The following is a 69,336-nucleotide window of genomic DNA, read 5'->3' on the forward strand; positions in this document are numbered from 1 at the left end:
TGAAGAAGTTGGAAGTCACATGACACCATGTTACAGTGCAACAAGTTTATTTGAAATCACAAGCTTTAGGAGCATTGCTCCTTCTTGAGTGCTGCTCCTTCATCACTTCATCTGGTGCCATGTGACTTCTGACCTTGTCCTCCCCAATTCAACACCAGCACCTCTGCATCAGAGTTGACGAATGAGATTGGATTTTATTCGGCCTGATTTAGTGAGATGTTCATTTGGAAACTCAAAACTGTCGGACTGACAAAGAGACACGAATCATAGAGTCCCACAGCAGGAGACAGGCCCTTCGGTCCAACATTATCCATACTGACCAAACTGTCCATCAACACTAAGCCCATTTCCCTGCACTTGGCCCATTTCCTTCCATACCTTTCCTATCCACGTATTTGTCCAAATGCCTTTTAAATAGGCGGCACGGTGGCACAGTGGTTAGCACTGCTGCCTCACAGCGCCGGAGATCCGGGTTCAATTCCCACGTCAGGCGACTGACTGTGTGGATTTTGCACGTTCTCCCCGTGTCTGCGTGGGTTTCCTCCGGGTGCTCCGGTTTCCTCCCACACTCCAAAGATGTGCAGGTCAGGTGAATTGGCCATGCTAAATTGCCCGTAGTGTTAGGTAAGGGGTAGATGTAGATGTAGGGATATGGGTGGGTTACGCTTCGGCGGGGCGGTGTGGACTTGTTGGGCCGAAGGGCCTGTTTCCACACTGTAAGTAATCTAATCTAATCTAAAAATGTTGTTAATGTACCCACCTCAACCACTTCCGCTGGCATCTTATTCCATATGTCTACCACCGTCTGCATAAATAAAGTTGCCCCTCACGTTCCCTTTTATTCTTTTTCCTCTAACCTTAAACTGATGCCCTCTAGCCCTCACATCCCCAACCCTGGGGTAAAAGTCTGAGTGCATTCACCCTCTCACGATCTCTTCACTTCTCTAAGGGCCTCTCTCAGTCTCTAATGCTCTAAATAAAAATATCTTAGCTTGTCCAACCTCTCCCTTTTACACAGACCCTTGAGTCCTGGCAACATCCTTGTATATGTCTTCAGCACTCTTCCAAGTTGAATAACATATTTGTTATAGACACTGCCCTGACTACATATTTTGTTGGAGAAAGAGGACCAAATATTATCCAAACTGGATAATCTGGCTGATGGGACAGGAAACCACTTCCTTTCTTGAGACAAGTCTCCTGGAGAGAACTGGCTGGCTGACTGATGTACTGACCCTCACAGTGCCCCACTGCCCTCAGTTATCTGGAGGGAGTCCACACATTTGCCTAAGGTGGTGCTTGAAACCTTTGTCATCTTTGGGATGGATCCCCATTCATTCCGTGCTATGGAGTCATGCAGCCTGGAAACAGACCCTTCAGACCAACCAGTCCATGATCCCCAACTAAACTAGTGCCACCCATCTGCTCCTGGCCTGTATCCAGTTTGTTAATCGTTTTGTTCATTTGTTCACCGTGATAGTTGGATAAATAAATTGCTGATTGTTGATTTTAAAGTGTTGGGGATTTATTCTTATCACTAGAGCAGGTTACACCACTTTTCATGCTAATTTTACAGATTATTGGGCGACACGCTCCTCTGGGTGTTTCTGTTTGAGAAAGGCGGTGCTGTCAGCCTTCGCTTTATAAGAGTATTGACGTGATGTACTGCTGAATGCAATGGAGTCAACATGAATCGCAGCCTCTCACTGTGGTTGTGGGTGAATCACCTTAATTTGGCTCTTAACTCAGAAACTGCACACAATTAACTGCTGAAACAATGATTTACACTTTATTGTATGTAACAACACAAATAAAACTCCTCAAGTAACCAAGTTCAACCTCACTCACAACTTGGCTATCTCCCAATTGATGGCTGAATTTAACTGAGTTTCCACCAACAGTTTATGTCTCTGGAAGTGTCCAGGGATTCAATGCAGCATTCTTCTTCCAAGTACTGCTGCTACATCATTCTGAGGTTGAATTCTGGTGGAGATTCCTCACTTTCAAATCTGTGATGTGATGTTTCTTTCGATTCTAACACCACCTCCCCACACTTCTGGAGATCTCTGGTCTGTAGCTTACCTTCTTATCCTCGAGGTTTAGTGCTTTGTTTGATACAGCCTTTCCTGCAAAAAACCCTTTTATGTCAGGGCCTTCCTTCCACAGACAAACTTAATTGTCCTTTTGTCATGAGGTTATTAAACACTTAGCTCATCTGTCCCAGGAAACAGTTTGTTGTTTTGCGTCCTTCTTCCCAGGGATGGTTAACTAGCAGAAATTAGGCCATTCAGTCTGTTCCACTATTCAATCATTGCAGATACGTTCCTCAACTCAATTCTCCCCGTAACCCTTGATACTTAAGAATGATTAAGTCAGCTCCACCATTCAATGAGCTGAATGGCCTAATTTCTGCCTCTGAGATCTTCTGATGTAGCAGTTTCTCAGTGGCCCTTTTGTTTCTTGGTCCAGAAAGAGTTCCTGCTGACTCAGGGAGTTTGGAAAGTTCTGCAGTTTAAAGGACCACACCACATTCCCCTCTGCCTCCTCTTGCGATAGTGGCAATTCCCAAGATCCCTTGGTATCCCTGAAAACAATCGAGGTGTCTGGAAATCTCTGCTGCTACTCTGGAACAGAAGGATTATGGGGAGAAAATTCAGAAATCTGATGTGCAAAGAGACTATGGAGTTCTACTCCAGGATTCTCTCAAGGTAAACTTGCAGGTTGAGTCAGTGGTTAGGAAGGCAAATGCAATGAAGGCATTTATTTTGATCAGACTTGAATATAAAAGCAGGGATGTACTTCTGAGGCTCTGTAAGTCTCCGGTCAGGCCACAATTGGAGTACTGTATGTAGATTTGGGCCCCATATCTCAGGAAGGATGTACTGGCCCTGGAACGTGTTCAGAGGTGGTTCAAAAGAATGGTCCAGGAATGAAAAATTTAACATAAGAACATTAGAGGACTCTAGGTTTAAACTTCATGGAGTTCAGAAGGATGGGGGTTGGGGTGGGATCTAATTGAAACCTACAGAATAATGAACGGTGTGGATGTTGGGAAGATGTTTCCATTGGTAGGACAAACTAGAACCTGAGGGCTCAGCTTTCCTGTCAAGGGAAGACCCTTTAGAACAGAGGGGACAGAAACTTCTTCAGCCAGAGTATGGTGAATCTGTGGAATACACTGCCACAGAAAGCTGCGGAGGCCAAGTTACTGAGTATATTTAAGACTGAGATAGCTAGGGTCTTGAGTATCAAGGGGATCAAGGAGTTCGGGGAGAATGGGGTTGAGAAACGTATCAGCCGTGATTGAATGGCGAAGTAGACTCAATGGGCTGAATGGCCTAATTTCTGCTCCTGTGGTCTTATGGTATGCTGATTTGAGGAGGGGGGAAAAGAGATGAAGAGAGAAAGACAGTTAAGGTGAAGCTCGATAGAGATGAAGGAAATATGAGAATTGTATGATAAATGGCAGAACACACAGGAGCACTGGCATACAGAGGGATCTGGGCATAGTGGTAATGCAGGTGGGCACGGTGGTCAAGAAGGTATACAGCACGCCTCCTTGAGTGTAAGAGTTACATTACAGCTGTTTATTCTGGCCACATTCGGAATATTGTGTGCAGTTCTGGTCACTGTGCTACTGGAAGGATGTGGGTGCTCTGGCTGAGAATACAGACAAGGTTCACCAGGACATTGCCTAGTCTGGAGGGCTCTCGTTATGAGCAGAGGAGGCATAAACCTGGATTGTTTTCTTTGGAAAAACAGAGGCTGAAAAGAGACCTCGACAAAATGATGAGAGACACAGATTGGCTCGACAGGGGTGGCAGGGTAGCTCAGCGGTTCGCACTGACACCTCACAGTGCCAGGGACCTGCGTTCGATTTTAGTGTCAGGCAACTAGCTGTGTGGAGTTGGCACATTATCCCTGCACCCCACCTCCCGTGTCTGCATGGGCTTCCTCTGGCTGCTCCGGCTTCCTCCTACAATCCAAACATGTATAGGTTAGGGTGGATTAGCGATGCTATGTTACCCATGGTGTCCAGGGAGAGGCAGGTTAAGTTGGATTGTCTGTGTGTAAATTGCCCCAGTGTTCAGGGATGTGTAAGTTCGGTGCATTAGTCAGGAGTAAATGTAGCTAATGGGGTAAGGGAACGGGTCTCTATGTGTTAATCTTTAGAGGGCCGGTATTGACTTGTTGGGCTGAATGGACTGTTTCCACGCTCGAGGGATTCTGTGATAGTCAGAGGTGTTTTTTTCCCCTCCAAAGTGGAAAGGTCAACTAAAAGAGGGCACAGGTTCAAGGTGAGCAGGGGACTGTTTGGGGGAGAGGTGGTGGGGGTGGGGAATCACACAGAGGGGTGGTGGGAGTTCCTGGAACGCACTGCCAGTGCAGGTAGTGGAAGCAGGCACCTTAACAATGTTTAAGGTGTATCTTGATAAACACATGAATGGGAGGTGAACAGAGGAACAGAAATCACACATGGGCAATAAATAGCAGGTCTAAGTAAGGATTAAGAATTAGCACAGGCTTGAGGGTGTGTGTGTGCCTAAACCAAGCGAGACGGGCCTGAGACTGTGCTGTATTGTATTGATACAGCTTTCCCCCACTATTTGAAAGTAGAGTGTTCCTTTCATAAGCCGAAATGGCCTAAATCGAAGAAGCAATTACCATGAGTTAATTTGTATTATGCCTTTCTTTGTAAAAACGCCAATCCTCTTCAGATTTCTTTCGGTTTGTGGGAGCAGGTATTAATGTAGGTCTTTTGTAAAAGTGAAGTAGTGAAAGCGAACTTTGGAAAAGTGGGGGATACCTTTATGCTGATGGAGGGAAGATGGGGGGCAATGAAGAGGGGTGGATGGAGGCTCAGGTGGAGAATAAACACAGAGACCAATTGAGCAGCTTGGCCTGGTTCTGTGCTGGAGACTCAATGGGATAGAGACAAATGTATCTATTTCAGGTATACCTGCAGAATGCTCCATCCAGGATAAAAAATGTCCTTCATCTGCTTCAGCATACAGGGCAGATGAGCAGTTTCTCCCCGGTGTGGACCAAGAGGTGATGCGACTGAGTGAAGCCTTTCCCGTGCTGAATGCAAGTGAATGGCCGCTGCCTGGTGTATAAATGCTGATGAATATTGGACAGGCGAGGAAGGGAAACCGTTCCTACATTCCCTGCATTTTCATGATTTCTCCATGGTGCGGGTGTCCTCGTATTTCTCCAGGTTCAACAATCAGTTGAAACTCGCTCACGTTTACAGCATGTGTGTGGTGTTACTGGTGAACCTGCTGATAATTGGAGGACTCTCATTCAGTCTGTAAAGCATGTTCCATTCACTGCTCTGGTGTGTGGGTGTGTGAGACTCCGAGTTTCCAGTCACACTGACGCTTAAAACCTAACAAAGCAGGCAGACCTTCTCCCCTTTGTTTTCAAGGCCATCAATATCCAAGTCCTGGTGAATCAATTGACTGTCAGACTTCGATGTGATGTTTGGTCTGAGATTTCTGCCTCCAAATTCTTCTCTTGTAATATTCCTGTGGAAAGAGATTGCAAAGGTCATCTCTGTCAGTCCACAATAGAAAGTCAAAACACACAATTCTAGTTTCTGTGGATCATTCTTTCCTCTCTTAATACCCAAGATCTTTGTGTTGATCTATATGTAAATGTATACAGCAGGGTAATGTGGTGGATTGCATACTCCATGAAGAGTTCACTCAAGTTGCTGAATGGACATCTATCGTGGGGTATTGACATTCTTACTGAAGATATACAATATGCTGCAGTACAATATTATGAGCCCAGAAACAACTGCAAATCAGGATTTTGGAGCCATAAACATTCCATCAAATACGTAACATATACCCCAGACTTATCTGTCTTATATTAACGCACTGTTATCTTACATTTCCAGAAGACTCAGATTTAAGTTTTAAGTGTGACTTTTTGTTAAAGAAGCCGTCTTTTGGACTCCTTCCATGCCATACTGACTCTATTACTGGAAATACATCCATACTACACCAGGATTCATGGATCAATGACGTGAGGCTTATCTTTATCCTCTTATAATTTTCTGTTGCATAAATGTTTCGACGAATGCCAACGCTTTTCACCAGTCATAGAGTCAGAGACATAAAGCACAGAAACAGATCCTTCAATCTAACTTGTCCACGCTGACCAGATATCCAAAATTAGTCTAGTTCCATTTGCCATCACTTGGTCCATATCCCCCTAAACCCTTCCTTTTCATATACCCATCCAGATGCCTTCACCACTTCCTCTGGCAGCTCATTCCATACACACACAACCCTCTGCAAAAAAAGGTTGACTGCAAGGTCCCTTTTAAATTTTTCCCCTCTCGCCCTAAACCTATGCCCTCTAGTTCTTCACTCCCCCTATCCCAGGGAAAAGACCTTGTCTATTCACCCCATCCACACTCAAGTTTTTATAAACCTCTTTAAAAAACACACACTCAACCTGCGATGGTCTCGGGAAAACAGCCCCATCTTATTCAGCCTCTCCTTGTGGTTCAAACCCTCCTACCCTGGCAATAGCCTTGTGAATCTTTTCTGAATCCTTTCAAGTTTCACAACATCCTTCTGATAGGAGGGAGACCAGAATTGCACACAATATTTCAGAAGAAGCCGACTGAAGCTGACTTTTGCAGAGTCTGCTCCCTGCTTGGATTCATATTTCTGCCTCCAGTTGCTGCAAGTGAACAGTGCTTCCCCCCTTCTCTCTCCCTCCCAGGATAAGGAATGGAAAGGGGGAGACATTGCTTCACTCCCAGATTTTGCCCAGAATAGCCCCCCTATTGTCTGAATGCACAAGTTGGACCATGAGCTTCTGAAGCTACTGCTGCTCCTCTCTCTCTCTGAATGAAGATTGAGCTTCACCCCAGACTGCAATTCCCTTCCTCTGTCCAAACATTTGTGAGCACAGCACATCTTTGTTGAAGTAAGGCATCTTTCCTGAATGTTACAATTAAAGGGGTGTCTTCCCCCTGATATTCAAAGGGATGGTCAGTCAGAGAAGGACCATGCCTTGTGTTGTGTGACATGTGTGACAGTTGCAACAGGATGTCCCAACTCCTATGCTCAATTCAAAGTTTGTGAGAGGATTTGTAGCTCGGGTGCTCATTGTTGTGGTTCTGTTCGCCGATCTGGGAATTTGTGTTGCAGACATTTCATCCCCTGTCTAGGTGATATCCTCAGTGCTTGGGAGCCTCCTGTGAAGTGCTTCTGTATTGTTTCCTCCGGCATTTATAGTGGTTTGTCTCTGCCGCTTCCGGTTGTCAGTTCCAACTGTCCGCTGCAGTGGCCATATTGGGTCCAGGTCAATGTGTTTGTTGATAGAATCTGTGGATGAGTGCCATGCCAGAGAACAGCCAGGGAATTCCTCGAAGTATGGCCTCTAGGCATTTTTCCAGCACCACATTTTTCAACTCTGGATCTGGGACAAGGTGTGTGGTGTGGGGGTGGGTGGAGGGGAGGGGAAATAAGGAAACTGGTGAAATCTACATTGATCCTATGCAGTTAGTGCGTCCCAAGGCAGAAGACGAGGTGTTCTTCCTACAAGCGTCAGGTAGCTAGAGCTTGGAGGGGAAGGCAGCAGAATACTTGCATGTCCTTGATGGATTGGGAGGGGGAGTTAAAGCGTTCAGCCACAAGGCGGTGGGGTCATTTAGTTTTGGCGTCCCACAGCTGTTCCCTGAAATGTTCTGCAAATTGGCGTCCAGTCTCCCCAATGTGGCAGAGACCACATCGAGAGCAATGGACGTATAAATAAATCTTATAAACAAATTGTACAAATTGTATAAACAAATTTGTTAAATTAAACAAATTTAACTTTAAGTTAAAGAAAATTTTAATTAAATTGGGTAACTCCATGAAACGGTTTGTTAGTCAGACTCAAGTCTTCATCCTCAAATGAGACAATGCCATTAATATCAGTGAACTGCTTTTTTGTTAGAACCACAAGTTCTTGATTTATTTTCACAACTTACTGATATTACATCTGCACATTCAATGTCAAACTCTGACATCAGAAATGACATGACACCATTAATTTTTTCTTACAATAATCCAACAAACAAATTAATAACACAGTGAATACCAAGTATCATTAATATGAAATTAAATTTGACCAAATAAAATGTAAAATAACAAATGGGGGAAGGGCAGAAGGTAAGAAATGCAGCATCATAGAAGGTGCTCCTCCAGGGAGTGTATTTTACCAACTACAACTGCTCAATATAAACAAACACTCTGACATGATCCTCCAGTTTTAATGTAAACCATAGCCCCATACAGTAGGTACCATTTAAATAAGTTAATAGATACAAGCCTTGAGCAAATCCAGCCTCCAGCCGGACCCCCCGCTTCTTGGAGCTCGGACCTTCCTCCAGCTCCGGGGGGTTGTTGAGCTCCTGGGCTCCGGCCGCCGCCGAAGAAGCCGCGGGCGCCGGCTCTCTCTCCTCCACCGCCGACATTTTTAATTTGTTTTCTCGTTCACCCGGTCACCGTCACCTCCCCCTTCCCGGGCCCCGGAAATTATACAAAAATAAACAATAAACCCCCCACCACCGGGGACTGTCTCCTTTTCTTCACAACTTTTGTTTGAAAAGTTCCGACTTTAATTTGAAATGTATTTTAAAGGTATTTTCTGAGGTAAACGATGCCTGTCTGCCCCCCTCCCTCCGTCAGAAACCGCCCGCTGAGTCGATGAGAAAACCGCAGCCTCGCGCCGCCATCTTTGTTTTTCTTCTTCATTCCGTCTCCTCCTTCACTGTCGCGCGTCATCCACGCCCCGCCCAATCAGAACGCACCTTACTCCACCTGACCAATGGCGCCGGCTTTGCTTGTCGTTTTGGTCCCACCCTCTGCAATGTCTCTCTCTGATTAGTCGGTACCGACCACAAGCTTTGGGATTGGTGGGGAATTTCACAATCACGTCAGTGTATCCGCCCTTTTCATTCCCATTCATTCATCCAACAGCAGATGACCCAGTTTACTGCAACGGGCTCCGGCGCTAAAGTGGTAGTGTCACATATTCACGATTTTTAACGTGATCAACCAATTCAACTGTGGCATCTCCACATCCACTCATTCAACCGAAGAGGGCTCAATTTAATGTAATGGGCTCCGAGGTTATAATATTTGTATCCCATGTTGAGAAGAAACCTCTCCCCATTCATTCAATAGAAGAGGGTCTATTTGCTGCAGAAGTTTTTTTTAAGGCGCAGTGGTACTGTCCCTACCTTCGAGTCCTGAAATCCCACAGCTATGAGGATGCGTAATAACAAATTTTGTAGTCATAAGTCACATGACACCAGGTTTATAGTCCAGCAGGTGTGTTTGGATGGGATCTTAGAGAAATATATTAAATTATGAAAGAAATAGAAATAGGATTTTCTACTGGTAGGTGAGACTAGGATAAGGGCGCATGGCCTCAAAGATTAGAGGTAGCAGGTTTAAAACTGAACGGGGAAGAAATTTCTTCACGGGAGGGTTGTCAATCTGTGGAATTCCTTGCCCAGGGAAGTATTTGACACTACTTCAGTAACCACGAGAAGATAATTCTTTTATTTTTCAAAAACGTAAGGGATATGGTGAAAACGCAGGTAAGTGGAGCATAGTCCACGAGAAGATTAGTCATGATTTTAAGGGCCGGAAGGCCGACTCTTGCTCCGAGTTCTTATGCTCTTATGTTGAAATCACAAGCTTTTGGAGTGTAGTCACTTCAGCAGATGAAGTCATGAGAAAACAAGTACAGGAAAGAGAATTTAGATAAATGAAAGACAGAGCATCTCAACGGTCAATTACTTACTCCCATTCCTATTTCTGATGATCTTACCACACAGCAAGTTGTGTTTTCCAAACATTAATTTTATTTCCATCATTTAAAAAACAAATATTTAAGGTGAACAGTTTGTGTCCAAGTGGAGGAAAAACATTGTGACCCACAACAATTTATACAGCACTGTGAATATCATAAACCCTCTCATGAGATATCATAGGAACAATTAATAAACTAGATTTATCACTAGTCACTCAAGTAGATACTAGAGAGGAGAAAAATTCCCAACATGTGCAGGATACTAATGAAAAGTTAGCAACCTGAAATGGTAACAGGAACAGCCCCAACCAGGAAACTCATTCTGACGTCCACTACAGTACCTTGCACTAATCTTCACTGAACACTGCAATTGCTTTCCTTTTCAGTTTAATGATCCACCTCTATTTTGAACGCCATAATCGAATCTGACTCCAACACACTCTCTGGCAGACAGTTCCAGAGGTCAAAGTATTTTCAACATTAACGAAGTAAGTTTTGGATCCGCCCCAAAGACAATTCCGCTGGACTTTTGTTTCCAAACATTTACAGGAAGTTCTTGGTATGGTCACATTTCCAATTTAGTGTGTTTATTCCAATTTTATAACATATTGGGGTGGCACACTGCTTAGCATTGCTACCTCACAGCGCAAGGGACCCAGGTTCAATTCCAGCCTCAGTTAACGGTGTCTGTGTGGAGTTTGCATGTTTTTCCTGTCTGCACAGGTTTCCTTCCACAGTCCAAAGAGGGGCTTTGGTACATCTGTGTGGACCTCCTCCAGATAACAGAGGGCAATGGGGCACTGTGAGGATCAATAGATCAGACAATCAAATCAGTCAGCAAGTTCTCTCCGGGAGACTTGTCTCAAGAAAGGCAGCGGTTTTCTTATCTCATCCATTCTCCTCCCCTCCACAAACTCCACAGACAGTCACCCCAAGGGTGGAATTGATCCTTGGCTCCTGGTGTCATGAGGCAGCAGTGCTAATCACTGAGTCACCATGCCACCCCTGAGCCACCGTGGGGTTGCAGTCCAACGGAAAACAAAGAGTGCACCAACTCTCACACTGCACCCACTGTCAGGAGAATCAGTCCTGGGGAGGAATCATGGCAGCATCAGCGGCAGAATCTGATTGTTGTGAGCGCTGGTGCCCCCGCTGGTGCTTCCGCAAGTTGCGGGAAAATGTAAACCTCTTCCCGCACTCAGGGCAGCTGAAGGGCCTCTCCCCAGTGTGGACTCGCTGGTGCTTCAGCAGGGCAGAGGAATCACTGAAGTCCTTCCTGCACTCGGGGCAGCTGAATGGCCTCTCCCCCGTGTGGACCCGCCGGTGGGTCATCAGTGTGGAGGAGCGGGTAAAGCCCTTCCCGCACTCGGGGCAGGAGAACGGCTTCTCTCCGGTGTGGACGCGCTGGTGCCTAAGCAGGGCAGAGGAATTGCTGAAGGCCTTCCTGCACTCTGGACAACTGAATGGCCTCTCCCCTGTGTGGACCCGCAGGTGGGCCACGAGGTTAGAGGAAACAGCAAAGCCCTTCCCGCACTTGGGGCAGGAGAACGGTTTCTCACAGGTGTGGATCCGCTGGTGGGTCAGCAGGTTGGAGGGCTGGGTAAAGCACTTTCCACACTGGAGGCAGGAGAATGGCCTCTCCCCAGTGTGGACCCGCTGGTGCCTCAGCAGGTGGGAAGACCTGCTGAAGGCCATCCCACACTCGGGGCAGCTGAAGGGCTTCTCACCCGTGTGGACCCGCAGATGGGTCAGCAGAGCAGAAGAGCGGGTAAAGCCCTTCCTGCACTCAGGGCAGGAGAACGGCCTTTCCCCGGTGTGGACCCACTGGTGTCTCTGCAGGGTAGAGGAATCACTGAAGGCCTTCCTGCACTCAGGGCAGCTGAATGGCCTCTCCCCTCTGTGGACCCGTTGGTGCTTCAGCAGGTCCGAGGATTTGCTGAAGGCCTTCCCACACTCTGAGCAGGGGAAGGGCCTCTCCCCGGCGTGGACGCGCTGGTGGGCCAGCAGGTGGGAGGAGTAGGTGAAGCCCTTCCCACACTCAGGGCAGGAGAATGGCTTCTCTCTGGTGTGGACTCGGCGGTGGTCCAGCAGGTGGGAGGAGCAGGTAAAGCCTTTCCCGCACTCGGGGCAGGAGAATGGCCTTTCCCCAGTGTGACTTCGCCGATGAATCTCCAGGACAGATGGGGCATGGAAGCCTCTCCCGCAGTCACAACACTTCCACGGTTTCTCCACGGTGTGGGATTCCTCTGGTTTCACCATGGCCGCAGCTACAGCCGCGTGTACGGCCCCTGCCCACAGTAAATTCCTCTTTCCTGGCCGTATAACTGTTTCAGGCTTTACACACAGTGCGCTGTAACAGAAGAGACTCTCATTCAGTCCCACTAATGCTGAAAATGGTCTGAAACAGGAACCAAAATGTTTTGCTCCTTCTCACAGAATCATCGTTGAAAATCGTTGAGGTCCCGATGGATTGAGTGACTGTCAGACATTGATGTGAAAGTGGGGACTGCAGACACTGGAGAGGAGTTGAAAAGTGAGGTGTTGGAACAGCATGGCAGGTCAGACAGCTTCCAAAGTGCAGGAGAATCGATGATTCAGGCATAGGCCCTTCATCTGTTGATTTTTAAACTTCAGTCTTCAGATCTTCAAATACTCTGGAAAAAGAGATTACAAAAGTCATCATGGTCAGTCCAGGGTAGAAATTCAGAACAAGCTACTCCAGTTTCTGCAGAACATTTTTTTCTTATGCTGTTCCACAAAATTGAAAGCATCCCACTCTCTCTCTCTCTCTCTATTCTCACTCCACTCAAACGAATTGTCCTGAAGGTGCTGATACAGGATCTTACAGGGACAGAAAAAGCAAAAACGTCAGGACTGACATCTTCGAATTTTGGATAACACCATGTGAAAGTTAATATCTTTCAGGATATTGGGATATTGCTGAGAGTGAGCAAGTCTGATTTTGGGAGCAAAAGAAGTGTAAATTCAGGTTGAACCTGCAATACAGCTTCTTGATAAATAAACAGACATGAATTGGTTATCGTCCCTATGGTGGGTGGGGGTGGTGGTGATATGTGGTGGGTGGAATGAGACATCAAGGCATTGACACAGACAACCAGAGAGAAACTGAACACACAGACATGGCAAACGATAGTGGCAAGCCAGAGTTAGATCTACAGCACAGAAACAGCCCCTTCGGGCCAACCAGATATCCTAGCCGAATCTAGTCCCATTTGCCAGCACTTGGCCCATATCCCTCTAAACCTTTCCTATTCATATACCTATCCAGGTGCCTTTTAAATGTCATAGCTGTATCAACAACCACCACTTCCTCTGGCAGCTCATTCCTTACACACACCACCCTCTGCATGAAAAGGTTACTCCTTAAGACTCTTTTAAATCTTGCCCTCCTCCACCCTAAACCTATTACCCTCTAGTTCTGGACTCCCTCACCCCAGGGAAATGTCCTTGTCTATTTACCCTATCCATGCCTCTCATGATTTTCTTAATGACTCTCAGTCACCCCTCAGCCTCTGGTGCACGAGGAAAAACAGCCCAGCCCATTCAGCTCAAACCCTGGCAACATCCTTTTAAATGTGTTCTGAACCCTTTCATGTTTCACAACAAGATTCTGATAGGAGGGAGACCAGAACTGCACACAATATTCCAAAAGTGGTCTACCCAATGTCCTATCAGCCACAACGCAACTTCCCAACTCTTATCCTCAGTCAGAGGATTGGGAAAAAGTTTTCAAAACCCACAAAAGACAACCAGGAAAGAATGCAGGGACAAACCAAATTTGAGGGTCAGCTTGGAAGCATCAATGAGAAATTGGCGGACTGGGTTTATTGGGGATCCGTACTTCTTGAGTACATATACGTATTTCTTTTCTGCTCTTCGCAGTTCCTCTGGGCTGCAAAGGGTGATGGCTCACTAAATAATCTCCTGATGCAGCTTCGTTTGTGGGTGTTGTGATGATTGCTTCTGTAGTTAGGTATTTGGTTTGTGTGTATTGTTTCTTGTAGACACTAGTTTGAAGTTCCCCATTGACTGTTCACTCTACTGTGACATCTAGGAATGGCACTTTGTTGTTGTGCCCTTCCTCTTCAAACCAGGAGCACCCCTCAGGCCCATAGTCTCACTACCTGGAACACCAGTATACAGAGTAGTCAAAGAACTCCACTGAAGACTAAAACACTGAGTAGAAGATTCATGCCACTCCATTCACTCCACCCAAGAATTCCTGAACACCAAAGACACCAAGATAGAAGAGGATGAAGTAATGCTGTCCTTTGACATAACAGCCCCATTCACATCCATTAACATCAACGTGGCCAAAGACACACCGACTACACTACAAGAACTACCAAAGACACAAACACCAAACAGCACCAACTTCATCAGCAAAGATAACATTGTCAAGCTTGTGGACCCGTATCTTATCACCCACTTCACATTCAATAACAAGCCCTACAAACAAATCAACAGAACACCCATGAAACCACCAATATCAAGGATCCTAGCAGAAACAATAATGCAGAGACTCGAACAAACAGCCCTCCCAACGCTCCAACCCAAACTTTGGGTCCGCAACAGTGATGACACCTTTGTCATCACAAAATGAAACACATTTGGGGAAACCTACAACACCATCAACAATATCCTTACTGGCATAAAATTCACAAAAGAGGAGAACAACAACAAAGTGCAATTCCAAGATGTCAGTAGAGCAAACAGTCAATAGGGAACTTCAGACTAATATCTACAGGAAAACAACACACACAGACCCAAGTACCTAATGCAGAAGCAAATCATCCCAAACAAATCTGCATCAGGACACTATTGCAATGAGCCACTACACAGTGCACCACCCAGGAACTACAAAGAGCAGAAGATAAATACTTATACAACATATTCAAGAAGAACGGGTACCCAATAAACCCTGTCTGCTGATTTCTCAACAACAAACTCAAACAAGCAGACACACGTGCAGAAACCCGAGCCACATTACCTTACATCAAAGACATCTGTGAAATGATGTCCAGACAACTCAAACCTCTCAGCATCATGGTAGCCCACAAACCTACCAACACACTTAAGCAGCAGCTAATGAACCTGAAAAAACAAATGTTATTTACAAATTACCATGCAAGGAAGTATAGACATGGACTCTGCCCTCATAGTTCTCTGTAGCAAGAAATGCTGGGATGAGATAAAGATTTTTTTCAGTCAGAAAGAGGTGACTCTGTGGAACTCATTGCCACTGAAATGAGGCAAGTAACTGAGTGCTTTTAAAACAGATAAAGATAGCCTCTTGATTAGTAAGGGAATCAAGGGTTACAGGGAGGAGGCAGGAGAATGGGATTGAGAAACATTGGCCATGATCGAATCGTGGAGCAGACTCAACAAGTCGAATGGACTGATTCTGCTTCTGTATCTTATGGATCTGTAACCACAAAGATCTGACTTAATTTTCACTACTTTTACTGTGTTCCTGTCGTATTTATGGCAAGCGTGTGGCAATATGTTGTAGATTTCTCAAGCTAGATCTTCTAATTTCATATCAAATATTGATAATTGGAGCTAATATTAGAGAGAGTAAAGGTGTTTATTTCTTGGATAAATAAACCTGCCATGCATTTTAAGCTTAAACCTTGCATACTTGCGAAATTAGCGTTGCCATTTTGCCCGCTGTCATCAAATCTCCAATTATACTTCCCTTTTACTTGATAACCCAGTTTGGGGAAATAAACATAACTGAGGTTTCGTGTTTTATTCAAGCGCTTTAAGCTTTTGATATAATGATTTTAAGCCATCTACACAGAGTGTGATTGAATTTCTAAACTTAAGTAACAGCCTTAAAGTATTGTTATTTGTGTCACTCACATAACTTTAATGTAAATATTGAATTAAACTTATTGAAAAGAACATACTTGCTGAATTAGAGTCAGCATTGTTTTCATTGCTTTGTCCATTATTCCCTTTCACCTCATGACCTATTTTAGAGAAAGAAAAAGATTGCATATGCTGGAACATTTACTTTTTTTTATAAAATGAAGAAAGCAGTTCAGTCAACTTCAATCTTCATCCAGTCACTTTTTAGAAAAGGTTGAGCAAGGTTACAAAATAATAATGCAAGGTTACCTAATTTGCAGCATTGCTTGAGACAGATTTAATAGTACAAGAAGTTATGATCTCCATTCAGTAATGTCTTGATTTGAAGATAGTTTAAGTTAAGCTAAGGGTGTTGCAGAAATTGAAGTCATTGTGAAAATGTTACCAGGGAAAACATTGGATAAAAAAAAAATCTGGTTTGAGTTTCTTCTTTGGGTATAAACAGATGCTGGATCAAAGTATCCTCCCAATATTCTAAAAATATGCCCACAAAATAAACACAATGCAACCTAAATAAATCAGGCCCAAAAGAAATTCAGAACCCACACTAATATATGGCAAGGAGGAAAGTTTTAGACTACAGGATAATAAAGATGGGTTGGTCAGATGAGCAGAACAATGACAGATGGAGTTCAATCCTGAAAAGATTGAGATGATACATTTCAGGAGGATCAACATGTTAAATCACAAGAACTGAGAATGTACTGAAGGTCAGAGTAAGGTATATGTGTTCATAGATTCTTGAAGGCAACGGGACATGTGGATGAAATGATTAAGGCGGCATATGAAATACTTGCCCTTAATAGTTAAGGCATTGAACACGAGAGCCAGGAGATCGTGATGGAACTGTACAAGACATTAGTTGGGCCACAGCTGGAGTAGTGGATCTGGTCGTCACATTATTAGCAGGATGTGATGGCACTAGAAAGGGTGCAGAAGGGAATACTAACTCAGGGTGGTGCATGTTGGTGGGTTTCAGCTATGAGGGTGATTAGATCGGCTGAAGGTATTTTCCTTGCAGAGAAAGCTGGGTGAGGACCTGTTTGGAGTGTACAAATAAGACACTTAGGATCTAGATAGGAAGAAACTTTTCCCCTTGGTGGACGGCTTCAGCAACTAGGGGACATAGATTTAAGGAAAGAGATAGGACATTTTAATGGAATTTAAGGAAAAATATCACCTAGAATGTGCTGGAGATGGATGAATTTATTTATGGGAAGAATTGGTTTGTTTGAAGGGATGGATATAATGAAATAAAACTAGTTCAGAAGATCATTATAATGTGCTAAGAAAAAGAACTGGAGGTCGACCTCCAATAGTGGAAAGAATCTAAAAAAGTTTCATTGTCCCATCTGAGAAAAACAATTCTGCCAAACTTCTCAAACGAACCCGAACATGTGTCAAAACTTGTTTGTTTAAAATCAATTGAACCTATTCCAAGTATTTAGGAAAATGAGAATCATCTTTAATCCTGGCCCTATTGTCTACAACCAAAAGTGATAGAAGCTTTTTCAGTTTTATTGAAATGGAGTTGTCAGAGATATTGGCTCATTAGAAGAGCAGAAGAGGGTTGTTTGAGCTTATTGAGCAGTTTGTAGACTCAAACAAGGATCCAGAAAACAATTTTCTATGGTACAGAAGCAAGGACAATTAACAAGGATTGATGTTGGTATTGTGTGTCCAAGTGTCTCAGTCTTCAAAGTTCTAGATAAGTTAAACTTCTGAAAAATTGAAGGTGTCAAAGGAAAATCAAGGGTTTTGGGGAAAAGACAGGAAAATAGAATTGAGGGTTATCAGATCAGACATGATCTCACTGAATGGTGGAGCAGAATGGCCAATACTGCTATTTCTTGCGGTAAATCGATCTGGGAGTTGATAAAAGCTTTTATGTGATTTTTCTTTGTACTCAGCAACATTTTGTATTTGGAAGAAGTTGGCTTTTGTGTTGGATCTCAAATAACGCTTGAGGCTCCACTGAGAGTTGTTTAGCAACTGAGGTTACATATCATCAAGTTAAATCAAAATAAGCAGCAAAATATATGGTAAAAGTGTAGGTGTGACTGCTGAAGGCCAAATAAAACATTTTCAGTCGCAAAAATGTCTTTACTCCATAATGTTTCATTTTACATGCAGTCAGTGACAACTCAAGCCAATCAAGGTGTCGCAGAGTAAAGTTAGGTCTCACCATGACAGCTGACATGTCTGCACAATACTATTGTAGCGCTCTTTAACCACAGGGTATATACTAGTGATTCATTTATTTTGCACTTTCCCCAACACCCCAAATTAGGTTGAGGTTTGTTACAGCATCCTGATGGGAAGCCCGATGTAACGTGCTCAGATTCTGCTGCAGTAGTGTAATGTGTTAAATTCCCAATGATTTCCAAAAAAAGTGAAAGGAAGTGGTTGCATGTGTTGACCCCACAGGTATTATTGATATTGGCTTTGAGATAGGGAACAACCATCACTTCCCAAATTGTGTTTTGTTTGCACAGTATGAAAAGCATTCTATTTTTAGACGGCCTAAATGCATACATAGTTTCTTATCAGCGTACCTTAAAATCAACATTAAAAAGCACAAACAATTCATTTTCACTGTAAATTACATATTTTAAAATCAAATATTGCAAGACATACAAACACATCAAGAAGTCAAAATTTGTGAAGAAAGCACATCTTTTCTGACAGTTCAGACAGGGAAAAACTTTGTTCTTGTGGTGGTCAGTGGAGACTTACTCGATCAAATATTAATTACCAGTGTATCTCACATAGATGCTGTATAAAACCAAGATCTTATTGATCACTGTTGACAAAATTAAACCTATTGACCTGACTCTTTACAAAATAAGAACATATTTTAGTACATAACATTTTCCCATAATACAGACATTTGCAGTCGTGCAGTTATGTGAAAAGAAACTGCGTTGTTAACTTAGTTTGTTGCTCCACTTCAGAAATGTTGTCTTCATTTATTTTGAAAAATCAACCCTTCCACTCTTTCTAAAGGTACATGACACTTTAATTTTTTTTTCTTTGCCAATTTTTTTTCACCAATAAAAACATTCACTTTTTTGGCATTGGGTGGGGGAGTTCTGCCAGATGCCAATTTCTTGCTGAAATTGTTTCACTTGACATGAGTCTTGCCAATAAATGACAGCAACAACAACAGCTAATACTGATGATAACATTTCAACAAGAGTATACCAAGGTCCTTCACATTATGTATCAACCAAGTTGGAGAAATGTGAGGATCTCCTTCTCGGCCTTTCCCCTCAGCTGAGGTGTGGTGACCCTCAAGATAAACCACCACCAGCCATCTCTAATGAGAGAGAACAGTCTAATCTTCTGGGAAGACTGTGATGAATGTGTTTAAAGTTGAAAGACTGTTGAAATATAAGGGGGCGGCACGGTGGCTCAGTGGTTAGCACTGCTGCCTCACAGCACCAGGGACCCGGGTTCAATCCCATCCTGGGGCGACTGTCTGTATGGAGTGTGCACAATCTCCCAGTGTCTGTGTTGGTTTCCTCCGGATGCTCCGGTTTCCTCCCACAATCCAAAGATACACAGGCTAAGTGAATTGAGTGAATTGGCCATGCTAAAATTGCCCATAGTGGTACATAAGTCAGGCGTAATTGTAGAGGAATGGGCTTGGCTGGCATACTCTCTACAGGGTCAGTATGGAGCTGTTGGCCCGAAGGACATATTTCCACACATAGGGATTCTATGACTGTAACAAACACTACATCTGACAAACAGGTATAAAACAGGATATATGAACATCAACTAGCCACAAAAATACATGATCCACTACCACTAGTATCTTTACACACAGACAAAGGAGGATACCATGTTGACTGGGACCATACATCCATCCTATGACAAGCCACTGTCCTATAAGCCAACCAGAAACACACACAAGAATTCCTTGGAACATGTCATTCCAACTGGAAATCTATTGATTTGGACCCCATCTACCATGCTCTGAGAAAAAGAACGGAAATGATATCACCCACCCTAAGAAACCAAAAGACATAAATATAAAGCAGGACATAATACCAGCGCTTCACTCGACTCACTGATAATGTTACCTAGTATGGTGATGAAACATCTGAAAATGACCTTCCAGCTCAGCAAGCAAACTTACATCCAGAATGAGAAAATTCTAGTTGATACAAAGGCTGCCACAAAGTTGGAATTCTCACCCAGAAATGACAGTTGATGGTGCCCTCACCAAGATGGATGCGCGCGCTCCCCGCCCCAAGACAACATGCGTCTTGCCCTCACGAATATGGCGACCGGTTGCCCCCAGAGGTCCTTCCCAAACAAAGTAAACACTGGGCCTGTGGAGCTTTTATGCGCGGCCTCAGGCCTCCCCTTGGAGTTTATAAACTCCCCAGTCTCCCTCCTCCCACCTCCCACGGTTTCCAATCCTCCCCTGTTTCACTGTCTCCTCTCTGTAAAAACAATGACTGCAGATGCTGGTAACCAGTCTAGATTAGACTGGTGCTGGAAAAGCACAGCAGTTCAGGCAGCATCTGAGGAGCAGTAAAATCGACATTTTGGGCAAAAGCCCTTCATCAGGAATAGAAACAGGGTACCTACAGTGTGGAGAGATAGATGTGAGGAGGGTGGGATGGGGAGAAAGTAGCAGAGAGTACAATAGGTGAGTGGGGGTGGGAAGAAGGTGATAGGTATGGGGGGAGAGGTGGTGGAGTGGATAGGTGGAAAAGAAGATAGGCGGAAAAGAAGATAGGCAGGTAGGACAAGTCATGGGGACAGTGCTGAGCTGGAAGTTTGGAACTGAGGTGAGGTGGGGGAAGGGGAAATTAGGAAATTGTTGAAGTCCACATTAATGCCCTGGGGTTGAAGTGTTCTGAGGCGGAAGATGAGGTGTTCTTCCTCCAGGCGTCTGGTGGTGAGGAAGCAGCGGTGAAGGAGGCCCAGGACCTCCATGGCCTCGGCAGAGTGGGAGGGGGAGTTGAAATGTTGAGCCACAGGGCGGTGTGGTTGATTGGTGTAGGTGTCCCAGAGGTGTTCCCTAAAGCGTTCTGCTAGGAGGCGTCCAGTCTCCCCAATGGACAGGAGACCGCATTTGGAGCAATGGAAACAATACAATGATATTGGCGGATGGGCAGCTAAAACTTTGATGGGTGTGGAAGGCTCGTTTAGGGCCTTGGATGAAGGTGAGGGAGGAGGTGTGGGCGCAGGTTTTGCAATTCCTGCAGTGGCAGGAGAAGGTGCCAGGGTGGGACGGTGGGTTGTAGGGGGGCATGGACCTGACCAGGTAGTCACAGAGGGAACGGTCTTTGCGGAAGGTGGAAAGGGATGGGGAGGGAAATATATCCCTGGTGGTGGGGTCTGTTTGGAGGTGGCGGAAATGTCAGCGGATGATTTGGTTCGTGCGAAGGTTGGTAGGGTGGAAGGTGAGCACCAGGGATGTTCTGATCTTGTTACGGTTGGAGGGGTTGGGTCTGAGGGCGGAGGTGCGGGATGTGGACAAGATAGGTTGGAGGGCATCTTTAACCACGTGGGAAGGGAAATTGTGGTATCTGAAGAGGGAGGCCATCTGGTGTGTTCTGTGGTGGAACTGATCCTCCTGGGAGCAGATACGGCAGAGGCGAAGGAATTGGGAATACGGAATGGCATTTTTGCAGGAGGTAGGGTGGGAAGAGGTGTAATCCTGGTAGCTGTGGGAGTCAGTGGGTTTATAAAATGCCAGTGTCAAGGCGGTCGTTATTAATGGAGATGGAGGGGTCCAGGAAGGGGAGAGAGGTGTCAGATGGTCCAGGTAAATTTAAAGTCAGGGTGGAATGTGTCGGTGAAGTTTGCTCAACCTCCTCACAGGAGCACAAGATAGCACCAATGCAGTCATGAATGTAGCAGAGGAAGAGGTGGGGAGTGGTGCCGGTTTAATTACTGAAGATGGACTATTCTACGTAGCCAATAAAGAGACAGGCAAAGCTGGGGCCTACATGGGTGCCCATGGTTGTCCCTTTGGTCTGGAGGAAGTGGGAGGATTCGAAGGAGAAATTGTTAAGGGTGAGGACAAGTTCGGCCAGATGAATGCGTGTGTCGGTGGAAGGGTACTGTTGGGGACGTCGGGAGAGGAAGAAATGGAGGGCTTGGAGGTCCTGGTCATGGCGGATGGAGGTGTAGAGGGATTGGGTATCCATGGTGAAGATGAGGCGTTGGGGGCTGGGGAAGCAGAAGTCTTGGAGGAGGTGGAGGGTGTGGGTGGTGTCTCGAACGTATGTGGGGAGTTCCTGGACTCGGGGGAATAGGACAGTGTCGAAGTAGGTACTCACTGTCTCCTCTCCCCGGGCGCTCAGGCCTGGCGACCTCTCCGGGATGTTTCCGAAACCGGTTTCTGTTCTGAAGGAGGATCACTGGACCCGTAACGTTTCCTCGGATTCTCTTGACACATGCAGCCAGGGCTGCTCAGCTTTTCCAGCGAGTCCTGTTCTTGTTCCTTAAGCCGCCGGCGCCATTCCTCTCCCACACTCAGTAACACTGCCTTTGTCCCACTACATGGCCTACACTGCACATGCGCCAACTCACAAGGGGCTGGGTGACCAGACCGTGACGTCACCGCGCGGGTAGTGGGCGCGGTTCGACGAGGCATCCAACCAATCGGAGACAATGGGGGCGGAGCGAATGTGTTCCCTGCTCCCCTCGCCAGCCACCTGAAAGGTGTGGTTTTTCTTTAGTTTTAAAAAAAAATTTCAGTCTTTTCCGAAATGTTATTCCAGACCTCGAAGGCTAAAACATTAGAAAACTTGCAAACATAAACGAAGGGATACTAAAAAAAATGAATAAAGATAAATTACGAAAGAAACCGAGCGCAAAATATCAAAAAGAATAGCAAAAGCTTCTGTTGGTATGCAAAAGGGAACAGAGTCGCTAAGGCCCCTTGGAAGATGAAATCGGTGAGTTAATAGGAGGAACACTGAAATAGCAGAGATGCTAAGTCAATCCTTTTCCTCAGTTTTCAAGCTGGAGGACAATAGTGCCATTCCTATTGGAACGGGTAAGTCAGAGGTGATAGAAAGGATAGAACTTAAACAATCAACGTTGAGAGGGAAAAGGTACACAGCAAACTATTAGGATTGAGGGCAGACAAGTCCCCTGGGCCTGACGGCCTACGTGCCAGGGTACTATATAGACTTGAGTATGGCATTTGAAAAGATTCCCCAAGGGAGACAGGTTCGCAAGGTTAGTACCACGGAATACAGGGAGAACTAGCCATTTGGATGCGGAACCAGCTCACAGGTTGGTGGTGGTGGAGAGTTGCTTTTCAGACTGGAGGCCTGTGATCAGTAGTATACCACAAGTATGGGTGCTGTGTCCGCTACTTTTCATCATTGATATAAATGCTGTGGATGTCAATAAATGAGGTATAGTTACTAAGTTTGCAGATGACACCAAAATTAGAAGTGTAGTGGACAGTGAAGATGCTTAGCTCAGAGGATAACAGGGTGGAGTTTAATTTAGATACATATGAGGCACTGCATTTTGGAAAAGCATATCAGAGGAGGACTTATACACTTAATGGTAAGATCCAAGGGAGTGTTGCTGAACAAAGAGACCTTGGAGTGCAGGTTCAGAGCTCCTTGAAAGTGGAGTCACAGATAGATAGGATTACGAAGGCGGCGTTTGGAATGCTTTCCTTTATTGGTCAGAGTATCAAGTATTGAAGTTGGGAGGTGATGTTGCAGCTGTACAGGGCTTTGGTAAGACCACTTTTGGAATATTATGTGCAGGTCTGGTCTCCTTCCTGTCAGAAGTTTGTTGCTAAACCTGAACGGGTTCAGAAAAGATTTAGAAGGACGTTGCCAGGGTTGGAGGATTTGAGCTATTGGGAGAAGCTGAATAGGTTGGTGCTGTCTTCCCTGGAGGGTTGGAGGCTGAGAGGTTACCTTATAGAGGTTTATAAAATCATGAGGGACATTGATAGGATAAACAGACAAGGTCTTTTCCCTGAGTTGGGGGGAGTCTAGAACTTGATGGCATATATTTAGGGTGAGAGGGCAAAGAAATAAAAGGGACTTAAGGGACAACTTTTTCACGCAAAGGGTGGTGTGGGTATGGAATTAGCTGCTTGAGGAAAGCTGGTATAATTACAACATTTGAATGGAATCTGGATGGAAGGGTTTAGAGGGATATGGGCCAAGTGCTAGCAAATGGGACTAGACTGTTTAGGCTAACTGGTCAACATGGATGAGTTGGAGTGTTAAAGTAGGGATTTGAGACGGCCAGGGAATCCTTTGTGGAGTCAGACCTACAGTCTCTCACGATTCGCCCCGGAGTTCGTACTCAGAGTCTGGAATAAAAGAAAATCCTCTTACAGGCAGTTTAGTTTAATTTTCGTGAACCCCTTTATTTACCAATAGCTCCACTGATACCGATAAGCTAAACTAGCTAGGTTCTAGTAACCTAGGAGAGTAGGGGACCTAACTCTTCAAGTACCCTGGCAGGTTACTCTGATGTATTGCTACAAAGCGGTTTCCTTTTCACAAAGGTTTACAAAAACATTGCATGTTCTTAATTCGTAAGGAAGAAAAGTTAATTGACAGGTCTCCGAACGCTTGACTAATCACTCCTACAGGCCCTAAGCCATTCATCAGGTGGGAAAAACATATCCAGCCCGGTTAGGTGCCTGCTAGCGAGATAAACTCCTAACATAAAGAGGTACCAGTCTGAGCTAATTGGAGAGTTCCTAACCTTGCACAGGTCACAAGTCAGATACAACTGTTTTCCAAAACGGCTTCTTAGCAGGAGGACAAACTTTTGACCATAAAATGGCTTCCTGACACATTGTGCCTGAATCTCTTCAATGTTAGGCCGAGAATAATTTCTAAGCTAGGAGCAGACTCCTGCTTTTTCGGCACTGAATCATACTGTACCTGAGGCTGAGATGTTACCAAAAGGTTGCATTTAAACTGATTCATTAGTCTTTGAATTAAACATGCTCTCTTTTCAGGGTTGTGATTCAAATAAGACATAAGATCTGATTAGTTGGAATTGACAGTGGGGTAGTCTGAAAGGTCTGTAGAGTGGTCTGCAAGAACAGCAAGTAAATTAAAGCTTCGTCAACATTACCTTTTACAGAGTTCATATTTAATAACTGGTAATGGCTACTCAATACCATCATAAAGTGTCAAAAATGCAATTATGTTCAATCCAAAGCAGGTAATTTTTTAATAGCTTCGGGAGCCCCAGCACTATAATGGTTTCTCTCTCTCTCGTCCATTTGAACTCTCAAGTCAGGGACTTGTAACAGCAAAGATGTTTTTCCCTCTGTTTGTCTAGCTTGCAAAGGGTGATACGAATCTATTATAATTAACAGGACCTGACTGTCAAATACAAGGCTTTTGACAGTACCAAGTTTCATTTTGGGGTCAAAATCAAACGCTGTCATTAATTTCACAAGGGAACAGCCATGAATGTTATCACTGTGTCCTGTTTTCACAGATTCACTGTTAAGGCAAATGTACTTAATTGCCTTAGGGTATCCTGTTATCACTTGGTTATCTTCTGCATACCTTGAGTTCTCCCCTTTTACCAAGCCTCCCTGCCTGTCTATTTTCTAGTGTGCAGCAAATGTGCTGTATAATTCAACATCAAACATTTAAACTAAAATATAAAGACAAGTTTTATGGCTATAGACTTTCTTATTCCCTCCTTTTGTTATTTCATGACAACTACTTGGCTTATAACTATCATTAGTCCATTCAGTCAATTTGTATTTTCAAATAAGTCAAGTGCCTCCTCTGCCAGGTCATCATCCAGAGGGGCAGAGTCTGAAAGATACAGGATTTCAGCATGGAAGTTCAGGCATGGAGGTAGAGGGGTAGACAAGGGTCATTTAAGCAGACTCTTCTTTGGCTTAGGTGAAAAACAATGTACAGTCCATTTCACGCATAAGCGGACGACAGTGTATATTCCTAGGATGAGACCAAGGACTATCATACAATCCACACAATCCATCCACACAGCAATCATAGCCAACAAGTAAACTTCCATCCATATGAATAAGACGACAGTTGGGCAGGTATCTTCCCTGCATCTTGACCCGTTTTGTTGATCACATCTGTGTCGTCCGTAAGATCAGGACATGGTTTAGAAACAAGTTCATTTCTGAGAACACAATCATGGTGAGGATCAGGCAGTTCAAGCGGTTCTTCCTGCAGGAATGTAGGGGGTTAATGTTAGAGCAGTACTTTCAGGAGAGAAATGGATTCAGAAGTAATGAAATCTCACAGCGACTGAGACGAACCATAACAAGGTGTTCAGTATATTTAGAAATCAGCAAGAATACTGCAGAATGCGAGGTACAGACTTCTACATTTTGATGTAAAGTTATATTAGAGGCAGCCACTACCATAGTATGGATGGCAGAGAGAATCTGGGTGCAGGAAGGCATACCTTGAGCAACGGGGTCAAGCTTAGTAGAAAAATAGGCAATAGGGAGCCAAGAGGAGCCATGTTGCTGGTTGAGAACAGCTGAAGCACAGGTATCAAGGATGGCAACATAAAGATGAAAGTGGCAGTCATACAAACGTCGGCCTAGCGTGGGTGCTGAAGAGAGGGTAGTTTTAAGCTTCGTAAAGACATGTAGTTGTTATGGGGTGAGTTCATACCGTTAAGGCTCATTAGACGAGGACAGGGGAGATCATGTTTGGGTCAGAAGGGCACAATTAGGAATCCATTGTCGGCAATAATTGATGAGGTCAAGAAACTACCGTATCTGTTTAGGAGTGGTTGGAGGGGCAATACAAAGAATAGGATCAATACGGTCAGGTGTCAAGCACCGATCAAATTCAGAAATGAGAGTACCTAGGAACTTAAGACTAATCAGAAAGAAGTTAACTTTGCTGGGGGGGTACAATATAGCCACATTGATGTGGATGGTTGAGAAAGGTAGTGGAGTCAGTGTGATTGGACACTTTTGTCAGGGCTAGCGAGGAGGTCATCGATGTATTGAACTAGGGTAGTGTCTCCAGGAAGTTCAAATAATTCAAGCTGGGTGTGAAGAGTCTCTGAAAAGGGTGTCGGCGACTGGATAAACCCTTGAGGTAGGCAAGTCCACATATATTGGTGGCCCTTAAAAGAAGGCAAAAGTGTAATGGGCTATCTGGATGCAAAGGAAGACAAAAGAATGCATGTTTCAGGTCAACGATAGTGAAGAGTTTGGCATCAACTGGAACTTGGCTAAGGACAGTAGCAGGACTGACAACTGGAGGATTGAGCCTCAAATGATTTTAATTTACTTCACGAAGGTCATGAACAACATTCAGGATATCCCGGTTTAGGGATTGGAAAGGTAGGTGTATTGACAGAAGAATGGCATGGGACTAGAAGGCCTTGCTGTAGAAATGAATCAATGACAGGTTGAATGCCAGCTTCACCTTCTGGTTTCAGGGGGTATTGAAGTATAGACAGGAGGACAGAATTAGGTTTGATCAGAATGGAGATGGGTGGGACCTTAGCAAGGCCCACTTGTGTTTTAGAGTCCACCCAGACTCCAGGATATACTATGTCCTGCAGGTGAGGGTGGGCATGATAATGATGAAGGCTGCCATGAATCGACTAAGGCTGTGCACAAAATAGGATTGATATCTCAGTGAGCAGCTGAATTTCATGGCAAGTTTGATCAGCATGGTCAAAAAAAGAGTCTTAGCGTCAAAACCTACTTCTTAGTCTTTATGTTCTGGGTTCAAGTGAGTGGTGGCACAGGGGAAAACGAGAGGGCCAGTTTTCCAGCTATGAAGAGGAACTGACACGAAAAGAACGCCACCAGCTGGTGATCTGATCTCACCAATCACCCAAGCGTGCGGAGTAGTGCCCAGTCAGGGATTATAGTATGTGTTCAAGCCTGAGATCATTCCTGGATGAGTCACAAGCTAAAGTAATGTGGGGGTGAGGGACATTATGTAAAATACAATCGAAAGCATAAGGATCCAAATCAAATGACCACCATCGAGGCGGCTTTGCTTTGGTGTTGATGCATTGAACAAAATGAGGTGGATCCTGAATCAGGATACCATTATCATGACATTTAATAGTAATATTTAGAGGACAGAGGAGATCTCTAGCAAGTAGAGGGATACGTAATCCATTAGTAACAACAAAGCAAAAAGGGAGCGTGACACAATTTTTCCACACCACTGTCAGAGGGACAACGTATGCACGTGTATTAGAGGAACCATCAAAACATTGCAGGATTTCATCATCGTCCAAGATTTGAAAATCAAAAGCATTAGCAAGATGGACGGGAAGTGATGAAACAGTGGCTCCTGCGTCAAACATAAATTCAATATCGTGGCCATTACGGTTAAGAATTAGCATAGGTCCATCCTCTGGGCTAGCGGTAAGTATGGGAAAATTCAAAACAGGAAGCTGCCTTATATCCGGGAGTCAGTTTTGACAAGGGTTTTGTGTCGTAAAAGGGGCAACCTGCTGAGGTTACTGGGGAGGGAGACCAGGAGATTGTCTGTTGTTTTTACTGCGGTGATGAACCAGGGACTGCTATGGAAAGGGCAGTTCTTGGACCAATGTCCTAGTTCACTGCAATTGAAACAAAGGTGTAGTTGTTGGGGGACTCTCGGGGGTGGGGGAGGCAGTGAAGAGTAATGAGAGGATGTATAGGGGCATTATGGATTGTTGGGGAAGGATACATAGGAGGACCACAAGGTCCATTGGGATGTTGTGAATACACAGTACCATTTCTACTGTCCTGCCATACTGGACGATAGTATGAGGGTTTCACTTGCTAGCTTGACTGACCTTGCAGACGGAAAGGTCTACTTTGAATCCTGGGTTGAACATTAGCCACCGTAGTTTGGACAAGTTCTGTCTTGATCATGCCGATGGTAGCCTTACTCTTGGGATCCTTTAGTTCTCAGAAGTAACAAACCTCTCGGCTAAATTGTGCAACCTCAGCATGTTGCCAGTGGATATTGTGGGTTTTAATAGCTTTCTGTACCTGATCAGGTAAGAGTCATACATATGGCATTAAATTGGGATGATCACCCTTGTAGGTAGTTAGTGTCATCAGAGGAAGCGCCATAGCATTCCTTAAAACAGGTAAGGAACTCCTCAGCCTCTTCGCCCGAGCTGGGTTTACATGTTAAGACTTTACCCACATCAACTACACGATGCACTGCTTGGTGGAGACAGGTAATAATCCAATCTGATAGTTTCAGCCGGGTGCCGGACTACAGGCTGGGTATGATTATTACCGTGTAAAATTTCTCAGAACTCGCCCCATTTTTCAGGCGAAAAGCTGCATTCTGAGGTGAATTAGGTCTTGGGAGGCAGCGTTAGAAATGGTCTTGGTCCTATTAATGTAATTAACAGATCCCTCAGGATTCCTTCCATAATCTGCAGCCTTATTGATAATGCTTGAGAGTCATGAGGTTTCCATGGTTGATAAAGATCCATAAATTGGGCTTGTTCCAGATTCAGAGCCTGTGGGTTAGGAACCTCTTCTATTCGGGAAATTTCTTTTTTGCCCTCCCACATCATGGTGACTGCAAGGTCTGATATTAAGGTCCCGAGACTTTGATTGCAAATCATCGGTGTCTTTGAGACTTATTAGTTTTAGGGCAGTGGAAATCAAAAGGAGTCTCATCAGTGTTTCTTCCAGATTTTAATTTTAATTGACTCCTAGTATAGTAGGCACCGGGTTTGTGGTAAGCAGAATTCTTATTCGGCAGAACAACTGGGGGAAGGGCAAGAGCCTTGGCACGTTCGTCATCAGAGTAAGGGGGGTGGGGGGTTCAGGCAGGGAACCGGAGGTGGTCAGCTGACAGGATTAGAGGCATAAAATATTTCCTCCTCCGAATCAGTATCCCACCCACCATCTATGAACAGATCAGGATTCTTTAGTAATGGGTCTTTGGAAGAGGGGAGGGTGGGGTATAAGGAACAGTCCTTGTCAGCTTCGTCCCGTGCAGCTGCAATTGCAGTCTGTTGTTTATTCACCAGTTTCCTTTTCCTTTGGTGCCCTTGACGTTTCAACGTAGATTCTGAATCTTGGCGTTTTAAAAAATTTTCTCCCTTGCCTATTCCAATTCTGCTTCTAAATCATGTGCTTCACATTTATGTTTTAGTTCTGTCCAATTTAGTTCACATCCTTCCTCAGTTAATGGACTTACTCCCCTTTTAATACAGTTTTGTCTCCATGATGATTTTTCCCATTTTTTCCCGAGGTACCCTTTTCCACTCTGATAAGACTTCTTTCTGCTTACTTCCCTCTCTTTTTTCCCAAATCCCTTGTTCACTTTTAGTGAATAGAGTTAAATCATGTGTGCGTCCTAGAGACCAATACTTATTCTGTTGAGCATCTGCAGCTGATATTCTCCTTAATTGTTTCTCATAATTAATAATACAGACTTATTATTTCTGTTAGGGGACATTTGTCTTCAATCTTATCTAGGAGCACACTCAGTTATCCTACCTACTTTAAATCTTCACAAAACTACTGATCAACAAGGGCTCCAACCCCACAAAATACAAACACAAGCATTCATTCGTCAACAAGCAAATGTGCATCCAAACCAAATCTCACAGGATTAAACTTTCTGCAAGCTGCAGGGAATCAGTGCTGAGTCTCTGTCTGTCTCACATGGGTGCTTTCTTGTACATACACATGATCATTTTAAGAGAAATGAGGCACTCACATTCCAGATGTCTCATAAATCCTGGATGTGGCACATAGTTGCTTAACCAAGTATGCAAGAATTGTATCACTGGTCAGCTTTTTTTTATATATACATGACAAAAGCAGCATCCACCCTCTATATTACATAAACGAAGAACACCCAACAGAACAAAACCATAACTAACAAACAAGCCAAAACAGCAAACCAAGACAAGCCAAGTTGAACAGATATAACAGAGAAGATAATCTCGCCTTAAAACTTTCACGAATCAACAACCCGACAATGAACAACAAGACTAAAGATTTCTGCAAAACATTCTCAACATTGTAAAATCCTGACAGTTTCTATTTTTAAGTCCTATTTAAACGATTTCATTTAGGGTTCCGTCAGGGCACCGAGAGAGTGAAACGGGGGAAACACCACACAGATGTAGACAGAGAGTAATCAAGATACAACTTTACCTTATGGGCCCATTGGTCTTGAGTCCAACCCTTCGATGGAACTCCTCTTTTCCAATTTCACTCAATGTAGCCCTTGTTGGAACCCTGCTTGCAGCGCCAAATTGAGACAGTCCAAGGAGTCCCTTGTGGACTCAGACCTGTCAGCCTATCTTGGTTCATTCCCGGAGATCGTACTCTTTGGAAGTCTGGAATAAAAATAAAACTCTTACAGACACTTTAGTTTAATTTTAAATTATCCCCTTCATTAATACCATCGCCGTTACAACATAACACTGATACCTATAAGACAAGCTAACTGGATTCTATTAACCCAGAAGAGTAGCAATCGCTCTTCTTCCAAGAGCATGGCGGGCTACTCTGTATACTATCTTTATACACAAGTTTTTTTTACAAAGGCAGTGCTGTCGCAAACAAGCTTTCTTAAGATGAATTTTTTTTTTACAAAAGCACTGCATGTTCTGAACTAGACAGATAACAATGAAAGGCAATAATTCGGGAGAGAAGTAATTGATACCGAGTTTCATTTTGAGGTCAGAATCAAACACATTCATTTCACAAAGGAACAGCTGTGAATGTGATCACTCAATATCGTGTTTATACAAATTCACTGATGTTAAGGCAAATGTTCTTAATTGCCTTACCCTCCCTGCCTGTCTATTTTCTAGTGTGGAGAAAACGTGTTCTATAATTCAACATTACATTTTAGTCTAAATGCTTAAGGACAAGTTTTCCTTACAAACATTCTCACGACCCCTTTCAAAGTTTCATAAGTTCTATCCTATATCAGGGGGAGCAAAACTTAACGTAGTATTCCAAAAATGCCCTAACCAACATTCAGCCACAATATGACCTCACAACTCCTTTATTCAATGCTCTGACCAATAAAGGAAATCATACCAAACACCTTCTTCACTAGTCTATCTACCTGCGACTCCAAGGTCTCTTTGTTCAGCAACACTCCCCTTAACTGTCAGTCCTGCCTGGATTGCTCAACCAAAATGCAATACCTCATTTCTCTAAATTAAATTCTATCTGACACTCCTCAGCTTGTTGCCCATCCCAAAAATTCTAATTTATAGCAAACTCTCTTTGCTCTCTCATTCCCTAGAAGCTGAAAATCTCCATACCACACACTCCCCCTCTGTTTTCACTTTGCTAAACCGAACCCCTGCTGTACCTCATTCTGAAGGGTTAAAATACTGACCAGCCAGGACAAGTGTACATTGGGAAGATGTTTCCATTGGTAGGAGAGACAAGGAGCTGAGGGCACAGCCTTAGAGTAAAGGAAAGACCTTTTAGAATGCAGAGACGGAGAAACGTCTTCAGCCAGACAGTGGTGAATCTATGGAATTCATTACCATCAACAGCTATGGAGGCCAGGTCACTGAGGGTATTTAAGACTGAGGTTCTTGAGTATCAAGGGGATTGAGGGTTACAGTGAGAAAGTGAAAGAATGGAATTGAGAAATTTATCAGCCACGATTGTGTGGTATGAACAGACCTGCTGGGCTGAACAGCCTAATTTCGGCACCTATTTCTGATGGTCTTTTGCTGTCCTGGGCACAGAGTGTCAGAATTGGGAGCAGAAGTAGACCATTTGGACTCTCGAGCCTGCACCAGCATTGAACACATAACTGGGTATTAATCTACCTACATCTTGGTAGTTAGACTGTGACTTATCTCACTGGAGCACAGAAGGTTGAGACATAACCCTACAGAGGTTGTATAAAATCATGAGGGGGACAGAGGAGGTGAATCACAGGTGTCATTGCCCTTGGGTGGCGTTTTTAAGATTAGGCAGCAAATTTTGAAGGTGAGAGGAGAAAGATTTTAAAAAGACTTGAGGAGCAGCATTTTTTTTAAAAACAGAGTGGTTTGTGTGTGGAATGAATGTCCAGACATTTTCTCACCTTCCCTCCATAAACAACATTCTTTGTTGTTGAAAAATCACATGAACTTAGCCTTGAATATATTCAATGACCCCTTAACTACAGGAAGAAATCCCCACTTCTGAACTCCATTCCTCTTGCTAATATACCACTTGCACTACTCATTGCTCACTGCACCTGACAACTGGCATTGACTGGTGAGGAAGGATGCTGAGGCCACTTTGTACATCCACACGTCATTCCTGATGAAGGGTTCATGCCTGAAATGTCAACTCTCCTGCTCCTGGAATGCAGTCTGACCTGCTGTGCTTTTCCAGCACCACACTTTTCAACTCTGATCTCCAGCAACTGCTGTCCTCACATTCTCCATATCCCAAAACAGTGCATCAACATTTAAACAATGCACCTCCTTTCTGCTTTTTTTTTTAACACAGCAAAAGCTCCAACTTCAGTTTGGCCACGTGTTTGCCAATTGTGGTCTTTGCTACACTGGGAAAACTGAGCATAAACTTGGGGAACAGTCCGCAGCCGGGGCCGCAGAGGCTGACCATACCTCCCAGTCGCCACCCATTTTAATTCCCCTTCCCACTCCATTTCTGACATGACCATCTTTGGCCTCCTCTATTACCACAATGATCCAAACCGCAAATTGGAGGAACACCACATCTTCCACCTGGGCAGCCTACAGCCTGGTGGACTCAATTTGGAGTTCACCAATTTCAAATAACCTCCCTTGCCACCCCTTCAATTCCTTTCTAGCCCCTCCCCGCCACCACCAACCAGATTCCTTCCTACCAGTGACCAACCAGTTTGTACCCTCTACCTGTCCCCACCTATCCCCAATTCACCACCCTGCCCCCAGTACATCCTTGTTCTGCAGCTCTCCCTACACCCATCCCCAGTCCTCAACAAGGGTGACACCCAAAACATTGACTTGACCTCCTGATGCTGCCTGGCTTGCTGCGTTCTTTCAGCCTCCTGCATGTCTATTTTGCCAATTGAGTCACAGACCTGGCCCAACTTTTCCCAAGTCCCTCCCTGGATTCACTCCCTTTCCTTTCAGTTGCAGCAAGTCAACAATTGAACCTCACAATGAAAAATAAATGGAAAAGGGGATGAGAAATGAGAGTGTCGTACTCTTGGTCAATCAAAAGAAGGTCTCACACTTTTTCTGCCGACAGTGAGGAACACGTGCAATGTTTTGGTGACACTGGTGAACATGTGCCGTGCTTCTTGACACAGGAACGCACACAATATGCTCAGTGGCGCTGCTGGTATTATTAACAGATTAAGTGTCCAAATGCCAATAGGAGAAAAAAAAAGGGTAGAGCCACAATTGTTTTCCCCATACGGCATAATATTTTATTGCTTTTCCATCTTGTCTGGCTGCTCAACATTTTTGACTTTTCCCCAGTGTAGGGGTGAAGTTCAGAACTAGAGGGCATAGGTTTCGGGTGAGAGCGGAAAGATATAAAAGGTACTTAAGGGGCAACATTTCCATGCAGAGGGTGGGGTGGTGTGTGTATGGAACAGGCTGCCAGAGGAAGTGGTGGAGGCTGGTACAATTACAGCACTTAAAAAGGCATCTGGATGGGTAGATGAATGGGAAGGGTTGAGGAATATGAGCCAAGTGCTGGCAAATGGGATGAGATTAATTTAGAATATCTGGTCAGCATGGACGGATTGGACCAAAGGTGTCTGTTTCTGTGCTGTACATCTCTGACGACTCTAAATAATAAAAAGTATAATTTGACAAACAACAAACTATATCCATGTTAACAAGGCTTAGCTCACCACGTGCTTTACTAACCATTCTCCACAGGTCCTATCCCTTCAATGACTGAGGAACATATGCTGGTGCATAATCTCCTTCACTAGTATTTACACACTAGTCTAAGGAATTGCACAAGTAACAGAGAGGGTAAAAAGCACAAGGATTAATAAAAAAGTGAAGGTAAAAAGCACAAGAAGCACAAGCCCCAGTAAAAGCAGATGGAAAGTGAGTGTAAAATGTGACTATGACAGGACAGGCCCCACATTCCTTCCCCTCCGTCCCCCCCCCCAACCTGCCTCACCTTTCACCTCCCGGGCCCAGTACCTTCCAGGTGGCCCCAGAGTTGACACAGGGGCCGCCCCACGACCAGTAGAACTCCACCACCCAGGCGGCCGACGGGTTCCCAAACAGGCCCTTAACCCCATCCGCCTCCAGAATGGTCACCGGCTCCTACCTGCTGTACAGCCGGGCGGTGTGGCCGTGACACAGCAGCTGCACCAGGAAGGCGGCGGTGCCCAGTGACGGGTGTCTGACCCGGGCCGCACGGCGCCATTTTCCTAACGGCCGCCCCTTCCCCGCTCGAGCGACTTCTCCTCCCAACCGCCTTCACCCCCGCGTGACGTCAGCTCAGGGGGGATGGGCGGGGCCGGGGGAGCCTCACCGTCACCAAGTAACAGCCACCTCGCGCTACAACTGCTCATTCACAAAAACAAACTCTCCTGTCTCGCTCTGCAGCTGCAGGGGGGACACTGCCACGTTTCGAGGAGCCCTGTCTACATTGGGAAAGCTCACGACTCAATTTAAACAGATATCCCGACATATGACGGAACGGCGTCATATCTAAAGGGAACAATCTGCATTTTAAACGGACGTGGACATTTTAACGGGTATTTCTGCAAATAAAGAGGTTTAAATAAACGAGATTACATTTCAAAGGGATGTGGGCACATTCAAAGGGATATCTTAATATGTAAAGTCACGCAGTTATATCTCAGTGAATCTACCATTGGTGGGTCCACATGGGGGAGATGTCGTTCAGTTGCCCGAAGTGCTGGAAGGCCTTCAGCAATTCCTCAGCCCTGCTGAGGTACCAGTCCGTTCACACCGGGGAGAAGACGTTCTCCTGCCCGAGTGTGGGAAGTGCTTTACCCGCTCCTCCACACTGCTGAAGCAACAGCTAGTCCACACGGGTGGGGGAGGGGGAGGCCATTCTGCTGCCCTGAGTGCGGGAAGGCCTTCAGCAATTCCTCCACCCTGCTGAAGCACCAGTGTGTCCACACTGGGGAGAGACCCTTCAGCTGGCCCGAGTGTGGGAAGAGGTTCATGTTTTCCTGCAACTTGCGGAAGCACCAGCGGGGGCACCAGCGCTCCCAGCAATCGGATCCCACCAGTGACGCTGCCTTCGGTCACCCCCAGGACTGAATCTGCTGCCAGTTCTGACAGTGGGTGCTCACGGTCAGATCCACCGACGTCAAGCCGGTGTTCTTCTCTGACCACTGCCTCCTGCTGGCCGACTGTCACCTACAGGACGAACAGCGGGCGGGCAAGGGAACGTGGAAACTGAACACTAAGCTGTTGACCCCGGGAAACATCGAAGAGCTCAAGAGGGATTACGCAGGTTGGAGAACCGTGAAGCCCCTCTTTGAGTCCCCAGCGGACTGGTGGGAAACGGTAAAAGGGAACATCAAGAGGTTCTTTATCCTCAAAGGTGTCCAGGAGGCGAGAGAGAGGCGGGGAAAACTGTCCCAGCTCCAGGAAAGTATGCAGAACCTGCTCCTGCTGCAGACGATGGGGGTCGATGTCACGGAGGACCTCAAGGAGGTGAAGGGCCAGCAAGCCTCGCTCTTTGCCTCGGAGGCCTCCAGGATAATCTTCCGGTCCAGGGTCCGCTCGGTGGAGCAGGACGAGACGTGCTCACGTTTCTTCTTCCAGAAGGTGCACAAAGAGAGCTCCGTGCTCAGCAGCCTGAAGAAAGAAGATGGCTCGGTAACGTCATCTCAGGCTGATGTCATGAGGATCAGCAAATCCTTCTACGCCAGCCTGTATGACTCGAAGCCAACCGACAGCGCGGCCTCCCAGTCGTTCCTGTCCTCTATCACGGAGGTCCTAGATGACGGAACACGAGAGAGGCTGGACCAGCCGCTATCTCTGGATGAGCTGACCAAGGCCCTCGAGTCCTTCGAAAAGAATAAAACTCCCGGAAGCGACGGCTTACCGGTCGAGGTTTATTCCGCTCTTTGGGACTTGATCGGCCAGGACCTGCTGGAGTTGTATGTCAGTATGCTTCGGGCAGGTACCATGAGTGAATCCATGAGGAAAGGCATCATCACCCTCGTCTACAAGCGGAAGGGGGAGAGGGAGGAAATTAGAAATTGGAGACCGATCTCACTGTTAAATGCAGACTACAAAATCTTGTCAAAGGTCATCGCCAACCGGGTCAGGTCTGCTCTGGGATCGGTGATCCACCCGAACCAAACCTGTGCTGTACCGGGCAGGAAGATCTCTGAGAGTATCGCACTCCTCAGGGATACGATCGCCTACGTGCAGGACAGGGGGGTGGACACCTGCCTCATCAGCCTGGACCAGGAGAAAGCCTTTGACAGGATATCGCATACATATATGAGGGATGTCCTCTCCAAAATGGGCTTTGGGGAGGGAATCGGAAATTGGATCAGACTGCTCTACACCAACATTGTCAGTGCAGTCTCAATCAATGGGTGGGAATCAGATAGCTTCCCTGTAAGATCTGGAGTCAGGCAGGGATGCCCCCTCTCACCCGCCTTGTTTGTGTGTTGCATAGAGCCATTTGCCGACTCCATCAGGAAGGATGCGAGCCTGAGAGGGGTGACTATTCCTGGCAGCGGGGGCCTGCAGGTTAAGGCCTCCCTGTACATGGATGACGTCGCTGTTTTCTGCTTGGATCTGCTGTCCGTGCACAGACTCGTGTGCATCTGTGACCAGTTCGAACGGGCCTCGGGGGCCAAGGTAAACCGAGGCAAGAGCGAGGCCATGCTCTTCGGGAACTGGGCCGACCAATCTTCTATCCCCTTCACCGTCAGGACTGACCACCTGAAGGTGCTGGGTATTTGGTTCGGGGGGGCTGGGGCGTGCGCCAAGACCTGGGAGGAGCGGATCAGGAAGATGAGACAGAAACTAGGCAGATGGGGGCAACGGTCGCTCTCCATCGCGGGAAAAAACCTGGTCATCAGGTGTGAGGTACTCTCAGTATTGCTATATGTGGCACAGGTCTGGCCTATCCCCAGGACCTGTGCCGCCGCAGTCACCCGGGCCATCTTCCAATTCATTTGGAGATCAAAGATGGACCGAGTCCGAAGAGACTCAATGTACAAAGACCGGTGCAATGGGGGAAAAAACACGCCCAATGCCACCCTCACCCTGATGGCCATCTTTGTGTGTGACTGCATCAAGCTGTGCGTGGATCCCTGGTACACAAACACCAAGTGTCACTACGTACTGAGGTTCTACCTGTCCCCGGTGTTGCGAAGGATGGGCCTGGCCTCGCTGCCGCGGAACGCTCTGAGTAGTTGGACCGTTCCATATCACCTGTCCTTCGTGGAGAAATTTATGAGGAAAAACACCTTTGACCACAAGTCCATCAGGAAGTGGTCAGCACGTAGCGTCCTTGAGACCCTTCCGGAAAAGGAGAGGGCGGATCCTGTCGAGCGGTTCCCTGAGCAGACTGTCAAAGCCATTTGGCAGAATGCCTCATCACCAGAACTTTCCAACAAGCACCAAGACGTGGCTTGGCTGGTGGTGAGAAGGGCTCTGCCTGTGAGATCCTTTATGCACGCCCGGACTCTCAGCCGCACCGCACGCTGCCCTCGAAGCGGCTGCGGGGGGGGACGAGACTGTCACACACCTCCTTCTGGAATGTGCCTATGCAGAGGAAGTGTGGAGAGGAATGCAGTGGTGCTTGTCGAGGTTCGTCCCGAGCAGCGCCGTGACGCGGGACTCCGTGCTCTATGGCCTGTTTCCCGGGACTCACACCGAGACGAACATTAACTGCGCCTGGAGGATCATCAACTCGGTGAAGGACGCTCTCTGGGCGGTCCGAAACCTGTTGATCTTCCAGCTGAAGGAGTTGACCCTGACCGAGTGTTGCAGACTGGCACATTCCAAGGTCCAAGACTACGTGTTGAGGGACGCGCTGAAGCTTGGGGCAGCTGCCGCCAAGGCGCGGTGGGGAAAGACCACCGTGTAAGATCGGCCTGCCTAAAGAAGAACAGGGGGCCCATGCGGACGTTTTTTGGGCTCTGCTGATGCCTCAGCCAAATATATGTACAAGATTGAAAAATGCACAGAATTGTAAATGACAAGGATAAATTCGAATCTGTGTTTGTAAATGTGGACATATGTATGGCATGATCAAATGTACAGACCATCAAATCATTTTATGAATAAAGTATATTTTTGAAATAAAAAAAAAGAGAAGCCGTTCTCTTGCCCGAGTATGGGAAGTGCTTTACCCGCTCCTCCACACTGCTGAAGCACCAGCTGGTCCACACGGGTGCAGGAGGGGAGGCCATTCTGCTGCCTGAGTGTAGTCGTTCAGTTGCCCAAAGTGCAAGAAGGCCTTCAGCAATTCCTCCGCCCTGCTGAAGTAATAGTCTGTCCACACCGGGAGAGGCCATTCAGCTGGCCCGAGTGTGGGAAGAGGTTCATGTTTTCCTGCAACTTGCGGAAGCACCAGCGTGGGCACCAGCGCTCCCAGCAATCAGATCCTACCAGTGACACTGCCTTCGGTCACCCCCCAGGACTGAACCTCCTGCCAGTTCTGACAGTGGGTGCAGTGGGAGAGTACGTGGGCTGTTTTTGTTTTCTGCTGGACTGCAATTGCCTCCCCTACACCCCACAACCCCAATCCCATAGTAGCTCAGGGTTAGCACTGCTGCCTCATGGCACCAGGAACCCAGGAATAATTCCACCCTTGGGGGTCTGTGCAGTTTATGGAGGGTAGGAATATGGATCTGAGTGGGTTAGTCTTCGGAAGATCAGTGCAGATGTTTTGGGCTAAAGGACCTGTTTTTCCACATTGTAGGAGTTCTACGATCCTATAAGCTTTGCTTTCAGTGGACACTGCTGCTCATTGAGCCAGGGACTGCACATTGCCAATGAAATAATCCAGAGAAACCTAAGACCGCAAGACCATCAGAGCAGATGTTAGGCCAATGGGCCGGACGAGTCTACTCGTTAGAGACAAAAGTAGTACAGATGAGATTAGCTACAGTGTGGAAACAGGCCATTCATCCCAACAAGTCCACACCGACCCTCCGAAGAGTAACCCATCCAGACCCATTTCCCTCTGACTAATGTACCTAACTCTATGGGCAATTAAGCATGGCCAATCCACATGACCTGCACATCTTTGGTTTATGGAAGAAAACAGGATCACCCAGAGAAAACCCACGCAGACACTGGGAGAATATGAAAACTCCTCACAGACAGCCACCCAAGGCTGGAATCAAACCTGGGTTCCTGGCGCTGTGAGGCTGAGCCACTACATGTTGCAACCCGAAGTCGGTAAGGAGGAGGTTGGGAGAATGCAGCAAGCCAGGCAGCCCCAGGATGTGGAGTAGTCAGCGTTTTGGGTATTAACCCTTCTTCAGGACTGAAAGGTTGACTTCTCTGTGAGAAACGATTTACGTAAATGTTGGAGGTTTGGAGGATTTGAGCTACAGGGAAAGGCTGAATAGGCTGGGGCTGTTTTCACTGGAGCATCGGAAGCAGAGGAGTGACCTAATAGAGGTTACAAAATCATGAGGGGCATGGACAGGGTAATAGACAAGGTCTTTTCCCTGGGCTGGGGGAGTCCAGAACTAGAGGGCATAGGTTTAGGGTGAGAGGTGAAATATATAAAAAGGGACATCTTCTTCATGCAGAGGGTGGTACATATATGAAATAAGCTGCCAGAGTATATGGGTCAGGTGTTGTCAAATGGGACGAGATTAATTTAGGATATCAGGTCAGCATGGACAAGTTGGACCAAAGGGTCTGTTTCCATGCTGTACGTGTCTCTGACTACTGGTCCTGATGTAAGTTTAAAATAGAGTCCAAGTAACTTTGAATAGTTCAATCTTGTTGAGCTCACCTCCTCAAAAGTTTCAGATGAATCCCTCTGAGAGAAACTGTTTAAACATGCTGAGTTGCACAAAGTATAGTATCCCATCAAGTTCAACACAAACCCAGAGTAGAAGAAGTCAGAAGTCAGAACATCAAGGGGGCCAAAACTGATCACAATATTCCAGGTACGGCCTCATCAATGTCCTGTATAACTACAACATAACTTGCCAACATCTATACTCAATTCCCTAACCAATGAAGGTCAGTGTGCTGAAACCTCTCTTCACTGCCTTGTGTACCGATGTTGTCAGAGATATAGGACCTACATTAAACTGATGCAGAATCCAGCTGCTGAGAGCCCAGAAGCAGAGTAGTGCTGCGTGAGTGTGCTGCGCTTTAGATTTTGACACCACCTCCCCACACCTCTCGAGACCTCAGGTCTGTAGCTTGCCTTCTTATCCTTGAGGGTTTTCCACCTGTTTGAAACAGCCTGTCCTGCAATTAACCCCTTTACTCCAAGGCGTTCCTTCTACAGGCAGAATTAATTGTCCTTCTGTCACACAGTTATTAAACACCATTATCTCATCTGTCCAAAGAAACAGCTCATTGTTTTGCCTCCTCCTTCCCAGCGATAGTTAATGTATGTTATTTGTTAACTCCCTTGTAGCAGTTTCTCATTGGCCCTTTCATTTCTTGGTCCAGAAAGAGTTATTGCTGACTCATGAAGTTATCAAAGTTCTGGAGCTTACAGGACCACACCACATTCCTCTCTGCCTCCCCCAGCAATAACGATTGCTCCTGAGATACTCACAGTTCCTGACGTTCCTTGATATCCCCAAATACAATCCATATGTCAGGAAATCACTGGTGCTGCCCTGACACCAGACAGTCACTGTTGGAACAGAAGGATTATGGGGAGAAAATGCAGAAATCCGAAATGCAAAGAGACTTGGGAGTTCAAGTCCAGGATTTTCTCAAAGTAAACTTGCAGAATGAGTTGCACTTTCCCCTGCAACTGCCGAATGTGTGACACCAGCCCATTTACCTATTCCCTCCTCGCTGTCCAAGGGGCCAAACTTACCTTCCAGGTGAAGTGGCACTTTACCTGCACTACCCACAACCCAGTCTACTGCATTTGCTGCTCACAATATGGGCTCATCTACATTGGGGAAAACGAACCGTAAACTGGGTGACTGCTTCGTAGAACATCTACGTTCTGCCTGTAAAAAAGACCCTGAGCTTCCAGTTGCCTGCCAATTCCACACCCCACCCTGTTCCCTGTCCAACATCTCTGTCTCAGGTTTGCTGTTGTGTTCCAGCGAAGCTCAGCACCAGCAGAACGAAGAGCACCGAATATTACACTTGGGGATATTGCATCCCTCCGGTCCCAATATCGAATTCAATAATTCTAGGGCCTGAACTCCATGGTATCCTCGTCCCTGCCGCACACGTCAAGCCCTGTTATCACACAGTCTGTCATTCCACACTACTTAACCACGAACAGTGTCCATTAACAGTTATTCACCCCCCCCCCCCCCCCCACCCCCACTCCACGCAGATCGTTATCAACTCCTTTTTCTGTCCAACAGTTCTTCCTTCGCTTTGGGCTCTGTCCTGATCTCCGCCTTCCTCCCACAATATCTCCTGCATATAAACCGACATTTTCCCAATCACCATCTGTTCTGTGGAAGGGTCACCGGCAACTCCTGTTTTTTGTTCCTGATGTACAGCATCCGCAGTTCTTTCAGATTTTTATTGAGAGAGAGTTGGAAATTGTTTCGAGAGACAGAAGGAGAAGGTAAAGTCATTGTAGTGCGATCACTTCCCTTAAGCATCAATAGAGCGCACGGGCCATCCGTGAGCTTGTGGCGCAACGGTAGCGCGTCTGACTCCAGATCAGAAGGTTGCGTGTTCAAATCACGGCAGGCTCACTGCAATCAACATCTAACATTTCAAATGACGAAAGGAGTAGGTTGTATCGAAAGTTCTTTGCGGAAACTTTCGATCACACGTGAATCTTTGCTGTCAGTTTGATTTGTGAACACTGTGTCAGGGAGGTGGTGTGCCCATTGTTTGGGGAAATGCTCAGCTCCCCGCAATGTGAGAAGTAAAACACAGACTGTTGATCACGGGATTTAAACACACAGCCGCTTCGTTCAGTTGGGAACCGTGGGGTGTGAATAACATTATACCGATATTTTTACAACATAATCTAGAGATTGCCATTCAGGTTTTAGTCACATCAAACTGCCACGTAATGCTGTTATGGCCTCAGTAAACTATAATAACGTGAAGATCGCTGGGATGATTTTCTGCATCCGACTGCAATATAAACACAGATCATTGTTTCCAGTTTTGGTGGAACGAAATACATCGTATTGGTGGAAAATTACAGTTAGTGCAAACACAGCTAGCCATCGATAAATATTAATCCTGTTCACTTCAATGGCCAAATTTCAATTCAGAAACCAAGTGCACTCGGCTGCTTGTAACATAGACAACAGGACAAAATGGCTCATAGGAGGAGAAATGGGACATTGAGGAGAAGTGAAATGTTTGCTTTTGTTCACCTCCACAATTATTAGAAAAACAGGTTGAAAGGATTCTTAAAAGGTGTCTGAAGTAGTGGTGAGGCATAACACTTCAGACAGCGCAAAGGGGAAGACCACTTTCTAGGGGAAGAAAAAGACATTCCTTATTTCTGAAAGAACTGGGAAACAGAAGAGGGGATGAACTCTGACTTGGGAGCTCTTTCCTATTGGTTGAGGATGTTCCTTCATCACAGTCTTGGTTTAGAGCATAAGCTCTTCATCAGGAATAAAGGGTGGCCCAAGGGGGCTGAGAGATAAATGGGAAGGAAGTGGGGCTGGAGGGAAGGCAGCTGGGAGTGCAATAGGTAGATGGAGGTAGGGATTGATGGTGATAGGTCAGAGATGAGGGTGGAGCAAATAGGTGAGAAGCAAGGTGGACAGGTATGACAGGTCAAGAGGTTGGTGTCGAATTGGAAGGTTGGATCTGGGACAAGGTGACGGAGAGGAAATAAGGAAACTGATAAAATCTGCATTGATACCATGTGGTTGGAGGGTCCTAAAGCAGAAGTTGAGGTGTTTTTTCCGAAAAGTGTCGGGTAGCAAGAGTTTGGCAGTGGAGGAGGCCCAGGACTTGCATGTCCTTGGTGGAATGGGAGGGGGAGTTAAAGTGTTCAGCAACAGGGCGGTGTGTCGTTTAGATTTAGAGTCCCAGGGATGTTCTCTGAAATATTCGGTTAGTTGGCGTCCAGTTTCCCCAATGTGGATGAGACCATATTGTGAGCAATGGATATAATCTTATAAATAGATTGCATAAAACTTAGCCCGCCAGAGTTATTTTCTTTAATTAAATTAAAGTAAATTTTTATTCAATTGGATGACTGCATGAAACGGGTTGTTGTTCAGATTTGAATCATCACACCCAAATGAGACGATGCCATTAATATCAGTGAACTGCTCTTTTTTGTTAAAAACCACAAGTTCTTGATTTATTTTCACAACTTACTGGTATTCACCCCTGCACATTCAATGTCAAACTCTGACATCAGAACTTAAATTACAGTATTAATTTTGACTTACAATATTCGAACAAACAAATTAATAGAACACAGTGAATAAATACCAAGTCTGATTAATATGAAATTAAATTTGACCAAAAAATATAAAATCAAGATGGGAGATAAGAAATGGGGGAAGGGCAGAAGGCAAGAAATGCAGCATCATAGAAAGTGCTCCTCCAGAGAGTGCATTTTACCAACCACCACTGCTAAATATAAACACTCTGATATGATCCTCCGGTTTTAATGTAAATCATAGCCCCATACAGTAGGTACCATTTAAATGAGTTAAAAATACAAGCCTTGAGCAAATCCAGTTTCCAGCCTTACCCCACGCTTCTTGGAGCTTGGACCTTCCTCCAGCTCCGGGTGGTCGTTGAATTCCTGGGCTCCAGCGTCCGCTCTTCCACTGAAGAAGCTTTGGGAAGCAGATGCAAAAGCAAGATACAGAACAGAGAACCTTTGTATATGAAAGTAACTGACAGAGACATTGAGCAATAGCATGACATGGTATGTACCCATCGACCTCTGGGTTATCTACCCAGCACACTCATGCAGCACTACTCTACTTCTGTGCTCCCAGCAGCTGGATCGTGGATCAGTTTAAAGTCAGTCCTATATCTCTGATTACATCGGTACGCAAGGCAGTGAAGAAAGGTTTCAGCACACTGGCCTTCATCAGTTAGGGAACTGAGTACAGATGTTGGCAATTATGTTTTAGTTATACAGGACGTTGATGAGACTGCACCTGGAATATTGTGATCAGTTTTGGTCCCCTTGGTGTTCTGACTTCTGACTTCTTCAACTCTGGGTTTGTGTTGAACTTGATGGGATACTTTGTCCAACTCAGCATGTTTAAACAGTATTTCTCAGAGGGATTCATGTGAAACTTTTGAGGAGGTGAGCTCAACAAGATTGAACTATTCAAAGTTACTTGGACTCTATTTTAAACTTACATCAGGATCAGTAGTCAGAGACACGTACATCATGGAAACAGACCCTTCGGTCCAACTTGTCCATGCTGACCTGATATCTTATATTAACCTACTCCCATTTGACAGCACCTGCCCCATATACTCTGGCAGTTCATTTCATATATGTACCACTCTCTGCAAGAAGAGGTTGTCCCTTTAATATGTTACGCCTCTTACCCTAAACCTATGCCTTCTAGTTCTGGACTCTCCCACCCCAGGGAAAAGACCTTGTCTATTACCGTCTCCATGCCCCTCATGACTTTGTAACCTCTATTAGGTCACTCTTCTGCCTCTGATGGTCCAGTGAAAACAGTCCCAGCCTATTCAGCCTCTCCCTGCAGCTCAAACACTCCAACCCCCAGCAACATTCCCGTAAATCGTTTCTCATGGAGAAGTCAACTTTTCAGTCCTGAAGAAGGGTTAATACCCAAAACGCTGACTACTCCACATCCTGGTGCTGCCTGGCTTGCTGTGTTCTCCCAACCTCCTGCTTACCGACTTCGGGTTGCAACACGTCGTGGCTCAGCCTCACAGTGTCAGGGACCCAGGTTTGATTCCAGCCTTGGGTGGCTGTCTGTGAGGAATTTGCACTTTCTCCTTATGTCTGCGTGAGTTTTCTCTGGGTGGTCCTGTTTTATTCCATATACCAAAAATGTGCAGGTCATGTGGATTGGCCATGCTTAATTGTCCATAGAGTTAGGTATATTAGTCAGAGGGAAATGGGTCTGGATGGGTTACTCTTCGGGTGGTCGGTGTGGACTTATTGGCACGAATGGCCTGTTTCCACACTGGAGCTAATCTCATCCAATACTTTTGTTGCTAAAGGATGGCAGAGTAGGCCGAATGGCCTAACTTCTGCTCCGATGGTCTTGCGGTCTTAGGGTTCACTTGATCATTTCATTGGCAATGTGCAGTCCCGGGCTCAGTGAGCAGTAGTGTCCACTGAAAGCAAAGCTCATAGGATCGTAGAACTCCTACAATGTGGAAAAATAGGTCCTTCAGCCGAACACATCTGCACTGATGTTCCGAAGACTAACCCACTCAGATCCATTTTCTTACCCTCCATAACGTGCACACAGAGCCCCAAGGATGGAATTATTCTTGGGTTCCTGGTGCCATGAGGCAGCAGTGCTAACCCTGAACCACCATGGTGTTGTGGTTGTGGGGTGTAGGGGTGGCAATTGCAGTCCAGCAGAAAACAAAAACAGCCCACCTACTCTCCCACTGCACCCACTGTCAGAACTGGCAGGAGGTTCAGTCCTGGGAGGTGACCGAAGGCAGCATCAATGGTAGGATCTGATTGCTGGGAGCGCTGGTGCCCATGCCCACATGAACCTCTTCCCACACTCGGGCCAGCTGGAGGGCACCTTCCATTGTGGGCACATTGGTGCTTCAGGAGGGCAGAGGAATTGCTGACGGCCTTCCCGCTCTTAGGGCAGCAGAATGGCCTCCACCTCTCCACTACTGACACCCCCAACACCCCCGTGTGGTCCAGCTGGTTATTCAACAGTGTGGAGGAGCGGGTAAAGATCTTCCCATATTCGGGGCAGGAGAACGGATTCTCCCTGGTGTGGATGGACTGGTGCCACATCAGGGCAGAGGAATTGCTGAAGGCCTTCCTGCACACAGGGCAACTGAACGACCTCTCCACCATGCGGACACACCAATGGGCCAGTAGGTCGGAGGAAAGAGCAATGCCCCTCCTGCACTCGGGGCAGATGAACGGCCTCTCAGTGTGGACCCTCTGGTGTCTCAGCAGGTGGGAAGAACTGCTGAAGGCCATCTCGCACTTGGGGCTGGAGAACAGCCTTTCCCGGTGTGGACCAACTGGTGCGTGAGCAGGGCAGAGTAATCACTTCCCACATTCAGGGGAACAGAAGGGCCTCTTCCCCTCTTTGGGCCCATTGGTGCTTTAGAACCCTTTCAAATTTCACAATATCCTTCTGATAGGAGGGAGACCAGAATTGCACACAATATTCCAAATGTGGTCTAACCAAAGTCCTGTACAGCCACAACATAACTTCCCAACTCCAATACTCAGTCAGAGGATTGCGAAAGCTTTCAAAACCCACAAAAAAAAACAGGAAAGAATGGAGGGATAAATCGAATTTTTGAGAGTTAGCTTGGAAGCATCAATGAGAAATTGGCAGAATGGGTTTATTGGGGACGCGTTCTCCTTAAATACACTATATACGTATTTCTCTTGTGCTATTCATAGTTTCTCTGTGCTGCAGTGTGTAGCGGCTGGTTGAAATAATGTCTTGATGCAGCTTCTTTTGTGGGTGTTGGGATGATTGCTTCTGTGGTTAAGTATTTGGTTTCTATGTGTTGTTTTTCTGTAGATGCTAGTTTGAAGTTCCCCATTGACTGTTCGCTCTACTGTGACATCTCAGAATGGCAGGTTTTTGTTGTTCGCCTCCTTTTCAAACCAGGACCCCGCCTCAGGCCATAGTCTCACTACGTGGAACACCAATATACAGACTAGTCAAAGGCCTCCACTAAGGACTAAAACACTAAGTTGAAGATTCACGCCACTCCATTTACTCCATCCAAAAATTCCTGAACACCAAAGACACGAAGACAGAAGAGGATGGAATAATGTTCTTTGACAGAACAGCCCTGTTCACATCCATTAAAATCAACGTGGCCAAAGAAAACTGAAGACACTACTCGAAGAACCAAAGACACAAACACAGCACTAACTTCATCAGCAAAGATAACACTGTCAACCTCGTGGAACTGTGCCTTACCACCCACTTCATATTCAGTAACAAGCCCTACAAACAAATCAACGAAATACCCATGAAACACTTCTGTCATCAAAAAATGAAACAAATTAGAGGAAACCTACAACACCATCAACAACCTCCTTACTGGCATAAAATTCACAAAAGAGGAGAACAACAACAAAGTGCCATTTCTCGATGTCACAGTAGACCGAACAGTCAATGATAAATTCAAAACAGCCTCTACAGGAAAACACCACACGCGAACTAAGTACTTAGCTACAGAAGCAATCATCCCTACACATGCAAACAAATCTGAATGAGGGCACTATTTCAACGAACCACGACACACTGCAGCACCCAGTGACAACGAAGACCAATAAGTTACTGTACAGCGCATTTAAGGAGAATGGGTAGCCAAAACGCGCACTGAAAATTGCTTCCCTGACCGAGAATTGAACCCAGGCCGCGGTGGTGAAAGCGCCGAAACCTAACCAGTAGACCACCAGGGAGCTCGGGCCAACGTGTGACAACTGTACTGAAAACTGCTTCCCTCCCCGGAAATCGAACCTGGGTCACGGGAGTTAGAAGGCTTCCACCAATGTCATTTCTTGTATCCATTGCTCCCGATGCGGTCTCCTCCACATTGGGGAGACTGGAGCCCCGTCGCAGAGTCAATTCACAGCGCTTGAGGGAACATCTCCAAGACACCCGCAACAATCAACCCCATCGCCCTGTGGCCCAACATTTCAACCTCCCCTCCCACTCTCACAGGGACATGCAGGACCTGGGCATCCTCCATCGCCCCTCCCTCCCCACCCGATACCTGGAGGAAGAAAGCCCCAACTTCTGCCTCGGATACATTCAACCCCAGGACATCAATGTGGACTGCACCAGTTTCCTCATTTCCCCTCCCCCCACCTTACCTCAATTCCTACCTTCCAGCTCAGCGCTGTCCTCATGACCTGTCCTACCTGCCAATCTCCCTCCCCACCTATCCGCTCCACCCTCCTCTCTGACCTGTCACCTTCATCCCCAACCCCATTCACCTATTGTACACCTTGCTACTTTCGGCCCAGCACCACCCCAATTTATCTCGCCACCCCTGGAAGCGTCCTGCCTCTTTTCCTGATGAAGGGCTTTTGCCCGAAACGTCGATTTTCCTGCTCCTCGGAAGCTGTCTGATCTGCTGTGCTTTTCCAGCACCACTCTGATCTAAACTCTGGTTTCCAGCATCTGCAGTCCTCATTTTTGCCTACCAATAAACCCAGTGTGCCGATTTCACATCAACAAACTGACACAAGCAGACACAACGTCTGCAGAAACCCTAGCCTCATTACTTTACATTAAAGACATCTGGGAAATGATGTCCAGACAACTCAACCCTCTCAGCATCATGATCACCCACAAATTTACCAACACACTTAAACAGCGGCTAATGAACCTGAAATACCCGATACAAACAACCAGCAAACGAATGTTTTTTACAAATTACCATACAAGGAAATATATACATGAACTCTGCCGCACAGTTCTCTGTGGCAAGAAATGCTGGGATGAGATACGGAAGATTTTTGAAGCCAAAACGAACAGGCACAGACTGGACAGCCATTTAAAATTAACGTTGTCTGCCCAAGATGGAAGACCCGAAGGGATGAACAGTTTTCTTAATTCCTGAAGATTTACAAAGCTGAGACTGGATTTTGGTGCTTGTTCCCTTTCCACTCCCAGGAGCCACAGTGGTTGGGGCGGTGAGTTGGGGAAAGTGAATTGTGCCCATGAGCAGCGTGTGGGGCTATTTCAGCTTCCCGTCCTCTGACAGCGCTGTGACGGGACTCTGATGTTCTCAGGGACACTTACTGATACGCGAGACAGTGAAAAGAGTCTCGTTCCTGCAGATCGGGAATTCAAACCGTATGCCGGCTTCAGGACAATGAGAAAGATTAATTGGGGTGTGAGAAGAAGCTGTGAGCTGCATTTCAAACAGGTAGGTGGAGTCAGATGCATCATCCATTGCGCCCCCGTCACTGTGCGTACCTGACGCCGCCATGCTGCAGAGTTCTGAAGTTAACACGGACATGCGCATCAACAGGTGCATTCACAAGAGGAACATCCAAAGATAATCACCGTCACTGCTTCCCTTCCATAGTCCCAACTTTGTGAAGTAATATCTTTCACTGGCAAATAAAACACCTTCGTCCTCAGGTGCCTGCTTTACTTCGATCACGGCTTCACGCCCCTCACTGTTCTAGTCTCATTTCCAAACTCTTGGCTCATCGCCTCAATAGCAGCTCTGTGGGTATCTGCTTGTTCCACCCTGACGGGCAGTGGGCTACAAATTCCCGACCAGTCCCAATGTGATTGAAAAACTTCAATCCCTGCACTGATTTGCATCTTTAAAAAAACCGTGGAGCAATCTCCCTTTCTTTTTGACGACGTTTCTCAACTGTAGTCGGCAGGGTTCACACCTGCGTGGGGAAACCGAAATGGATTTCATGTCCATCGCATTCACCACTCGGCCCATCAATACAGAACCACACTGACAGCTTCATTTCCCAGGTCTCTCTGCCTGGGGAGCTGAGAAAGAGTGAATCATTGCAGAGTTTGTTTGAATCCAATCACTTCACAGGTTTCGAAAGGGTTAAATATCTGCAAATGGCGAGTCTGGGTGTTTCATCCCGAAAGATGAAATGGACGTTCAGTTAAAAACAAAAACAGAAATTGCAGGAGCAACTCAGAAGGTCAGGCAGCATCTGTGGAAAGAGAATCAGAGACAACATTTCAGAACTCGGTTTTTTCCACATCGACGTACAGCCAAACCTGCTGAGTTTTTCCAGCAGTTTCTCTTTCTGTCTCGGATTCTCAGCATCCGCAGTCCTTTACGTTAGAAATTCAATCAATTCAGAAACCCCTTTGTACTGCCTCAGTGGAAAAGATTTCCGTTTGGGAAACATTTTTCTGAAACCATGAAAAACGTGCACATTCGCAGCCAAGAAAGCGGTAGGAGCGAGAACAAGAAACACGCCGCCACTGGGTGGTCTCGAACCACCAACCTTTCAGTTAACAGCCGAACGCGCTGACCAATTGCGCCACAGAGACAGTCCCAGCACTGTTTGCACAGTGTCTTTGAGGAACCTACTAATCAATTCATAATTCAACCCGCCCCGCCCAAAATTACCATTGTCTTCTATCAGTTTTACTTTTCCATAATAAAGCCTTGGACATTCATTATGGAGACATGGGGACAGCCTGATCCCACCATCTGCAGGCACATCCATGTCACGAGGAACGAGCTCTCCTACACCGGGGCCATCGCCCTCCGAGCCTTTCAGTGTTTTGCCTCTTCCCGAATTTTCTCATTGGCCCCGAGCCGAGAAGGGGTTTGAATTCCTGATGTGCAGAGAATTCTTTCAATGTCTCGGGTCAGTTCATGTCCCGAGAATATCAGAGTCAATCTCCCGGCCTCTTAAACAAGGGGACGGTGTCGGGACTGTCTCTGCTCAGTCCGTCAGTTCATCCTTCATTCTCCTCTAATTCCACTTCCCAAAGAGTTTCTAAAGATTCACAAAGCTGGAGACAGGGATTTGTGTTTTACTTCCTGAACATCTTTCCACCTGCTAACTGACAATATTTTGCCAAAACCTCTTCCCCATTGTAACATTTGCATCATGTCCAGGGATGAGCAATTTCCATTTTGTGGAGACATTCCCAAGTTTGGGAATGTTCTCTTTGGAGCAAAGAAGGTTAACTGGAGATTTCCAGGGGCTGTTGGCAATGATTGGAGAAGACGTGGTGGGAATGGGCAGGTTAATGATCACAAGAACCTATTGGCACTGACTGGGGTCAGTTACCAGAGGACAGGGATTGAAGTTCTTTAATGGAAAGCAGCATTTGTGTCGAACAAACACAGCAAATACTGCAGAAAGGCAACGGGTCGAGCAGCATCTGTGGAAAGGTAAACAGAGCTGATGTTTTGAGTGTGCTACGGTTTTTGTTCAGAACTCAGTCTTTTGCCTCTTCCCGAAGTTGGTCCAGGTCTGTGTCTCAATTGGCAAACACATGGCAAGTGCAGTGCCGCAATGTGAAGTTATAGCCTTTGCTGTTTTAAAACAAAGCAGTGCATTGTTTAAATGATGATATATTGGAATGTGGAGAAAGTGAGGACGAGAGGTGAAAGTCGAAAAATGTGGCACTGGAAAAGCACAACAGGTCAGGCAGCATCTGAGGAGCAGGACAGGGAACGTTTCGGGCACAAGCCCTTCATCAGGAATGATGTATGGATGTACTAAGGGGTCTCAGAGTCCCTCCACACCAGTCAATGCCAGTTGTCGGGCAGATGCAGCAGGCAATGGGCAAGGCAAGTGATATATTACGAAGAGGAATTGAGTTCAGAAGTGGGGTCATTGAACATATTCAAGGCGAAGTTCATCTGAGTTTTGAACAACAAAGAAGTGGATGCTTATAGGGGGAGGTAAGAAAATGGTTTTAAGACCAGTACAGGTCAGTCACAGGGTCAGACAGCACTGAACAGCCCCTTCATCCAACTAGTCCATGCTGTGTCTGTTCTCAAACTGCTAATCAAAGCACTGATAACATGGTAGTCTGGTGTCAGCTCGGATTTCTGGTCCTGATTTCTCTCTCCTCTGATTAAATGTTGTCTGTTCTCAGCTCTGCTCGATTTCTGCTGAAGCTTTGACCCCCTTTTACACCTTCTGGAGCAATAAAATATTCTGAGCCTCCTGGAAATGACACATTATCTATACCCCTCCTGATTTTAAAAATCTCTAAAGTTCTCTGTCAAATTCCTCGGCTCCATTGGAAAAATGTCCCAGCTTCTTCTTAATTCAAACCCTCCATTCCCTGCAACACGCTGGTAAAGTCGGGAATAGGGAATTGTATCAAATCACATAAATGTACGGTCTGAAACAATCTAGCTGTGTTCTGGCCAGAGATATTGAGAGTCCCTGGTGTAAGTAATTACGAATGCAATAATTTTGGTCACAGAATTGAACAATCATTTTGCAACAAAGGGGTCTACTTTGATAAGGAGGTAGCGGTCATTTCTAGGGTAAGTGAACAGTTTGTAGATCAGGGAGATGAGGTTCCGACACTTGGGAAGGCGAAGAAATGAATTTGATAAATAACACAAAGAACTGTGGATGCTGGAAATCTGAAACAAAAACTGAGAACACGGGAAACTCTCAGCAGGACTGGAAGCATCTGTGGAGAGAAAGCAGTGATAAAGTTTCGAGTCCAACAACTCCTCTTCGGGATTCTGAAATAGTTTGTGAGAACCCCTTAAGTCATCTGCCCAGCTTTAAGACCATAATACACAGGAGCAGGATGAGGCCATTTGGCCCATCGAATCTGCTCCACCAGTCGATCGTGGCTGATATGTTTCTCTTTCCCATTATGCTGCCCTCTCTTCATAACCCTTGACCCCTTACTAATCAAGAACCCATCTCTGTCTTAAATGCCCTCAATGACTTGGCATCCTCAACCCTTCTCCTCGTGGAAACATCATCTCCACGTCCACACTATCCAGTCATAGAGTAGCACAGCGCTGCCTGGCCCACTGTGATCTCCAGCATTTGTTGTTTTCAGGAAGGATTCCAGCATCTCGAACAATGGAAATCCACATTAGAAATAATAGTAAAAGTTTCTTTCACTGCATAAGAAACAAACGACAGGCAAAAGTAGACATTGGGCCACTTCAAACTGATGCAGGAAGCCTAGTGATGGGAGGTAAGGAAATAGCAGGAGAACTTAACAAGTACTTTGCGTCAGTTTTCACAGTGGAAGACATGAGTAATATCCCAAAAATTAAAGGATGTCACGGGGCTGAGTTGAGTATGGTTGCCATGACAAAAGAGATAGTGCTAGAAAAGTTAAAAAGTCTTAAAATTGATCAATCTCCTGGCCCCGATGGGATACACCCTAGAGTTCTGAGAGAGGTGGCTGAGGAAATAGCAGAGGCATTGGTTGAGATCTTTCAAGAGTCACTGGAGTCAGGAAAGGTCCCGGATGATTGGAAGATGGCTGTTGTAACCCCCTTGTTCAAGAAAGGATCAAGGCAAAAGATGGAAAATTATAGGCCAATCAGCTTAACCTCGGTTGTTGGTAAAATTCTAGAATCCATCATTAAGGATGAGGTTTCTAAATTCTTGGAAGAGCAGAGTCTGATTAGAACAAGTCAACATGGATTTAGTAAAGGGAGGTCATGCCTGACAAACCTGTTGGAATTTTTTGAAGAGGTAACAAGTAGGTTAGACCAGGGAAACCCAGTAGATGTGGTCTATCTAGACTTTCAAAAGGCCTTTGATAAGGTGCCACACGGGAGGCTGCTGAGCAAGGTGAGGGCCCATGGTGTTCGAGGTGAGCTGCTGGGATGGATTGAGGATTGGCTGTCTAACAGAAGGCAGAGAGTTGGGATAAAAGGTTCTTTTTCAGAATGGCAGCCGGTGACGAGCGGTGTCCCGCAGGGTTCGGTGCTGGGGCCACAGCTGTTCGCATTATATATTAATGATTTGGATGAGGGAACCGGGGGCATTCTCGCAAAGTTTGCCGATGATACGAAGTTAGGTGGACAGGCAGGTAGTACTGAGGAAGTGGGGAGGCTACAGAAGGATCTAGACAGGTTGGGAGAGTGGTCCAGGAAATGGCTGATGGAATTTAACGTGAGCAAGTGCGAGGTCTTGCACTTTGGCAAAAAGAATAAAAGCATGGACTACTTTCTAAATGGTAAGAAAATTAATAAAGCCAAAGCACAAAGGGATCTGGGAGTGCTAGTCGAGGATTCTCTAAAGGTAAACATGCAGGTTGAGTCTGTGATTAAGAAAGCGAATGCAATGTTGTCTCTTATCTCAAGAGGGTTGGAATATAAAAGCAGAGATGTACTACTAAGACTTTATAAAGCTCTGGTTAGGCCCCATTTGGAGTACTGTGTCCAGTTTTGGTCCCCACACCTCAGGAAGGACATACTGGCACTGGAAAGTGTCCAGCGGAGATTCACACGGATGATCCCTGGAATGACAGGTCTAGCATATGAGGAACGGCTGAGGATACTGGGATTGTATTCGTTGGAGTTTAGAAGATTAAGGGGAGACTTAATAGAGACGTACAAAATAATACATGGCTTAGAAAAGGTGGATGCTAGGAAATTGTTTCCGTTAGGCGAGGAGACTAGGACCCGTGGACACAGCCTTAGAATTAGAGGGGGTCATTTCAGAACAGAAATGCGGAGACATTTCTTCAGCCAGAGAGTGTTGGGCCTGTGGAATTCATTGCCACGGAGTGCAGTGGAAGCCGGGACGCTAAATGTCTTCAAGGCCGAGATTGATAGATTCTTGTTGTCTAGAGGAATTAAGGGCTACGGGGAGAACGCTGGTAAGTGGAGTTGAAATGCCTATTAGCCATGATTGAATGGCGGAGTGGACTCGATGGGCCGAATGGCCTTACTTCCACTCCTATGTCTTATGGTCTTATGGTCTTACCACGTGACGCACGGCTAATTCATATTCATGTTCCAGGGGCCTGCATTATTATTGTGTCACAATACCTGCATGCCATCATCGTGCATGTCCGATGACGTGCGGCCGGAATGCTTGGACACAGTTTATCAAAGAAACCTCCCTGAGGGTCAGGCAGCCCTGCATCGGGAAGTATTGGGATGGCTAATTCTTTCTGTGGGCACTGTGTTTACGTTTGAACATGGTGATTTTTGAAATTATGTAATTCTGAGCGAAATCACAGTTCGATAAGCAGAACGTTGGAATTTAGACAACATTAATATTTGCACAACAGCGATACATCTTCGCAACAACATATTTCACGAGAGTAGTGAAGATCTTTTGACATCAATCTCGAACGTGTATGTCACACACCAGATGAAAAGCTGAAAACTTGTCTGGAAAGGCTGCCGCGTGGCATTTTTTGCAGCTTTCCTTCCTCACCTGCTACCCCAACAAATATTTGAAGATGTGAACTAAATATCATCACAATGATATACTGGCCCAATGCAGAAAGTTGAGGTTACACACTTGTGGAATTCAGGGTGGTGTTCTTCGGATCTCTGTCCCCTTTGTTGAGGAGGGTAATGCTTGTCCCTGGCCACTCGGGTGTTCGAGCCAAATTTAAAAACAGAATGGCGTAATTATCCGCCAGTGGAGACCCGCCCGGGTCCTGGGAGACAGAATGAGAAGCAGATGTTCTGAAAACTAGTTTTAGGTTTCAGTACCACGTGACCCATGCCGAATACATATTCATGTTCCTGGGGCCAGCATCATTATTGCGTCACAATAGCTGCAGGCCATCACTGGGCATGTCCTATGACGTCGTGTTGCGGCTGGAATTTCTGGTGACAGTTTTTTAAAGAGGGTCAGGCAGCCCCTGCATCGGGGCTTCCCTTCCTTCCACTTAAGTTCAAGACCTATCAAACCCCGAAATTCCTCAGGAATGTCTGGAAGCACTTTTTCCCGATGTTGGCTAATGGTTTCTGCAGACATTTGGTAAAGTTTGAACACGGTGAGAGCCATCGGCTTCTTACCACGTTCCCGAATTACTCGACCAATACTTAAAGCAGTGATAGTTCTTTAAAACCATCGTATGATTACGGCTGAGAAAGACTGTATTCCGCTCAGTCAGTTCGTGTTTCTAAAGCGAGACAAAAGTGACAATGCAAGTGAAACGAACGAAATTACAGACAGGCTGCCATACCACTCTGTTTGTATCCCCACACAGGGGTGGTTTCTGTGACATGGGTGTGTCTGCAGTGTCTGTGGTCAGACCGTTTACAATGAATGCCCCAGCCTTTATTTTGTTAAAGTCACACTGATAAAGGACAATTGCTATTTCAGTAATTGTAGTCTGAAGCTGGAATTCGCTAACACTCGGGTTTCGTGATCTTACTGACTTTTTACATCTCAGACTCTTTGGTGCATTTAGTCAGCAAGTCCGGCTGTTCACCAAAATAGTTGTAAGTCGAAATGGAGCAAAATTATAGAATTAGGGCGAGACGTTTAAGGGTACATGTTCAGAAGCACTTCTACACATTGAGTTTGTCAGATGTTTGGAAATATCCTACGTAAACGGCAGTGGGTACAGGATCATTTGTCAGCTTTAAATCCGAAACAGATTTTTTTTGTTCATGAAAGGTATTAAGGGACATGGGCCAAAGACAGATAAATGGAGTTAGGCCTCTGATCAGCCATGATTTCTTTGAACGTTGGAACACACTTGAGGGGCTAAATGCCCTACTCATATTCCTATGTTCCTATAATCTTAACCGTTTCCTTGTTGCACATTTCCGGCCTGTTATTGGGGACACAATCTGCAAGAAACTATTCTCCAGTTATTTGTTCTTGAAATATCGAATACAGACACACCCAGGCATCTTATACCAATATTCGGACAAACACAGTCACAGAACAAAAATCGGATTGAATTCCTGCACTTGAATCCTTAGAAACGTAATGTTCTTGGGTTCCTGATTTTGATTCGCTTTCCTCAGTCCCAGATGGAACGACACAAGAAAAAGTAGAAAAGCAGCAATGTTCTGGTCCTATAATCTCCAATCTTCTGCTACCAGTGAAAAATAACAATGCAACTGAAGTCGGGGTCGACTGCAACCCGGTCCTAATCTCCCAATGAACCGAGCACAGGCTCAGCAAAACTGAAGGAGATTATGGCCTGATCACGAAACCTGCGAGCAGCGTTGGCAAAGGCCCAAGCGAGTCACCCATAAAAGTCAGTCATCTACTTTCTAAACGTGCTCAACTGCTTACTTTATTTTATAGACCTTTGCAAATCTGAAAGTGAGAATTGGGGATATGTGGCAGCGAGTGGCTGTTTGTGTGTCAGGTTTGCCTGTCAGTTTTGTTGATATTGAAGCGAATTTGCTTTCAAAAAATGGCAAAAAAAAGACAAACAACTTTACATTCAATAAGAGAAACTGAAGAAACTGGATGTTAGCGTTGAGAAAGAAGCAAAAAGGAAGTGGAATCTTCATGATTTTCCTGAGTTTTGAGCAGAAAGCATTGGAGCTGTGGACTTCTGCTGATAAAGGTATTTATTTTCGTAAATTTTAAAAATTTATTTTGCCTTGATAAAAGAACTGGTCTCACCCTGACTATATGTTCGAACACCTCAGTAGTAGAACAAAAGATTTTTATTCTGACGTCATGAGTTTGACATCCATATTGTGCAATATTCCCGTGAAACTTTGCTTTTTGTGCGGAACATTCGCTCTTTCTTCAACTGGCAATCTAATCATAGTCAAACTGAGTTTTACTACCGTTCGTTTTCTTATTTCCCCGATGCTCGGTTATGAGGGAAACCTGAAAGTGAACGGGAGACACGTTTGTAGGTGTGGCTTAACGGTGGTACTTGAAAATTGACAGATTCTACTTATGCATCGAGACCAATAAATGGCTCAATCACAGAATTAGAACGGTCAAGTGCTATGGGAATTAATACCAGTCCATATTAACGTACACTGAAATGAGTAAGATGTGATTCATTTCGAGGAAAGAAATTAAGAAACTTCGACGCCCAGATTATCTCAAAGAAATCGTTGGCTATGGTACGTTTTATGTTACTTTCAAAGCTCATGGAATCAGTGGATTGTGACTTGATCTGGTACTCGGGCTTAACTCAGTGATTTTGAGGCATTTTGTTACAGAGTTGCGACATAGGCTGGGGACCAATTCCTGTACATAGAGATGAGGAGGGTCGAATCAATTAAACAAGAGGGCGATACTATAATGAGGACTGCTACCAAATACATTTACCAGTCTACGTTCATCCTTTCGATTGTATTAACATCACCTACACTTCTCATCAAAATAACTCGAGAGACTTTCATCACAATTTTCTGTGAACAGTTCTAAATTAGCTTTGCTGAATGAACCCCACATTTCTGGAAGTGGCTCCTTATTTTCGGCCCTGATTATTAATCTCTCTTCACATGGGAATGGATCCTTCCCACCCGCTCATTCTCTCATCAATGTGTTTAGTTCAATTCGATCTCCCATCAGCCTCCTCTGTCCTGATCAAATCCAGGGGAACAGGAAACGTTGGGGCTATGGCGCGGACAGGACAAGCCCAATACTCACCTTTCCTGTTAGAACTATTCCATGAGAAAGTTTAGAGCACAATTTTGGGCGTGTAGTTGTGGCCGAACACTTAAGGTGTTGGCGTAGAGATCCTTTGGGGCTCCCCGCCCAGGGTGGTAACCTGCTGGCTATGCTTTCTTCGCTGGCGATTTTAAATGACTTCCTGTTGGTTGCATTATCGCTCAAACTTCACAAAACCCGTCTCAATAAAGTCCCGTTTTCTCATGTCTGGGAATTGATTGCCATGCAGGAAACTCGGGTTCTGAACAAACAACGTACCAGACTCACAACGTCAGCTCTGTTTCCCTTTCCACAGATGCTGCTCGACCTGTTGGCTTTCTGCAGTATTCTCTGTGTTTATTAGGCACAAGTGCTGCTTTTCATTCAAGAACTTCAATCCCTGTCCTCTGGTAACTGACTCTGGTCAGTGGCAATTGGTTCTTCTGAACATTAATCTGCCCATTCCCACCGCTTCTTCTCCCATCATGACCAACAGCCCCAGGAAATCTCCAGTAATCCTTCTTTGCTCCAAAGCGAACATTCTCAACCTTGGGAATGTCTCCCCAAAATGGAAATTCCTCATCCCTGGACATGAGGCAAGGGAAGAGAATTTGGCAAAATATTGTCAGTTAGGAAATGGAAAAAATGTGCAAATGTTCATGAAGCAAAACAGAAATCCCAGTCTCCAGCTTTGTGAACCTTTAGAAACACTTTGGGAAGCGGATTTCGAGGAGAATGAAAGATGACCGGTCCGATTGAGCAGAGACAGTCCAGACACCGTCCCCTTGTTGAAGAGGCCGGGAGGTTGACTCTGATGTTCTCGGCACATGAACTGATCTGAGACATTGAAAGAATTCTCGTTCCTGCACATCAGGAATTCAAACCCCTTCTCCCCTGCGAGCCAATGAGAGAACTCGGGAACAGGCAAAACACTGAAAGGCTGGAAGGGCGCCGGCCCCGGAGTAAGAAAGCTAGTTCCTCGTGACATGGATGTGTCTGCAGACTGTCCCCGGTATCTCCACAACACATCTCCCAGGATTGATTATGGAAAAGGAAAACAAATAGACGACAATTGTAATTCCTGGCGGGGAGGTTGAATTATAAAATCACTAAGCGATGGTGCAGGCTTCGACCACGCCTGTCTCTGTGGCGCAATTGGTCAGCGCGTTCGGCTGTTAACCGAAAGGTTGGTGGTTCGAGCCCACCTTGGGGCGGTGTGTTTGCTGCCCTTCTTTGGCTTCGAAGCTGTGCGTTTTTCATGGGGTCAGGAAAATGTTCCCCAAACGGAGTTCTTCTCCATAAAGGGGTTTCGGAATTGAATTAATGTCTCACGTAAGGGACTGCGTATGCTGAAAAGACCAGACCGAAAGAGAAACTCAGCAGGTTTGACAGTACCTGTCGGAGAAAACAGAATTTTGAAATGTTGCCTCTGATTCTCGTCCCACAGATGTTGCCTGACCTGCTGAGTTCCTCCTGCAATTTCTAACTGAAAGTTCATTTCATCATTTGGGGTGAAACACCTAAATATCTGCAAACACCATGTGCCGATATTTAACCCTTTCGAATCACTGTGAAGTGATTGGATTCAAACAAACTCTGCGATGATTCACTCTTTCTCAGCTCCACAGGCAGACAGACCTGGGAAGTCAAGCTGTCAGTGTGGTTCTGTATTCGTGGGCCGAGTGGTTGATGCGATGTACATGAAATCCATTGCGGTTTCCCCACGCAGGTGTGAACCCTGCCGAGTACAAAATGAGACATGTCGTCGAAAAGAAAGGGAGCTTGCTCCCCGGCTTCTTCTTAAAGATTCCAATCAGTGGAAGGGGAAAAATATTTCACTCAAATTGGGACTGGTGGGAATCTGCAACCCACTGCCTGTTCGGGTGGAACAAGCAGATACCCGCAGAGCTTCTTTTGAGGCTATGAGCAAAGTGTTTGGAAATGAGACTAGAAGAGTGAGGTGCTTGAAATCGTGATCGAAATGAAGCCGGCACCTGAGGACAAGGGTGTTTCCTTTGCCAGTGAAAGATACTGCTTCACAAAGTTGGGCCTGTGGAAGGGAATCAGTGACGGTGATTATCTTTGGTTGTTCACCTTGTGAATGAACCCATTGCTGAGCATGTCCGTGTTAACGTCAGAACTCTGCAGCATGGTGGCGTAAGATACGTACAGGGCCGGGGCGCAATGGATGATGCATCTGACTCCACCTACCTGTTTGAAATGCAGCTCACAGCTTCTTCACACACACCAATTAATCTTTCTCATTGTCCTGAAGCCGGGACACGGTTTGAATTCCCGATCTGCGGGAATGAGAATCCTTTCACTGTCTCGCGTCAGTAAATGTCCCTGAGAACATTGGAGGCAACTCACAGCGCAGTCAGATGAGGGGAAGCTGAAATAGCTCCACATGCTGCTCACGGGCACATTTTATTCTCCCCAACTCAACGCCTCAACCTCTGCGGCTCCTGGCAGTGGAAAAGAAACAATCACCAAAACCCAGTCTAAGCTCTGTGAATGATCGGAAAATCAGCAAACGTTCATCCCTTCGGACTTTCTATCCTGGGCTGACAGGGATGGGTTTTGTCACTCTTTTGTAGGACATTGCAAGTGGATGTTTTGCAAAAAGGCACCACAATGCAATCTGATTAATCAGGCCCTGGATGTTTTCGGTCTTTGAATGTAAGTGTTGTGCTCCAGAACTTTGCTGTTCACAGTTTATAATACTTATCTTCCCAGTCCCCTGTATCACTTGTCGAAGATGTTTAATTTGTGTCTTGTAATCCTTTCACTGTCTGCTAATGAGGTTAGCGTTTCCGTGTTTTACCTAAATTATCTTGACCTTACATACCTCAAGCCTCAAGCTTATTTCAAGAGAAACCTTCTCCAGTTCAAAAGCCAACTGTTCATGATGGCTGTGTTTCTTGTCACGTGTCCAATTTCAGATCGATGTTGTTATGTCCCTTCTACTCCTTCAGATCCAGGTTTCGCTCACAGGGCTAGAACAGAACTGTCACCAAATACATTTACCAATCTACGTTCATCCTATCGATTGTATTCGCATCATCAACACTTCTCATCAAAATAACTCGAGAGATTTTCATCACAATTTTCTGTGAACAGTCATACATTAGCTTTGCTGAATGAACCCCAAATTTCTTGAAGTGGCTCCTTATTTTCGGCCCTGATTATTAATCTCTCTACGCATGGGAATGGATCCTTCCCTCCCGCTCTATCTCTCATCAATGTGTTTAGTTCAATTCGATCTCCCATCAGCCTCCTCTGTCCTGATCGACTCCAGGGAAACAGGAAACGTTGGGGCTATGGCGCGGACAGGACAAGCCCAATACTCACCTTTCCTGTTAGAACTATTCCATGAGAAAGTTTAGACCTCAACTTTGGGCGTGTAGTTGTGGCCGAACACTTAAGGTGTTGGTATAAAGATCCTTTGGGGCACCCCCGCCCAGGGTGGTAACCTGTTGACGATGCTTTCTTCGCTGGCGATTTTAAATGACTTCCTGTTGGTTGCATTATCGCTCAAACTTCACAAAACCCGTCTCAATAAAGTCCCGTTTTCTCATGTCTGGGAATTGATTGCCATGCAGGAAACTCGGGTTCTGAACAAACAACGTACCAGACTCACAAGGTCAGCTCTGTTTCCCTTTCCACAGATGCTGCTCGACCTGTTGGCTTTCTGTAGTATTGTCTGTGTTTATTAGGCACAAGTGCTGCTTTTCATTCAAGAACTTCAATCCCTGTCCTCTGGTAACTGACTCTGCTCAGTGGCAATTGGTTCTTCTGATCATTCATCTGCCCATTCCCACCGCTTCTTGTCCCATCATTACCAACAGCCCCAGGAAATCTCCAGTTAACCTTCTTTGCTCCAAAGCGAACATTCTCAACCTTGGCAATGTCTCGCCAAAATTGAAATTCCTCATCCCTGGACATGAGGCAAGGCGTACAATTGGGAAGACATTTTGGCAAAATATTGTCAGTTAGGCAATGGAAAAATGTTCAAATGTTCATGAAGCAAAACAGAAATCCCAGTCTCCAGCTTTGTGAACCTTTAGAAACACTTTGGGAAGCGGATTTAGAGGAGAATGAAAGATGACCGGTCCGATTGAGCAGAGACAGTCCAGACACCGTCCCCTTGTTGAAGAGGCCGGGAGGTTGACTCTGATGTTCTCGGCACATGAACTGATCTGAGACATTGAAAGAATTCTCGTTCCTGCACATCAGGAATTCAAACTCCTTCTCGCCTCCGAGCCAATGAGAGAACTCGGGAACAGGCAAAACGCTGAAAGGCTGGAAGGGCGACGGCCCCGGAGTAAGAAAGCTAGTTCCTCGTGACATGGATGTGTCTGCAGACTGTCCCCGGTATCTCCACAACACATCTCCCAGGCTTGATTATGGAAAAGTAAAACTGATCGACGACAATTGTAATTCTAGGCGGGGAGGCTGAATTATAATATCACTAAGCGATGGTGCAGCCCACGCTAGCGCCTGTCTCTGTGGCGCAATTGGTCAGCGCGTTCGGCTGTTAAGCAATAGGTAGGTGGTTCGAGCCCACCCAGGGGCTGTGTGTTCGCTGCTCTTCTTTGGCTTCGAAGCTGTGCGCTTTTAATGGGGTCAGGAAAATGTTCCCCAAGCGGAATTCTTCTCCATTAAGGGGTTTCGGAATTGAATTAATGTCTCACGTTCAGGACTGCGTATGCTGAGAAGACCAGACCAAAAGAGAAACTCGGCAGGTTTGACAGTACCTGTCGGTGAAAACAGAATTTTGAAATGTTGCCTCTGATTCTCTTTCCACAGATGTTGCCTGACCTGCTGAGGTCCTCCTGCAATTTCTCACTGAAAGTTCATTTCATCTTTTGGGGTGAAACACCGAAATATCTGCAAACACCATGTGCCGATATTTAACCCTTTCGAATCACTGTGAAGTGATTGGATTCAAACAAACTCTGCGATGATTCACTCTTTCTCAGCTCCATAGGCAGACAGACCTGGGAAGTCAAGCTGTCAGTGTGGTTCTGTATTCGTGGGCCGAGTGGTTAATGCGATGTACATGAAATCCATTGCGGTTTCCCCACGCAGGTGTGAACCCTGCCGAGTACAAAATGAGAAATGTCGTCGAAAAGAAAGGGAGCTTGCTCCCCGGCTTCTTCTTAAAGATTCCAATCAGTGGAGGGGGAAAAATATTTCACTGAAATTGGGACTGGTGGGAATCTGCAACCCACTGCCTGTTCGGGTGGAGCAAGCCGATACCCGCAGAGCTTCTTTTGAGGCTATGAGCAAAGTGTTTGGAAATGAGACTAGAACAGTGAGGGGCTTGAAATCGTGATCGAAATGAAGCAGGCACCTGAGGACAAGGGTGTTTCCTTTGCCAGTGAAAGATACTGCTTCACAAAGTTGGGCCTGTGGAAGGGAATCAGTGACGGTGATTATCTTTGGTTGTTCACCTTGTGAATGAACCCATTGCTGCGCATGTCCGTGTTAACGTCAGAACTCTGCAGCATGGTGGCGTTAGATACGCACAGGGCCGGGGCGCAATGGATGATGCATCTGACTCCACCTCCCTGTTTGAAATGCAGCTCACAGCTTCTTCACACACCCCAATTAATCTTCTCATTGTCCTGAAGCCGGCATACGGTTTGAATTCCCGATCTGCGGGAATGAGAATCCTTTCACTGTCTCGCGTCAGTAAATGTCCCTGAGAACATCGGAGTCAACTCACAGCGCAGTCAGATGAGGGGAAGCTGAAATAGCCCCACATGCTGCTCACGGGCACATTTTATTCTCCCCAACCCAACGCCTCAACCACTGCGGCTCCAGGCAGTGGAAAAGAAACAATCACCAAAACCCAGTCTAAGCTCTGTGAATCTTCAGAAAATCAGCAAACGTTCATCCCTTCGGATTTTCTATCCTGGGCTGACAGAGATGGGTTTTGTCACTCTTTTGTCGGACATTGCAAGTGGATGTTTTGCAAAAAAGCACCACAATGCAATCTGATTAATCAGGACCTGGATGTTTTCGGTCTTTGAATGTAAGTGTTCTGCTCCAGAACTTTGCTGTTCACAGTTTATAATACTTATCTTCCCAGTCCCCTGTATCACTTGGCGAAAATGTTTAATTTGTGTCTTGTAATCCTTTCACTGTCTGCTCATGAGGATAGCGTTTCCGTGTTTTACCTAAATTATCTTGACCTTGCATACCTCAAGCCTCAAGCGAATTTCACGAGAAACCTTCTCCAGTTCAAAAGCCAACTGTTCATGATGGCTCTGTTTCTTGTCACGTGTCCAATTTCAGATCGATGTTGTTAATGTCCCTTCTACTCCTTCAGATCCAGGTTTCGCTCACAGGGCTAGAACAGAACTGTCACCAAATACATTGACCAATCTACGTTCATCCTATCGATTGTATTAGCATCATCAACACTTCTCATCAAAATAACTCGAGAGACTTTCATCACAATTTTCTGTGAACAGTTCTACATTAGCTTTGCTGAATGAACCCCAAATTTCTTGAAGTGGCTCCTTATTTTCGGCCCTGATTATTAATCTCTCTACGCATGGGAATGGATCCTTCCCAGCCGCTCTATCTCTCATCAATGTGTTTAGTTCAATTCGATCTCTGCATCTTCTTACCGCGTCTGTAAATGACATTTACCATATTGATGCACTCGCCAAATTCACTCAGTTGAAGTGCCATGATTTTGGACGTCTGAGTGGTCTTCTCCTCTGGGACAGACAGGCTGAGGAACAAAAATGGTTCATTTTTAACCGTCCCTTCCGTGTTGGACTGCCTGCAGTCCCTCAGCTCAGCGCCGTGGGGATGACTCTCAGTGAGCGAAGTTTTCTCTCGGATTCTCTTCATCTGGGACACTTGGGGCTCAGATGTTAACTGCTGCGCGGTCGCAGCAAAGAAAGCGATGCCCACTTTGCAATAGACTTTCCGTAAGATTGCTGCGTGAAGATGATTTCTGAACACCAAGCAGGCTGCACAACAATGTGAATTTACCTGGGCGAAGAGTCCTCGGTGTTCATTTCTCTCTGTCCTGCCAGCACAGCATCTTTCTGTCTCTCCGATAACAGACCTTTGGAGCAAGTTCACAATCAAAGTTGCTCATGTATCCCGCATTAGTGTAACAGACACCTCTCACCCCAAGGGGTATAGAGAGAGAGAGAGAGACAGAGGGAGGGAGAGAGCAGAAGAGCGAACGGACTCTGCCCTCCCCCAGAGCAACGTGCAATTAGAATCAAAATGGTTTAATTATCCGCCAGTGTAGAGATCCACGTTCCTGGGGGTGAGACAAACAGCAGCCCCCCGGGGACAGAATGACAAGCAGATGTTCTGGAAACTCTTTGCTGCTTGCAATTCTTGCAGCAATGTGGAATGTACTTCACACTGAGCAAGTTTCAGCTGGCTCCGAGTCTCCAGTGTACATTACTCTCTTTCCCGCCAGCTCAGAGAGAGAACAATAGGAGGGACAAAGAAGTGAATAACGATCCATGCGGGACGGTGAATAACTGTTAATGGAGACCGTTAGTGGCTAACAATAAGTAGTGTGCCGTAGCAGACTATGTGATAACAAGGGCTCGTATGTGTGTGGTTGGGGTCAAGGACATGGGGGATTTCAGGCCCTGATGATATGGAACTCAAAATTGAAGACCGGAGGGTTGTAAAATCTCAAAGTGGAAACTGAGGCGTTGTTGTTTCATTTGGAGCTAGAACACTGATCCAAGCCTGAGACAGGGAACAGGGTGATGTGTTAAAGTGGCAGGCAACCGGAAGGTCGGGGCCTTTTTATGCGGGCAGAACCGAGATGTTCTGCAAAGCAGTCATCCAGTTTATGCTTCATGCTACATTGAGGAAACGACACTGTGGGCAACGAATGCAGTAGACTAGGTTGTGGCAAAAGTGCAGGTAAAGTGCTTCTTCACATGAAAGATATGTTTGAGCCCTTAGATATTCAGGAGGCAGCACGTAAATGGGCAGGTGTTACACATTCGCCGGTTACGAGGGACAGTGCCTTGGGACTATGGGAAGTCAGTGTGGGGTGTTGCGAGTGAAGTAAGAGTGGACCCGATTTGTTATCCCTGTCCATTTACCTCCTCCCGCATATAAATTCCTGAAGTTGGAACAACTTTCAATTGAACGATTCAGTATCACGTGACTGATGAACTGATTCGTATTCATGCTCCGGGGCCAGCATCATTATTGTGTCACAGCAGCTGCAAACCATCACCGTGGGCTTGCCCTATCACGTCACGGTGCGGCTGGAACCCCCGGGGACAGCTTATGAACGAAACCTCCCGGTGGGTCAGGCAGCTCTGCATCGGAAAGCATTGGCCAACCACTACCAGTTTCCATGAGGAACACATTGCGCAGCTTTGAGACAAACTTTCCTTACTTCTACTTTAAGTTCAAGACCCCTCAAAGCGAAATTCCACCAGGTAAGTTTGGAAGAATTTCTTCCAGGTGTTCGATAATTATTTCTATGAGCACTTTATTAAAGTTTGAACGTTGCGAGTTTTGAAAATTTGTGATTCTGAGCGAAAGTACAGTTCGAAAAACAGAATGTGGGAATTCAGACAGTTTATTTTTGCAAATCGGCGATATGTCTGCACAACAGCACATGACAGGACTGCAGTGAAGATCTTTTGGAGTCGTTCTCAAACATGCATGCCACACGCCAAACGAAAAGCTGAATACTTCTCTGGAAAAGCTGCCGTGCAATGCAGGAGAATGGCACAGCGGGTGCGTGTTTGGACCATAACCCAAAGGAGAAACCATTCTCTCTTATTCACTCAATGTCGTCTCAGCAGCTTTCCCTCATAACGGCGCTCTGTTTGCACCTCGCCCACTTATCTGGCGGCCCGGTGGCTCAGTTGTTAGCCCTGCTGCCAGAGAGGCGGGTTCAATTCTCGTCTCGGGCGACTGTCTGTGTAGAGTTTGCACATTCTCCCCGTGTCTGCGTGAGTTTCCTCTGGGTGCTCCGGTTTCCTCACACAGTCCAAGGATGTGCAGATTAGGTGCATTAAACATGCTAAATTGCCCACAGTGTTAGGTGCATTAGTCAGGGGTGAATGTAGGGGAATGGGACGGGGTGGGTTGCTCTGCGGAGGGTCGGTGTGGACTTACTGGGCCGAAGGGCCTGTTTCAACATTGTAGGGAATCTAATCTGCTCCATAAATATTTCACATGGATATACTGGCCCGATGTGTACAGTTGAGCTGAAATACTCGTGTTGTCCACTCCGAGTGGTCTTCTGCTGTTCTCTGTATCCCATGCTGAAGATGACAATATTTGTCACTGGCCACTCGTCTGTCAGAGAAATGCTTCGAAACGAAATGGTTGCATTATCTGCCAGTGGATAAAGGCCGGTTCCTGTGGATGCGACAAACAGCAGCAGGGAGACAGAATTAGAAGTAACTGTTCTGGAAACTCTTTGCCGCTTGCAATTCTTCAAGCAATGTCAAACGTATTTCACACTGAGCAAGTCTCAGCTGGCTCAAAGGATGTAGGGGAATGGAGAACGGGTCGCTAACTGGCTCGTTGGTCTAGAAGTAAGGTTTTCACTTTGCATTTTCTTCTGTGCAACGTCTGCTAGAGGTCCCGGGTTCAAATCCCAGACAAGCCCGTGTTTCTTAACCTGACTTGTGCAACAGTGCCCGACTTTTTTTCTCAAAAAGCACCTTCGTGAAACGAGGTTGGGCCGCCCGGAGTACGAATGAGGCAGAATGCAGGGAAGTGAAATGATTGGAGATAATGTTTAATAGGTTGACGTGAGTGGGGCGGTGTTTGGGGAATGTCAGCGATGAGTGTAGATTGGAAAATTGGGACACCTCTCCTCGGAGAACCGAAATTTTCCAAGTCATCTGGGGTCTAGAGTGAGGAAATAATGTTGTGACAATGCTCTCACGTCTGAAAGGATCCACAACGATTCGGCAGAGTTTTAAAGTCAAGAGGGAAAGAAGTAAAAGTGACATGAGGAAGAACATTTTCGTACTGGGAGTGGTTAGGGTCAGTAAATCGCTGTCTGATATTAACAAAGTGGAAGGTTCAATAGACACTGAAGGGAATTCGGTTTTCGTGTTCAAAGCAACAATGTGCAGATTTACACGGAGAAGTCAAGAGAATGATACGAATGGAGACATTCGTTTACTTCCTGTGTCGATCCATCAGAGCGAAGGTGGAATGTACTTCACACTGAGCAAGTTTCAGCTGGCTCAGCGTCTCCAATGTACATTGCTCTGTTGGCCGCCAGGTCAGAGAGAGACCAATAGGAAGGACATAGGAGAGAATAACGATCTGCGTGGGAAGGTGAACAACTGTTAATGGAGACTGTT

The 69,336-nt window shown here is 45.8% G+C and overlaps 1 protein-coding gene and 2 non-coding genes across 9 annotated transcripts; 2 read left to right on the forward strand and 1 right to left on the reverse strand.

Moving 5' to 3' along the window:
* Positions 1-1,767: 1,767 nt before the first annotated feature.
* Positions 1,768-35,117, reverse strand: LOC140460366 (uncharacterized). 7 transcript variants are annotated; one of them, XM_072554859.1, is made up of 5 exons: positions 34,814-35,066; positions 30,851-31,035; positions 15,762-15,824; positions 8,338-12,482; positions 1,768-5,528 (listed from the first exon to the last, which is right to left on the reverse strand). In XM_072554859.1, exon 4 carries the CDS (start codon positions 12,085-12,087, stop codon positions 10,912-10,914), a length of 1,176 nt encoding a protein of 391 aa, XP_072410960.1. In that variant the 5' UTR covers positions 12,088-12,482; positions 15,762-15,824; positions 30,851-31,035; positions 34,814-35,066; the 3' UTR covers positions 1,768-5,528; positions 8,338-10,911. The 7 variants fall into 7 exon arrangements, 5 of the variants coding, with proteins under 5 accessions (XP_072410960.1, XP_072410963.1, XP_072410962.1 ...); XM_072554862.1 differs by lacking the exons at positions 30,851-31,035; positions 34,814-35,066 and adding an exon at positions 22,029-22,342 and having other exon boundaries at positions 1,768-2,624; positions 4,961-5,528; XR_011954029.1 differs by lacking the exons at positions 8,338-12,482; positions 15,762-15,824 and adding an exon at positions 22,029-22,406 and having other exon boundaries at positions 34,814-35,117.
* Positions 35,118-42,452: 7,335 nt separating this feature from the next.
* On the forward strand, positions 42,453-42,524 carry trnaw-cca (transfer RNA tryptophan (anticodon CCA)). Its single transcript has one exon. It is a non-coding gene; the product is annotated as a tRNA-Trp (tRNA).
* A 17,606-nt stretch (positions 42,525-60,130) lies between these two features.
* On the forward strand, positions 60,131-60,204 carry trnan-guu (transfer RNA asparagine (anticodon GUU)). The gene has a single exon. It is a non-coding gene; the product is annotated as a tRNA-Asn (tRNA).
* The last annotated feature ends 9,132 nt before the right edge of the window (positions 60,205-69,336 follow it).

Source organism: Chiloscyllium punctatum, chromosome 36, assembly GCF_047496795.1.
Source record: "Chiloscyllium punctatum isolate Juve2018m chromosome 36, sChiPun1.3, whole genome shotgun sequence".
Lineage (NCBI taxonomy): Eukaryota > Metazoa > Chordata > Chondrichthyes > Orectolobiformes > Hemiscylliidae > Chiloscyllium > Chiloscyllium punctatum.

Coding starts and splice junctions, on each gene's coding strand:
- LOC140460366 (XM_072554861.1), bottom strand. CDS start 12,087: ATGGTGAAACCAGAGGAATCCCACACCGTGGAGAAACCGTGGAAGTGT.